The 72,089-nt window shown below is 40.7% G+C and overlaps 6 non-coding genes across 6 annotated transcripts; all 6 read right to left on the bottom strand.

Annotated features, from left to right (window-relative positions):
- Positions 1 to 6,766: 6,766 nt before the first annotated feature.
- TRNAR-UCG (transfer RNA arginine (anticodon UCG)) lies at positions 6,767 to 6,839 on the bottom strand. The gene has a single exon. It is a non-coding gene; the product is annotated as a tRNA-Arg (tRNA).
- Positions 6,840 to 16,189: 9,350 nt separating this feature from the next.
- On the bottom strand, positions 16,190 to 16,262 carry TRNAR-UCG (transfer RNA arginine (anticodon UCG)). Its single transcript has one exon. It is a non-coding gene; the product is annotated as a tRNA-Arg (tRNA).
- Positions 16,263 to 23,487: 7,225 nt separating this feature from the next.
- TRNAQ-UUG (transfer RNA glutamine (anticodon UUG)) lies at positions 23,488 to 23,560 on the bottom strand. The gene has a single exon. It is a non-coding gene; the product is annotated as a tRNA-Gln (tRNA).
- A 5,400-nt stretch (positions 23,561 to 28,960) lies between these two features.
- On the bottom strand, positions 28,961 to 29,033 carry TRNAQ-UUG (transfer RNA glutamine (anticodon UUG)). The gene has a single exon. It is a non-coding gene; the product is annotated as a tRNA-Gln (tRNA).
- Positions 29,034 to 34,396: 5,363 nt separating this feature from the next.
- TRNAQ-UUG (transfer RNA glutamine (anticodon UUG)) lies at positions 34,397 to 34,469 on the bottom strand. The gene has a single exon. It is a non-coding gene; the product is annotated as a tRNA-Gln (tRNA).
- A 7,226-nt stretch (positions 34,470 to 41,695) lies between these two features.
- On the bottom strand, positions 41,696 to 41,768 carry TRNAQ-UUG (transfer RNA glutamine (anticodon UUG)). Its single transcript has one exon. It is a non-coding gene; the product is annotated as a tRNA-Gln (tRNA).
- Between the last annotated feature and the right edge of the window lie 30,321 nt (positions 41,769 to 72,089).

A 72,089-nucleotide genomic window follows, 5' to 3' on the forward strand; every position in this document is an offset into this window, starting at 1 on the left:
AATTTCAATAAAGAAAGCTGTATAAAATGACACGCTGCACATTTGGGTAACCAGCATGACTCTTTTCAGTGAAGAAGTGGAATGGTTCTGTTGCAATATACTATCACCCTGGCAAGCTGCTACGAGGAAGAGTAAACAATATGATTAGGTTTCAGCAAAAATGTATTAGTTCAGGGTGTGCACCTCAGATAGACTTAAACTTACACACCCTGGTCTGTGAGAGTAGTGCCCTATCCATTGCGGCATTGAGGGTAATCTGCAAGACAGAGTTCCAAAATCATCCTTTCATCTCAGTTCATGGCCACATACAGTATTTCTGCAGTCATTCGTTTCACTTTTCTGTCTTTAATTAAACTGACCATTTTAAACCTCCGGCACCCACCACTTCAATCTTACCGTTTTTGTGCTATCATAGGGCCTTGGAACTTTTGGCAAGTGGACAGAAGCAGTCAGAGAACCACATCACAATACATACTCCTTTGCCTGATACCTTTCACAACAAACTGCTCTTGGAAAAAGACGTTAACCGGTCCTTGCTCTCAGACAGACACAGAAAGCCTATCACCACCTCTACGAACATATTTCAATCAAACCAATATAAATCATTCAACAATTATGCCTCTGTATCAATATAACTACAACTCGAGACAGAAAGGAATTTAAAAAACAATCTGCCCATTTGAATAACCAGCATAGTTTTAAGGACGTACAAATTGGAATGTGACAATTTCAGAGTTTCTCATTCATAAGAAGTCTGTGGGATAGTATCTCAGAAAGATCTCAAGTTTATAGCAAAAATGGTTGTAAGGGTGATTTATACCACACAATTGAAACTAGGTGCCTCAATCTGCAAGAGACCAGTCCTTGACAGATTACACAAGTGGGGCAACAGCAAAGGCAGCAATTGTGTCAATCCTTTATGATTCTTCTCCAGTACTATATTTTTTCTGAGGGACAATTTGCATTATTCCTGGAGAAAATCATAGAGTTTCTACGCATGCATAGTTTCTGCTTTCTGCACGCACACACTCCCTGCACTGCATCTACCCACAGTTCTGTTAAGAATGATTGTGCCGTGTCATATTGTTGCATACGTATTGCATATCCGTGGCATTTATGAAGAGGTACTTTGGTATGGCAGAAAGACAGAAAAGTAGCAATGCTGAAGTCATAACGTGACTGATTGTGCAGTTTGTATTGGGCTTTCTTAATGAGTGAGAGTGAAAGGAGTATTGTAAGAGTGTGCCTCCAGTTTGTATGTAAAGATAAGTTGGGTGGTGTGAGAAAAAGACTCAACCACAAAGGGACTCGTACCCTCAATCTTCTGATCCAAAGTCAGACGCCTTATCCATTAGGCCACATGATCACTGTCTGCAATATGTTTTTGTATTTAGGGTTAGGTGTATGATTGAATGTGGAACAAATCAATTACAGGTGCGCAGGACGGGATCCCATACCGTTCTTCATCTTCTTTCCATCAAAGGAGTTTTTTCAAACAATATCTAGATAATTTCCAAAGTTTCATATCTTCTGATTTGCTTTTTTGCCGTTAATCCTCCTTTCTTCTTTTATTGAATACTCTGTTTTATGCTGCAATGGTATTTTTTGATTATTTGAAAAGAGAATGAAACTGCTTTGACAGTAGTTCAGACTTCCCATTTCTTGACTTGCTAATTTGCTCCCTGAATTAGCTTATACCATTGACATGAACAGGGCCTTGACCTAAGCACGTACCTGAAAGCCTGTCACCACGTCTAGAAATAAAATTCACAGCAGCTCAAAACATTCATTTTGAAAGAGAATATTTCAAGTGAGTCCAAGTTTAATTTCAATAAAGAAAGCTGTATAAAATGACACGCTGCACATTTGGGTAACCAGCATGACTCTTTTCAGTGAAGAAGTGGAATGGTTCTGTTGCAGTATACTATCACCCTGGCAAGCTGCTACGAGGAAGAGTAAACAATATGATTAGGTTTCAGCAAAAATGTATTAGTTCAGGGTGTGCACCTCAGATAGACTTAAACTTACACACCCTAGTCTGTGAGAGTAGTGCCCTATCCATTGCGGCATTGAGGGTAATCTGCAAGACAGAGTTCCAAAATCATCCTTTCATCTCAGTTCATGGCCACATACAGTATTTCTGCAGTCATTCGTTTCACTTTTCTGTCTTTAATTAAACTGACCATTTTAAACCTCCGGCACCCACCACTTCAATTTTACCGTTTTTGTGCTATCATAGGGCCTTGGAACTTTTGGCAAGTGGACAGAAGCAGTCAAAGAACCACATCACAATACATACTCCTTTGCCTGATACCTTTCACAACAAACTGCTCTTGGAAAAATACGTTAACCGGTCCTTGCTCTCAGACAGACACAGAACGCCTATCACCACTTCTACGAACATATTTCAATCAAACCAATATATATCATTCAACAATTATGCCTCTGTATCAATATAACTACAACTTGAGACAGAAAGGAATTTAAAAAACAATCTGCCCATTTGAATAACCAGCAGAGTTTTAAGGACGTACACATTGGAATGTGACAATTTCAGAGTTCCTCATTCATAAGAAGTCTGTGAGATAGTATCTCAGAAAGATCTCAAGTTTATAGCAAAAATGGTTGTAAGGGTGATTTTTACCACACAATTGCAAATAGGTGCCTCAATCTGCAAGAGACCAGTCCTTGACAGATTACACAACTGGGGCAACAGCAAAGGCAGCAATTGTGTCAATCCTTTATGATTCTTCTCTAGTACTATACTTTTTCTGAGGGACAATTTGCATTATTCCTGGAGAAAATCATAGAGCTTCTACCCATGCATAGTTTCTACTTTCTGCACGCACACACTCCCTGCACTGAATCTACCCACAGTTCTGTTCGGAATGATTGTGCCATGTCATATTGTTGTATACGTATTGCATATCCGTAGCATTTATGAAGAGGTACTTTGGTATGGCAGAAAGACAGAAAAGTAGCAATGCTGAAGGCATAACGTGACTGATTGTGCAGTTTGCATTGGGCTTTCTTAATGAGTGAGAGTGAAAGGAGTATTGTAAGAGTGTGTTTCCAGTTTGTATGTAAAGATAAGTTGGGTGCTGTGAGAAAAAGACTCAACCATGAAGGGACTCGAACCCTCAATCTTCTGAGTTGAAGTCAGTCGCCTTATCCATTAGGCCACATGGTCACTGACTGCAATATGTTTGGGTGTTTAGGGTTAGGTGGTATGATTGGATGTGGAACATATCAATTACAGGTGCGCAGGACAGGATCCCATACCGTTCTTCATCTTCCTTCCATCAAAGGAGTTTTTTCAAACAATATCTAGATAATTTCCAAAGTTTCATATCTTATGATGTGCTTTTTTGCCGTTAATCCTCCTTTCTTCTTTTATTGAATACTCTGTTTTATGCTGCAATGGTATTTTTGGATTATTTGAAAAGAGAATGAAACTGTTTGACATTAGTTCAGACTTCCCACTTCTTGACTTGCTAATTTGCTCCCTGAATTAGCTTATACAAGTGACATGAACAGTGCCTTGACCTAAGCACGTACCTGAAAGCCTGTCACCACCTTTAGAAATAAAATTCACAGCAGCTCAAAACATTCATTTTGAAAGAGAATATTTCAAATGAGTCCAAGTTTAATTTCAATAAAGAAAGCTGTATAAAATGACACGCTGCACATTTGGGTAACCAGCATGACTCTTTTCAGTGAAGAAGTGGAATTGTTCTGTTGCAATATACTATCACCCTGGCAAGCTGCTACGAGGAAGAGTAAACAATATGATTAGGTTTCAGCAAAAATGTATTAGTTCAGGGTGTGCACCTCAGATAGACTTAAACTTACACACCCTGGTCTGTGAGAGTAGTGCCCTATCCATTGCGGCATTGAGGGTAATCTGCAAGACAGAGTTCCAAAATCATCCTTTCATCTCAGTTCATGGCCACATACCGTATTTCTGCAGTCATTCGTTTCACTTTTCTGTCTTTAATTAAACTGACCATTTTAAACCTCCGGCACCCACCACTTCAATCTTACAGTTTTTGTGCTATCATAGGGCCTTGGAACTTTTGGCAAGTGGACAGAAGCAGTCAGAGAACCACATCACAATACATACTCCTTTGCCTGATACCTTTCACAACAAACTGATCTTGGAAAAAGACGTTAACCGGTCCTTGCTCTCAGACAGACACAGAAAGCCTATCACCACCTCTACGAACATATTTCAATCAAACCAATATAAATCATTCAACACTTATGCCTCTGTATCAATATAACTACAACTCGAGACAGAAAGGAATTTAAAAAACAATCTGCCCATTTGAATAACCAGCAGAGTTTTAAGGACGTACAAATTGGAATGTGACAATTTCAGAGTTTCTCATTCATAAGAAGTCTGTGGGATAGTATCTCAGAAAGATCTCAAGTTTATAGCAAAAATGGTTCTAAGGGTGATTTATACCACACAATTGAAACTAGGTGCCTCAATCTGCAAGAGACCAGTCCTTGACAGATTGCACAAGTGGGGCAACAGCAAAGGCAGCAATTGTGTCAATCCTTTATTATTCTTCTCCAGTACTATATTTTTTCTGAGGGACAATTAGCATTATTCCTGGAGAAAATCATAGAGCTTCTACGCATGCATAGTTTCTGCTTTCTGCACGCACACACTCCCTGCACTGCATCTACCCACAGTTCTGTTAAGAATGATTGTGCGGTGTCATATTGTTGCATACGTATTGCATATCCATGGCATTTATGAAGAGGTACTTTGGTATGGCAGAAAGACAGAAAAGTAGCAATGCTGAAGGCATAACGTGACTGATTGTGCAGTTTGCATTGGGCTTTCTTAATGAGTGAGAGTGAAAGGAGTATTGTAAGAGTGCATTTCCAGTTTGTATGTAAAGATAAGCTGGGTGCTGTGAGAAAAAGACTCAACCATGAAGGGACTCGAACCCTCAATCTTCTGATCCAAAGTCAGACGCCTTATCCATTAGGCCACTTTGTCACTGACTGCAATATGTTTGGGTGTTTAGGGTTAGGTGGTATGAATGGATGTGGAACATATCAATTACAGGTGCGCAGGATAGGATCCCATACCGTTCTTCATCTTCTTTCCATCAAAGGAGTTTTTTCAAACAATATCTAGATAATTTCCAAAGTTTCATATCTTATGATGTGCTTTTTTGCCGTTAATCCTCCTTTCTTCTTTTATTGAATACTCTGTTTTATGCTGCAATGGTATTTTTGGATTATTTGAAAAGAGAATGAAACTGCTTTGACAGTAGTTCAGAATTCCCATTTCTTGACTTGCTAATTTGCTCCCTGAATTAGCTTATACAAGTGACACGAACAGGGCCTTGACCTAAGCACGTACCTGAAAGCCTGTCACCACCTCTAGAAATAAAATTCACAGCAGCTCAAAACATTCATTTTGAAAGAGAATATTTCAAGTGAGTCCAAGTTTAATTTCAATAAAGAAAGCTGTATAAAATGACACGCTGCACATTTGGGTAACCAGCATGACTCCTTTCAGTGAAGAAGTGGAATGGTTCTGTTGCAATATACTATCACCCTGGCAAGCTGCTACGAGGAAGAGTAAACAATATGATTAGGTTTCAGCAAAAATGTATTAGTTCAGGGTGTGCACCTCAGATAGACTTAAACTTACACACCCTGGTCTGTGAGAGTAGTGCCCTATCCATTGCGGCATTGAGGGTAATCTGCAAGACAGAGTTCCAAAATCATCCTTTCATCTCAGTTCATGGCCACATACAGTATTTCTGCAGTCATTCGTTTCACTTTTCTGTCTTTAATTAAACTGACCATTTTAAACCTCCGGCACCCACCACTTCAATCTTACCGTTTTTGTGCTATCATAGGGCCTTGGAACTTTTGGCAAGTGGACAGAAGCAGTCAGAGAACCACATCACAATACATACTCCTTTGCCTGATACCTTTCACAACAAACTGCTCTTGGAAAAAGACGTTAACCGGTCCTTGCTCTCAGACAGACACAGAAAGCCTATCACCACCTCTACGAACATATTTCAATCAAACCAATATATATCATTCAACAATTATGCCTCTGTATCAATATAACTACAACTCGAGACAGAAAGGAATTTAAAAAACAATCTGCCCATTTGAATAACCAGCAGAGTTTTAAGGACGTACAAATTGGAATGTGACAATTTCAGAGTTCCTCATTCATAAGAAGTCAGTGAGATAGTATCTCAGAAAGATCTCAAGTTTATAGCAAAAATGGTTGTAAGGGTGATCTTTACCACACAATTGCAACTAGGTGCCTCAATCTGCAAGAGACCAGTCCTTGACAGATTACACAACTGGGGCAACAGCACAGGCAGCAATTGTGTCAATCCTTTATGATTCTTCTCTAGTACTATACTTTTTCTGAGGGACAATTTGCATTATTCCTGGAGAAAATCATAGAGCTTCTACCCATGCATAGTTTCTGCTTTCTGCACGCACACACGCCCTGCAATGAATCTACCCACAGTTCTGTTCGGAATGATTGTGCCATGTCATATTGTTGTATACGTGTTGCATATCCGTGGCATTTATGAAGAGGTACTTTGGTCTGGCAGAAAGACAGAAAAGTAGCAATGCTGAAGGCATAACGTGACTGATTGTGCAGTTTGCATTGGGCTTTCTTAATGAGTGAGAGTGAAAGCAGTATTTTAAGAGTGTGTTTCCAGTGTGTATGTAAAGATAAGTTGGGTGCTGTGAGAAAAAGACTCAACCATGAAGGGACTCGAAACCTCAATCTTCTGATCCGAAGTCAGACGCCTTATCCATTAGGCCACATGGTCACTGACTGCAACATGTTTGGGTGTTTAGGGTTAGGTGGTATGAATGGATGTGGAACATATCAATTAGAGGTGCGCAGGACAGGATCCCATACCGTTCTTCATCTTTTTTCCATCAAAGGAGTTTTTTCAAACAATATCTAGATAATTTCCAATGTTTCATATCTTATGCTGTGCTTTTTTGCCGTTCATCCTCCTTTCTTCTTTTATTGAATACTCTGTTTTATGCTGCAATGGTATTTTTGGATTATTTGAAAAGAGAATGAAACTGCTTTGACAGTAGTTCAGACTTCCCATTTCTTGACTTGCTAATTTGCTCCCTGAATTAGCTGATACAAGTGACATGAACAGGGCCTTGACCTAAGCACGTACCTGAAAGCCTGTCACCACCTCTAGAAATAAAATTCACAGCACCTCAAAACATTCATTTTGAAAGAGAATATTTCAAGTGAGTCCAAGTTTAATTTCAATAAAGAAAGCTGTATAAAATGACACGCTGCACATTTGGGTAACCAGCATGACTCTTTTCAGTGAAGAAGTGGAATGGTTCTGTTGCAATATACTATCACCCTGGCAAGCTGCTACGAGGAAGAGTAAACAATATGATTAGGTTTCAGCAAAAATGTATTAGTTCAGGGTGTGCACCTCAGATAGACTTAAACTTACACACCCTGGTCTGTGAGAGTAGTGCCCTATCCATTGCGGCATTGAGGGTAATCTGCAAGACAGAGTTCCAAAATCATCCTTTCATCTCAGCTCATGGTCACATACAGTATTTCTGCAGTCATTCGTTTCACTTTTCTGTCTTTAATTAAACTGACCATTTTAAACCTCCGGCACCCACAACTTCAATCTTACCGTTTTTGTGCTATCATAGGGCCTTGGAACTTTTGGCAAGTGGACAGAAGCAGTCAGAGAACCACATCACAATACATACTCCTTTGCCTGATACCTTTCACAACAAACTGCTCTTGGAAAAAGACGTTAACCGGTCCTTGCTCTCAGACAGACACAGAAAGCCTATCACCACCTCTACGAACATATTTCTATCAAACCAATATATATCATTCAACAATTATGCCTCTGTATCAATATAACTACAACTCGAGACAGAAAGGAATTTAAAAAACAATCTGCCCATTTGAATAACCAGCAGAGTTTTAAGGACGTACAAATTGGAATGTGACAATTTCAGAGTTCCTCATTCATAAGAAGTCTGTGAGATAGTATCTCAGAAAGATCTCAAGTTTATAGCAAAAATGGTTGTAAGGGTGATCTTTACCACACAATTGCAACTAGGTGCCTCAATCTGCAAGAGACCAGTCCTTGACAGATTACACAACAAGGGCAACAGCACAGGCAGCAATTGTGTCAATCCTTTATGATTCTTCTCTAGTACTATACTTTTTCTGAGGGACAATTTGCATTATTCCTGGATGTTAGAAATGGGGTCTTTGGTTGACAGTCTGGTTACCCCCTGTTCAAGCAAGGACCCTCACTCTAGTTAGGATAAAAGAGAATCACCCTCAGCTAACCCCTGCTTACCCCCTTGGTAGCTTGGCAGAGCAGTAGGCTTAACCTCAGAGTGCTGGGCGTAAAGTATTTGTACCAACACACACAGTAACTTAATGAAAACACTACAAAATGACACAACACCAGTTTAGAAAAATAGGAAATATTTATCTAGACAAAACAAGACCAAAACGACAAAAATCCAACATACACAAGTCAAGTTATGATTTTTTTAAGGTTTAAAATAAAAAGAGTCTTTAGGTAGTTGTAACACCACACTAGCGCTGCTAGCGTGAAAATGTACCTGGTTTGCGGCAAAAATAACCCCGCACGGGCGGTGTGCGTCGAAAATAACCCGGCACGGGTATATGCGTCGAAAACAGCTCGGCTCGGCGAGGCGCGTCGAAAAAGCCAGCCACGCGACGGTCCGAAGTCCCGCGGCGCTGGTTGCGATCTCTCAGCCTTCGTCAGCGATGCTGCGCGTCGTTTCTCCTGCTCCGGGCGTCGATTCTCCGGTCGCGTCTCCAGCGGCGTCGTTTCTCAGCTGCGGAGCCGGCGTCGCGTCGTTTTCTCAGCCGCGATCGGATTCGCGTCGATCTTTTCTCCGCACGGTGCGCGGTGCGTGTATTTTTGTCCTTAGGCTGCCAGCCTCTCCTTTCAGGGTCCCAGGAACTGGAAGGGCACCACAGAGCAGAGTAGGGGTCTCTCCAGAGACTCCAGGTGCTGGCAGGAAGAAGTCTTTGCTATCCCTGAGACTTCAACAACAGGAGGCAAGCTCTACATCAAGCCCTTGGAGATTTCTTCTTCAAGATGGAAGGCACACAAAGTCCAGTCTTTGCCCTCTTACTCAGGCAGAAGCAGCACTGCAGGAAAGCTCCACAAAGCACAGTCACAGGCAGGGCAGCACTTGTTCCTCAGCGATCAGCTCTTCTCCAGGCAGAGGTTCCCCTTGATTCCAGAAGTGTTTCCAAAGTTTGTAAGTTTGGGTGCCCTTCTTATACCCATTTTAGTCTTTGAAGTCACCTTCCTTCAAAGGGGACTCACACCTTCTTGCGAAATCCTGCCTTGCCCAGGCAAGGCCTCAGACACACACCAGGGGGTTGGAGACGGCATTGTCAGAGGCAGGCACAGTCCTTTCAGATGAGAGTGACCACTCCACCCCTCCCTCCTAGCAGAGATGGCTAATCAGGAATGCAGATCACACCCCAGCTCCCTTTGTGTCACTGTCTGGTGTGAGGTGAAAAACAACCCAACTGTCAACTGACCCAGACAGGGAATCCACAAACAAGGCAGAGTCACAGAATGGTTTAAGCAAGAAAATGCTCACTTTCTAAAAGTGGCATTTCCAAACTCACAATCTCAAAATCAACTTTACTAAAAGATGCATTTTTAAATTGTGAGTTCAGGGATCCCAAACTCCACCTGTCCATCTCTTCTCTAGGGGAATCTACACTTTAATCATATTTAAAGGTAGCCCCCATATTATCCTATGAGAGAGACAGACCTTGCAACAGTGAAAACGAAATTGGCAGTATTTCACTGTCAGGACATATAAACCACATTACTATATGTCCTACCTTATCCATACACTGCACCCTGCCCTTGGGGCTACCTAGGGCATACCTTAGGGGTGCCTTACATGTAAGGAAAGGGAAGGTTTAGGCCTGGCAAGTGGGTACACTTGCCAAGTCGACTTTACAGTGTAAAAATACACACACAGACACTGCAGTGGCAGGTCTGAGACATGATTACAGAGCTACTTATGTGGGTGGCACAACCAGTGCTGCAGGCCCACTAGTAGCATTTGATTTACAGGCCCTGGCACCTCTAGTGCACCTTACTAGGGACTTACTAGTAAATCAAATATGCCAATCATGGATAAACCACTTACATACAATTTAAACAGGAGAGCATATGCACTTTAGCACTGGTTAGCAGTGGTAAAGTGCTCAGAGTTGAAAAGCCAACAGCAACATGTCAGAAAAATATAGGAGGCAGGAGGCAAAAAAGTCTGGGGATGACCCTGCAAAAGCAAAAGTCCAACACTGGAGAAAATCATAGAGCTTCTACGCATGCATAGTTTCTACTTTCTGCACGCACACACTCCCTGCACTGCATCTACCCACAGTTCTGTTAAGAATGATTGTGCGGTGTCATATTGTTGCATACGTATTGCATATCCATGGCATTTATGAAGAGGTACTTTGGTATGGCAGAAAGACAGAAAAGTAGCAATGCTGAAGGCATAACGTGACTGATTGTGCAGTTTGCATTGGGCTTTCTTAATGAGTGAGAGTGAAAAGAGTATTGTAAGAGTGTGTTTCCAGTTTGTATGTAAAGATAAGTTGGGTGCTGTGAGAAAAAGACTCAACCATGAAGGGACTTGAACCCTCAATCTTCTGATCCAAATTCAGACGCCTTATCCATTAGGCCACATGGTCACTGACTGCAATATGTTTGGGTGTTTAGGGTTAGGTGGTATGAATGGATGTGGAACATATCAATTAGAGGTGCGCAGGACAGGATCCCATACCGTTCTTCATCTTCTTTCCATCAAAGGAGTTTTTTCAAACAATATCTAGATAATTTCCAAAGTTTCATATCTTATGATGTGCTTTTTTGCCGTTAATCCTCCTTTCTTCTTTTATTGAATACTCTGTTTTATGCTGCAATGGTATTTTTGGATTATTTGAAAAGAGAATGAAACTGCTTTGACAGTAGTTCAGACTTCCCATTTCTTGACTTCCTAATTTGCTCCCTGAATTAGCTTATACAAGTGACATGAACAGGGCCTTGACCTAAGCACGTACCTGAAAGCCTGTCACCACCTCTAGAAATAAAATTCACAGCAGCTCAAAACATTCATTTTGAAAGAGAATATTTCAAATGAGTCCAAGTTTAATTTCAATAAAGAAAGCTGTATAAAATGACACACTGCACATTTGGGTAACCAGCATGACTCTTTTCAGTGAAGAAGTGGAATGGTTCTTAAGCAAAATACTATCACCCTGGCAAGCTGCTACGAGGAAGAGTAAACAATATGATTAGGTTTCAGCAAAAATGTATTAGTTCAGGGTGTGCACCTCAGATAGACTTAAACTTACACCTCCTGGTCTGTGAGAGTAGCGCCCTATCCATTGCGGCATTGAGGGTAATCTGCAAGACAGAGTTCCAAAATCATCCTTTCATCTCAGTTCATGGCCACATACAGTATTTCTGCAGTCATTCGTTTCACTTTTCTGTCTTTAATTAAACTGACCATTTTAAACCTCCGGCACCCACCACTTCAATCTTACCGTTTTTGTGCTATCATAGGGCCTTGGAACTTTTGGCAAGTGGACAGAAGCAGTCAGAGAACCACATCAAATTACATACTCCTTTGCCTGATACCTTTCACAACAAACTGCTCTTGGAAAAAAGACGTTAACCGGTTCTTGCTCTCAGACAGACACAGAAAGCCTATCACCACCTCTACGAACATATGTCAATCAAACCAATATATATAATTCAACAATTATGCCTCTGTATCAATATAACTACAACTCGAGACAGAAAGGAATTTAAAAAACAATCTGCCCATTTGAATAACCAGCTGAGTTTTAAGGACGTACAAATTGGAATGTGACAATTTCAGAGTTCCTCATTCATAAGAAGTCTGTGAGATAGTATCTCAGAAAGATCTCAAGTTTATAGCAAAAATGGTTGTAAGGGTGATTTATACCACACAATTGCAACTAGGTGCCTCAATCTGCAAGAGACCAGTCCTTGACAGATTACACAATTGGGGCAACAGCAAAGGCAGCAATTGTGTCAATCCTTTATGATTCTTCTCCAGTACTATATTTTTTCTGAGGGACAATTTGCATTATTCCTGGAGAAAATCATAGAGTTTCTACGCATGCATAGTTTCTGCTTTCTGCACGCACACACTCCCTGCACTGCATCTACCCACAGTTCTGTTAAGAATTATTGTGCAGTGTCATATTTTTGCATACGTATTGCATATCCGTGGCATTTATGAAGAGATACTTTGGTATGGCAGAAAGACAGAAAAGTAGCAATGCTGAAGTCATAACGTGACTGATTGTGCAGTTTGTATTGGGCTTTCTTAGTGAGTCAGAGTGAAAGGAGTATTGTAAGAGTGTGCCTCCAGTTGGTATGTAAAGATAAGTTGGGTGCTGTGAGAAAAAGACTCAACCACAAAGGGACTCGTACCCTCAATCTTCTGATCCAAAGTCAGACACCTTATCCATTAGGCCACATGGTCACTGTCTGCAATATGTTTGGGTGTTTAGGGTTAGGTGTATGATTGGATGTGGAACATATCAATTACAGGTGCGCAGGACAGGATCCCATACCGTTCTTCATCTTCTTTCCATCAAAGGAGTTTTTTCAAACAATATCTAGATAATTTCCAAAGTTTCATATCTTATGATGTGCTTTTTTGCCGTTAATCCTCCTTTCTTCTTTTATTGAATACTCTGTTTTATGCTGCAATGGTATTTTTGGATTATTTGAAAAGAGAATGAAACTGCTTTGACAGTAGTTCAGACTTCCCATTTCTTGACTTGCTAATTTGCTCCCTGAATTAGCTTATACAAGTGACATGAACAGGGCCTTGACCTAAGCACGTACCTGAAAGCCTGTCACCACCTCTAGAAATAAAATTCACAGCAGCTCAAAACATTCATTTTGAAAGAGAATATTTCAAGTGAGTCCAAGTTTAATTTCAATAAAGAAAGCTGTATAAAATGACACGCTGCACATTTGGGTAACCAGCATGACTCTTTTCAGTGAAGAAGTGGAATGGTTCTGTTGCAATATACTATCACCCTGGCAAGCTGCTACGAGGAAGAGTAAACAATATGATTAGGTTTCAGCAAAAATGGATTAGTTCAGGGTGTGCACCTCAGATAGACTTAAACTTACACACCCTAGTCTGTGAGAGTAGTGCCCTATCCATTGCGGCATTGAGGGTAATCTGCAAAACAGAGTTCCAAAATCATCCTTTCATCTCAGTTCATGGCCACATACAGTATTTCTGCAGTCATTCGTTTCACTTTTCTGTCTTTAATTAAACTGACCATTTTAAACCTCCGGCACCCACCACTTCAATCTTACCGTTTTTGTGCTATCATAGGGCCTTGGAACTTTTGGCAAGTGGACAGAAGCAGTCAAAGAACCACATCACAATACATACTCCTTTGCCTGATACCTTTCACAACAAACTGCTCTTGGAAAAAGACGTTAACCGGTCCTTGCTCTCAGACAGACACAGAAAGCCTACCACCACCTCTACGAACATATTTCAATCAAACCAATATATATAATTCAACAATTATGCCTCTGTATCAAAATAACTACAACTCGAGACAGAAAGGAATTTAAAAAACAATCTGCCCATTTGAATAACCAGCAGAGTTTTAAGGACGTACAAATTGGAATGTGACAATTTCAGAGTTCCTCATTCATAAGAAGTCTGTGAGATAGTATCTCAGAAAGATCTCAAGTTTATAGCAAAAATGGTTCTAAGGGTGATTTATACCACACAATTGCAACTAGGTGCCTCAATCTGCAAGAGACCAGTCCTTGACAGTTTACACAATTGGGGCAACAGCAAAGGCAGCAATTGTGTCAATCCTTTATGATTCTTCTCCAGTACTATATTTTTTCTGAGGGACAATTTGCATTATTCCTGGAGAAAATCATAGAGTTTCTACGTATGCATAGTTTCTGCTTTCTGCACGCACACACTCCCTGCACTGCATCTACCCACAGTTCTATTAAGAATGATTGTGCTGTGTCATTTTGTTGCATACGTATTGCATATCCGTGGCATTTATGAAGAGGTACTTTGGTATGGCAGAAAGACAGAAAAGTAGCAATGCTGAAGTCATAACGTGACTGATTGTGCAGTTTGTATTGGGCTTTCTTAATGAGTGAGAGTGAAAGGAGTATTGAAAGAGTGTGCCTCCAGTTTGTATGTAAAGATAAGTTGGGTGCTGTGAGAAAAAGACTCAACCACAAAGGGACTCGTACCCTCAATCTTCTGATCCAAAGTCAGACGCCTTATCCATTAGGCCACATGGTTACTGTCTGCAATATGTTTGGGTATTTAGGGTTAGGTGTATGATTGAATGTGGAACAAATCAATTACAGGTGCGCAGGACAGGATCCCATACCGTTCTTCATCTTCTTTCCATCAAAGGAGTTTTTTCAAACAATATCTAGATAATTTCCAAAGTTTCATATCTTATGATGTGATTTTTTCCCGTTAATCCTACTTTCTTCTTTTATTGAATACTCTGTTTTATGCTGCAATGGTATTTTTGGATTATTTGAAAAGAGAATGAAACTGCTTTGACAGTAGTTCAGACTTCCCATTTCTTGACTTGCTAATTTGCTCCCTGAATTAGTTTATACAAGTGACATGAACAGGGCCTTGACCTAAGCACGTACCTGAAAGCCTGTCACCACCTCTAGAAATAAAATTCACAGCAGCTCAAAACATTCATTTTGAAAGAGAATATTTCAAGTGAGTCCAAGTTTAATTTCAATAAAGAAAGCTGTATAAAATGACACGCTGCACATTTGGGTAACCAGCATGACTCTTTTCAGTGAAGAAGTGGAATGGTTCTGTTGCAATATACTATCACCCTGGCAAGCTGCTACGAGGAAGAGTAAACAATATGATTAGGTTTCAGCAAAAATGTATTAGTTCAGGGTGTGCACCTCAGATAGACTTAAACTTACACACCCTGGTCTGTGAGAGTAGTGCCCTATCCATTGCGGCATTGAGGGTAATCTGCTAAACAGAGTTCCAAAATCATCCTTTCATCTCAGTTCATGGCCACATACAGTATTTCTGCAGTCATTCGTTTCACTTTTCTGTCTTTAATTAAACTGACCATTTTAAACCTCCGGCACCCACCACTTCAATCTTACCGTTTTTGTGCTATCATAGGGCCTTGGAACTTTTGGCAAGTGGACAGAAGCAGTCAAAGAACCACATCACAATACATACTCCTTTGCCTGATACCTTTCACAACAAACTGCTCTTGGAAAAAGACGTTAACCGGTCCTTGCTCTCAGACAGACACAGAAAGCCTACCACCACCTCTACGAACATATTTCAATCAAACCAATATATATCATTCAACAATTATGCCTCTGTATCAATATAACTACAACTCGAGACTGAAAGGAATTTAAAAAACAATCTGCCCATTTGAATAACCAGCAGAGTTTTAAGGACGTCCAAATTGGAATGTGACAATTTCAGAGTTCCTCATTCATAAGAAGTCTGTGAGATAGTATCTCAGAAAGATCTCAAGTTTATAGCAAAAATGGTTGTAAGGGTGATCTTTACCACACAATTGCAACTAGGTGCCTCAATCTGCAAGAGACCAGTCCTTGACAGATTACACAACTGGGGCAACAGCACAGGCAGCAATTGTGTCAATCCTTTATGATTCTTCTCTAGTCCTATACTTTTTCTGAGGGACAATTTGCATTATTCCTGGAGAAAATCATAGAGCTTCTACCCATGCATAGTTTCTGCTTTCTGCACGCACATACGCCCTGCACTGAATCTACCCACAGTTCTGTTCAGAATGATTGTGCCATGTCATATTGTTGTATACGTGTTGCATATCCGTGGCATTTATGAAGAGGTACTTTGGTATGGCAGAAAGACAGAAAAGTAGCAATGCTGAAGGCATAACGTGACTGATTGTGCAGTTTGGATTGGGCTTTCTTAATGAGTGAGAGTGAAAGGAGTATTTTAAGAGTGTGTTTCCAGTTTGTATGTAAAGATAACTTGGGTGCTGTGAGAAAAGACTCAACCATGAAGGGACTCGAACCCTCAATCTTCTGATTCGAAGTCAGACGCTTTATCCATTAGGCCACATGGTCACTGACTGCAATATGTTTGGGTGTTTATGGTTAGGTGGTATGACTGGATGTGGAACATATCAATTACAGGTGCGCAGGACAGGATCCCATACCGTTCTTCATCTTCTTTCCATCAAAGGAGTTTTTTCAAACAATATCTAGATAATTTCCAATGTTTCATATCTTATGCTGTGCTTTTTTGCCGTTCATCCTCCTTTCTTCTTTTATTGAATACTCTGTTTTATGCTGCAATGGTATTTTTGGATTATTTGAAAAGAGAATGAAACTGTTTGACATTAGTTCAGACTTCCCACTTCTTGACTTGCTAATTTGCTCCCTGAATTAGCTTATACAAGTGACATGAACAGTGCCTTGACCTAAGCACGTACCTGAAAGCCTGTCACCACCTTTAGAAATAAAATTCACAGCAGCTCAAAACATTCATTTTGAAAGAGAATATTTCAAATGAGTCCAAGTTTAATTTCAATAAAGAAAGCTGTATAAAATGACACGCTGCACATTTGGGTAACCAGCATGACTCTTTTCAGTGAAGAAGTGGAATGGTTCTGTTGCAATATACTATCACCCTGGCAAGCTGCTACGAGGAAGAGTAAACAATATGATTAGGTTTCAGCAAAAATGGATTAGTTCAGGGTGTGCACCTCAGATAGACTTAAACTTACACACCCTGGTCTGCGAGAGTAGTGCCCTATCCATTGCGGCATTGAGGGTAATCTGCAAGACAGAGTTCCAAAATCATCCTTTCATCTCAGTTCATGGCCACATACAGTATTTCTGCAGTCATTCGTTTCACTTTTCTGTCTTTAATTAAACTGACCATTTTAAACCTCCGGCACCCACCACTTCAATCTTACCGTTTTTGTGCTATCATAGGGCCTTGGAACTTTTGGCAAGTGGACAGAAGCAGTCAGAGAACCACATCACAATACATACTCCTTTGCCTGATACCTTTCACAACAAACTGCTCTTGGAAAAATACGTTAACCGGTCCTTGCTCTCAGACAGACACAGAAAGCCTATCACCACCTCTACGAACATATTTCAATCAAACCAATATATATAATTCAACAATTATGCCTCTGTATCAATATAACTACAACTCGAGACAGAAAGGAATTTAAAAAACAATCTGCCCATTTGAATAACCAGCAGAGTTTTAAGGACGTACAAATTGGAATGTGACAATTTCAGAGTTCCTCATTCATAAGAAGTCTGTGAGATAGTATCTCAGAAAGATCTCAAGTTTATAGCAAAAATGGTTCTAAGGGTGATTTATACCACACAATTGCAACTAGGTGCCTCAATCTGCAAGAGACCAGTCCTTGACAGTTTACACAATTGGGGCAACAGCAAAGGCAGCAATTGTGTCAATCCTTTATGATTCTTCTCCAGTACTATATTTTTTCTGAGGGACAATTTGCATTATTCCTGGAGAAAATCATAGAGTTTCTACGTATGCATAGTTTCTGCTTTCTGCACGCACACACTCCCTGCACTGCATCTACCCACAGTTCTATTAAGAATGATTGTGCCGTGTCATATTGTTGCATACGTATTGCATATCCGTGGCATTTATGAAGAGGTACTTTGGTATGGCAGAAAGACAGAAAAGTAGCAATGCTGAAGTCATAACGTGACTGATTGTGCAGTTTGTATTGGGCTTTCTTAATGAGTGAGAGTGAAAGGAGTATTGTAAGAGTGTGCCTCCAGTTTGTATGTAAAGATAGATTGGGTGCTGTGAGAAAAAGACTCAACCACAAAGGGACTCGTACCCTCAATCTTCTGATGCAAAGTCAGACGCCTTATCCATTAGGCCACATAGTTACTGTTTGCAATATGTTTGGGTATTTAGGGTTAGGTGTATGATTGAATGTGGAACAAATCAATTACAGGTGCGCAGGACAGGATCCCATACCGTTCTTCATCTTCTTTCCATCAAAGGAGTTTTTTCAAACAATATCTAGATAATTTCCAAAGTTTCATATCTTATGATGTGATTTTTTCCCGTTAATCCTCCTTTCTTCTTTTATTGAATACTCTGTTTTATGCTGCAATGGTATTTTTGGATTATTTGAAAAGAGAATGAAACTGCTTTGACAGTAGTTCAGACTTCCCATTTCTTGACTTGCTAATTTGCTCCCTGAATTAGCTTATACAAGTGACATGAACAGGGCCTTGACCTAAGCACGTACCTGAAAGCCTGTCACCACCTCTAGAAATAAAATTCACAGCAGCTCAAAACATTCATTTTGAAAGAGAATATTTCAAGTGAGTCCAAGTTTAATTTCAATAAAGAAAGCTGTATAAAATGACACGCTGCACATTTGGGTAACCAGCATGACTCTTTTCAGTGAAGAAGTGGAATGGTTCTGTTGCAATATACTATCACCCTGGCAAGCTGCTACGAGGAAGAGTAAACAATATGATTAGGTTTCAGCAAAAATGTATTAGTTCAGGGTGTGCACCTCAGATAGACTTAAACTTACACACCCTGGTCTGTGAGAGTAGTGCCCTATCCATTGCGGCATTGAGGGTAATCTGCAAGACAGAGTTCCAAAATCATCCTTTCATCTCAGTTCATGGCCACATACAGTATTTCTGCAGTCATTCGTTTCACTTTTCTGTCTTTAATTAAACTGACCATTTTAAACCTCCGGCACCCACCACTTCAATTTTACAGTTTTTGTGCTATCATAGGGCCTTGGAACTTTTGGCAAGTGGACAGAAGCAGTCAAAGAACCACATCACAATACATACTCCTTTGCCTGATACCTTTCACAACAAACTGCTCTTGGAAAAAGACGTTAACCGGTCCTTGCTCTCAGACAGACACAGAAAGCCTATCACCACCTCTACGAACATATTTCAATCAAACCAATATATATCATTCAACAATTATGCCTCTGTATCAATATAACTACAACTCGAGACAGAAAGGAATTTAAAAAACAATCTGCCCATTTGAATAACCAGCAGAGTTTTAAGGACGTACAGATTGGAATGTGACAATTTCAGAGTTCCTCATTCATAAGAAGTCTGTGAGATAGTATCTCAGAAAGATCTCAAGTTTATAGCAAAAATGGTTGTAAGGGTGATCTTTACCACACAATTGCAACTAGGTGCCTCAATCTGCAAGAGACCAGTCCTTGACAGATTACACAACTGGGGCAACAGCAAAGGCAGCAATTGTGTCAATCCTTTATGATTCTTTTCTAGTACTATACTTTTTCTGAGGGACAATTTGCATTATTCCTGGAGAAAATCATAGAGCTTCTACCCATGCATAGTTTCTGCTTTCTGCACGCACACACTCCCTGCACTGAATCTACCAACAGTTCTGTTCTCAATGATTGTGCCATGTCATATTGTTGTGTACGTATTGCATATCCGTGGCATTTATGAAGAGGTACTTTGGTATGGCAGAAAGACAGAAAAGTAGCAATGCTGAAGGCATAACGTGACTGATTGTGCAGTTTGCATTGGGCTTTCTTAATGAGTGAGAGTGAAAGGAGTATTGTAAGAGTGTGTTTCCAGTTTGTATGTAAAGATAAGTTGGGTGCTGTGAGAAAAAGACTCAAACATGAAGGGACTTGAACCCTCAATCTTCTGATCCAAAGTCAGACGCCTTATCCATTAGGCCACATGGTCACTGACTGCAATATGTTTGGGTGTTTAGGGTTAGGTGGTATGAATGGATGTGGAACATATCAATTACAGGTGCGCAGGACAGGATCCCATACCGTTCTTAATCTTCTTTCCATCAAAGGAGTTTTTTCAAACAATATCTAGATAATTTCCAAAGTTTCATATCTTATGATGTGCTTTTTTGCCGTTAATCCTCCTTTCTTCTTTTATTGAATACTCTGTTTTATGCTGCAATGGTATTTTTGGATTATTTGAAAAGAGAATGAAACTGCTTTGACAGTAGTTCAGACTTCCCATTTCTTGACTTGCTAATTTGCTCCCTGAATTAGCTTATACAAGTGACATGAACAGGGCCTTGACCTAAGCACGTACCTGAAAGCCTGTCACCACCTCTAGAAATAAAATTCACAGCAGCTCAAAACATTCATTTTGAAAGAGAATATTTCAAGTGAGTCCAAGTTTAATTTCAATAAAGAAAGCTGTATAAAATGACACGCTGCACATTTGGGTAACCAGCATGACTCTTTTCAGTGAAGAAGTGGAATGGTTCTGTTGCAATATACTATCACCCTGGCAAGCTGCTACGAGGAAGAGTAAACAATATGATTAGGTTTCAGCAAAAATGTATTAGTTCAGGGTGTGCACCTCAGATAGACTTAAACTTACACACCCTGGTCTGTGAGAGTAGTGCCCTATCCATTGCGGCATTGAGGGTAATCTGCAAGACAGAGTTCCAAAATCATCCTTTCATCTCAGTTCATGGCCACATACAGTATTTCTGCAGTCATTCGTTTCACTTTTCTGTCTTTAATTAAACTGACCATTTTAAACCTCCGGCACCCACCACTTCAATTTTACAGTTTTTGTGCTATCATAGGGCCTTGGAACTTTTGGCAAGTGGACAGAAGCAGTCAAAGAACCACATCACAATACATACTCCTTTGCCTGATACCTTTCACAACAAACTGCTCTTGGAAAAAGACGTTAACCGGTCCTTGCTCTCAGACAGACACAGAAAGCCTATCACCACCTCTACGAACATATTTCAATCAAACCAATATATATCATTCAACAATTATGCCTCTGTATCAATATAACTACAACTCGAGACAGAAAGGAATTTAAAAAACAATCTGCCCATTTGAATAACCAGCAGAGTTTTAAGGACGTACAGATTGGAATGTGACAATTTCAGAGTTCCTCATTCATAAGAAGTCTGTGAGATAGTATCTCAGAAAGATCTCAAGTTTATAGCAAAAATGGTTGTAAGGGTGATCTTTACCACACAATTGCAACTAGGTGCCTCAATCTGCAAGAGACCAGTCCTTGACAGATTACACAACTGGGGCAAAAGCAAAGGCAGCAATTGTGTCAATCCTTTATGATTCTTTTCTAGTACTATACTTTTTCTGAGGGACAATTTGCATTATTCCTGGAGAAAATCATAGAGCTTCTACCCATGCATAGTTTCTGCTTTCTGCACGCACACACTCCCTGCACTGAATCTACCAACAGTTCTGTTCTCAATGATTGTGCCATGTCATATTGTTGTGTACGTATTGCATATCCGTGGCATTTATGAAGAGGTACTTTGGTATGGCAGAAAGACAGAAAAGTAGCAATGCTGAAGGCATAACGTGACTGATTGTGCAGTTTGCATTGGGCTTTCTTAATGAGTGAGAGGTAAAGGAGTATTGTAAGAGTGTGTTTCCAGTTTGTATGTAAAGATAAGTTGGGTGCTGTGAGAAAAAGACTCAAACATGAAGGGACTTGAACCCTCAATCTTCTGATCCAAAGTCAGACGCCTTATCCATTAGGCCACATGGTCACTGACTGCAATATGTTTGGGTGTTTAGGGTTAGGTGGTATGAATGGATGTGGAACATATCAATTACAGGTGCGCAGGACAGGATCCCATACCGTTCTTAATCTTCTTTCCATCAAAGGAGTTTTTTCAAACAATATCTAGATAATTTCCAAAGTTTCATATCTTATGATGTGCTTTTTTGCCGTTAATCCTCCTTTCTTCTTTTATTGAATACTCTGTTTTATGCTGCAATGGTATTTTTGGATTATTTGAAAAGAGAATGAAACTGCTTTGACAGTAGTTCAGACTTCCCATTTCTTGACTTGCTAATTTGCTCGCTGAATTAGCTTATACAAGTGACATGAACAGGGCCTTGACCTAAGCACGTACCTGAAAGCCTGTCACCACCTCTAGAAATAAAATTCACAGCAGCTCAAAACATTCATTTTGAAAGAGAATATTTCAAGTGAGTCCAAGTTTAATTTATATAAAGAAAGCTGTATAAAATGACACGCTGCACATTTGCGTAACCAGCATGACTCTTTTCAGTGAAGAAGTAGAATGGTTCTGTTGCAATATACTATCACCCTGGCAAGCTGCTACGAGGAAGAGTAAACAATATGATTAGGTTTCAGCAAAAATGTATTAGTTCAGGGTGTGCACCTCAGATAGACTTAAACTTACACACCCTGGTCTGTGAGAGTAGTGCCCTATCCATTGCGGCATTGAGGGTAATCTGCAAGACAGAGTTCCAAAATCATCCTTTCATCTCAGTTCATGGCCACATACAGTATTTCTGCAGTCATTCGTTTCACTTTTCTGTCTTTAATTAAACTGACCATTTTAAACCTCCGGCACCCACCACTTCAATCTCACCGTTTTTGTGCTATCATAGGGCATTGGAACTTTTGGCAAGTGGACAGAAGCAGTCAGAGAACCACATCACAATACATACTCCTTTGCCTGATACCTTTCACAACAAACTGCTCTTGGAAAAAGACGTTAACCGGTCCTTGCTCTCAGACAGACACAGAAAGCCTATCACCACCTCTACGAACATATTTCAATCAAACCAATATATATCATTCAACAATTATGCCTCTGTATCAATATAACTACAACTCGAGACAGAAAGGAATTTAAAAAACAATCTGCCCATTTGAATAACCAGTATAGTTTTAAGGACGTACAAATTGGAATGTGACAATTTCAGAGTTCCTCATTCATAAGAAGTCTGTGAGATAGTATCTCAGAAAGATCTCAAGTTTATAGCAAAAATGGTTGTAAGGGTGATCTTTACCACACAATTGCAACTAGGTGCCTCAATCTGCAAGAGACCAGTCCTTGACAGATTACACAACTAGGGCAACAGCACAGGCAGCAATTGTGTCAATCCTTTATGATTCTTCTCTAGTACTATACTTTTTCTGAGGGACAATTTGCATTATTCCTGGAGAAAATCATAGAGCTTCTACCCATGCATAGTTTCTGCTTTCTGCACGCACACACTCCCTGCACTGAATCTACCCAGAGTTCTGTTCAGAATGATTGTCCCATGTCATATTGTTGTATACATGTTGCATATCCGTGGCATTTATGAAGAGGTACTTTGGTATGGCAGAAAGACAGAAAAGTAGCAATGCTGAAGGCATAACGTGACTGATTGTGCAGTTTGTATTGGGCTTTCTTAATGAGTGAGAGTTAAAGGAGTATTTTAAGAGTGTGTTTCCAGTTTGTATGTAAAGATAAGTTGGGTGCTGTGAGAAAAAGACTCAACCATGAAGGGACTCGAACCCTCAATCTTCTGATCCAAAGTCAGAAGCCTTATCCATTAGGCCACATGGTCACTGACTGCAATATGTTTGGGTGTTTAGGGTTAGGTGGTATGATTGGATGTGGAACATATCAATTACAGGTGCGCAGGACAGGATCCCATACCGTTCTTCATCTTCCTTCCATCAAAGGAGTTTTTTCAAACAATATCTAGATAATTTCCAAAGTTTCATATCTTATGATGTGCTTTTTTGCCGTTAATCCTCCTTTCTTCTTTTATTGAATACTCTGTTTTATGCTGCAATGGTATTTTTGGATTATTTGAAAAGAGAATGAAACTGTTTGACATTAGTTCAGACTTCCCACTTCTTGACTTGCTAATTTGCTCCCTGAATTAGCTTATACAAGTGACATGAACAGTGCCTTGACCTAAACACGTACCTGAAAGCCTGTCACCACCTTTAGAAATAAAATTCACAGCAGCTCAAAACATTCATTTTGAAAGAGAATATTTCAAATGAGTCCAAGTTTAATTTCAATAAAGAAAGCTGTATAAAATGACACGCTGCACATTTGGGTAACCAGCATGACTCTTTTCAGTGAAGAAGTGGAATGGTTCTGTTGCAATATACTATCACCCTGGCAAGCTGCTACGAGGAAGAGTAAACAATATGATTAGGTTTCAGCAAAAATGTATTAGTTCAGGGTGTGCACCTCAGATAGACTTAAACTTACACACTCTGGTCTGTGAGAGTAGTGCCCTATCCATTGCGGCATTGAGGGTAATCTGCAAGACAGAGTTCCAAAATCATCCTTTCATCTCAGTTCATGGCCACATACAGTATTTCTGCAGTCATTCGTTTCACTTTTCTGTCTTTAATTAAACTGACAATTTTAAACCTCCGGCACCCACCACTTCAATCTTACCGTTTTTGTGCTATCATAGGGCCTTGGAACTTTTGGCAAGTGGACAGAAGCAGTCAGAGAACCACATCACAATACATACTCCTTTGCCTGATACCTTTCACAACAAACTGCTCTTGGAAAAAGACGTTAACCGGTCCTTGCTCTCAGACAGACACAGAAAACCTATCACCACCTCTACGAACATATTTCAATCAAATCAATATAAATCATTCAACAATTATGCCTCTGTATCAATATAACTACAACTCGAGACAGAAAGGAATTTAAAAAACAATCTGCCCATTTGAATAACCAGCAGAGTTTTAAGGACGTACAAATTGGAATGTGACAATTTCAGAGTTCCTCATTCATAAGAAGTCTGTGAGATAGTATCTCAGAAAGATCTCAAGTTTATAGCAAAAATGGTTCTAAGGGTGATTTATACCACACAATTGCAACTAGGTGCCTCAATCTGCAAGAGACCAGTCCTTGACAGTTTACACAATTGGGGCAACAGCAAAGGCAGCAATTGTGTCAATCCTTTATGATTCTTCTCCAGTACTATATTTTTTCTGAGGGACAATTTGCATTATTCCTGGAGAAAATCATAGAGTTTCTACGTATGCATAGTTTCTGCTTTCTGCACGCACACACTCCCTGCACTGCATCTACCCACAGTTCTATTAAGAATGATTGTGCTGTGTCATATTGTTGCATACGTATTGCATATCCGTGGCATTTATGAAGAGGTACTTTGGTATGGCAGAAAGACAGAAAAGTAGCAATGCTGAAGTCATTACGTGACTGATTGTGCAGTTTGTATTGGGCTTTCTTAATGAGTGAGAGTGAAAGGAGTATTGTAAGAGTGTGCCTCCAGTTTGTATGTAAAGATAAGTTGGGTGCTGTGAGAAAAAGACTCAACCACAAAGGGACTCGTACCCTCAATCTTCTGATCCAAAGTCAGACGCCTTATCCATTAGGCCACATGGTTACTGTCTGCAATATGTTTGGGTATTTAGGGTTAGGTGTATGATTGAATGTGGAACAAATCAATTACAGGTGCGCAGGACAGGATCCCATACCGTTCTTCATCTTCTTTCCATCAAAGGAGTTTTTTCAAACAATATCTAGATAATTTCCAAAGTTTCACATCTTATGATGTGATTTTTTCCCGTTAATCCTACTTTCTTCTTTTATTGAATACTCTGTTTTATGCTGCAATGGTATTTTTGGATTATTTGAAAAGAGAATGAAACTGCTTTGACAGTAGTTCAGACTTCCCATTTCTTGACTTGCTAATTTGCTCCATGAATTAGCTTATACAAGTGACATGAACAGGGCCTTGACCTAAGCACGTACCTGAAAGCCTGTAACCACCTCTAGAAATAAAATTTACAGCAGCTCAAAACAATCATTTTGGAAGAGAATATTTCAAGTGAGTCCAAGTTTAATTTCAATAAAGAAAGCTGTTTAAAATGACACACTGCACATTTGGGTAACCAGCATGACTCTTTTCAGTGAAGAAGTGGAATGGTTCTGTTGCAATATATTATCACCCTGGCAAGCTGCTACGAGGAAGAGTAAACAATATGATTAGGTTTCAGCAAAGATGTATTAGTTCAGGGTGTGCACCTCAGATAGACTTAAACTTACACACCCTGGTCTGTGAGAGTAGTGCCCTATCCATTGCGGCATTGAAGGTAATCTGCAATACAGAGTTCAAAAATCACCCTTTCATCTCAGTTCATGGCCACATACAGTATTTCTGCAGTCATCCATTTCACTTTTCTGTCTTTAACTAAACTGACCATTTTAAACCTCCACCACCCACCACTTCAATGTTACTGTTTTTATGTTATAATAGGGCCTTGGAACTTTTGGCAAGTGGACAGAAGCAATCAGAGAACCACATGACAATACATACTCCTTTGCCTGATACCTTTCACAACAAACTGCTCTTGGAAAAAGACATTAACCGGTCCTTGCTCTCAGACAGACACAGAAAGCCTATCACCACCTCTACGAACCTATTTCAATCAAACCAATATATATCATTCAACTATTATGCCTCTGTATCAATATAACTACAACTCGAGACAGAAAGTAATTAAAAAAACAATCTGCCCATTTGAATAACCAGCAGAGTTTTAAGGACGTACAATTTGGAATGGGACAATTTCAGAGTTCCTCATTCATAAGAAGTCTGTGAGATAGTATCTCAGAAAGATCTCAAGTTTATAGCAAAAATGGTTGTAAGGGTGATTTATACCACACAATTGCAACTAGGTGCCTCAATCTGCAAGAGACCAGTCCTTGACAGTTTACACAATTGGGGCAACAGCAAAGGCAGCAATTGTGTCAATCCTTTATGATTCTTCTCCAGTACTATATTTTTTCTGAGGGACAATTTGCATTATACCTGGAGAAAATCATAGAGTTTCTACGCATGCATAGTTTCTGCTTTCTGCACGCACACACTCCCTGCACTGCATCTACCCACAGTTCTGTTAAGAATGATTGTGCCGTGTCATATTGTTGCATACGTATTGCATATCCGTGGCATTTATGAAGAGGTACTTTGGTATGGCAGAAATATAGAAAAGTAGCAATGCTGAAGTCATAACGTGACTGATTGTGCAGTTTGCATTGGGCTTTCTTAATGAGTGAGAGTGAAAGGAGTATTGTAAGAGTGTGCCTCCAGTTTGTATGTAAAGATAAGTTGGGTGCTGTGAGAAAAAGACTCAACCACGAAGGGACTCGTACTCTCAATCTTCTGATCCAAAGTCAGACGCCTTATCCATTAGGCCACATGGTCACTGTCTGCAATATGTTTGGGTATTTAGGGTTAGGTGTATGATTGAATGTGGAACAAATCAATTACAGGTGCGCAGGACAGGATCCCATACCGTTCTTCATCTTCTTTCCATCAAAGGAGTTTTTTCAAACAATATCTTGATAATTTCCAAAGTTTCATATCTTATGATGTGCCTTTTTGCCGTTAATCCTCCTTTCTTCTTTTATTGAATACTCTGTTTTATGCTGCAATGGTATTTTTGGATTATTTGAAAAGAGAATGACTGCTTTGACAGTAGTTCAGACTTCCCATTTCTTGACTTGCTAATTTGCTCCCTGAATTAGGTTATACAAGTGACATGAACAGGGCCTTGATCTAAGCACGTACCTGAAAGCCTGTCACCACCTCAAGAAATAAAATTCACAGCAGCTCAAAACAATCATTTTGAAAGAGAATATTTCAAGTGAGTCCAAGTTTAATTTCAATAAAGAAAGCTGTATAAAATGACACGCTGCACATTTGGGTAACCAGCATGACTCTTTTCAGTGAAGAAGCGGAATGGTTCTGTTGCAATACACTATCACCCTGGCAAGCTGCTACGAGGAAGAGTAAACAATATGATTAGGTTTCAGCAAAAATGTATTAGTTCAGGGTGTGCACCTCAGATAGACTTCAACTTACACACCCTGGTCTGAGAGAGTAGTGCCCTATCCATTGCGGCATTGAGGGTAATCTGCAAGACAGAGTTCCAAAATCATCCTTTCATCTCAGTTCATGGCCACATATAGTATTTCTGCAGTCATTCGTTTCACTTTTCTGTCTTTAATTAAACTGACCATTTTAAACCTCCACCACCCACCACTTCAATGTTACCGTTTTTATGTTATAATAGGGCCTTGGAACTTTTGGCAAGTGGACAGAAGCAATCAGAGAACCACATGACAATACATACTCCTTTGCCTGATACCTTTCACAACAAACTGCTCTTGGAAAAAGACGTTAACCGGTCCTTGCTCTCAGACAGACACAGAAAGCCTATCACCACCTCTATGAACATATTTCAATCAAACCAATATATATCATTCAATAATTATGCCTCTGTATCAATATAACCACAACTCGAGACAGAAAGGAATTTAAAAAACAATCTGCCCATTTGAATAACCAGCAGAGTGTTTAAGGACGTACAAATTGGAATGTGACAATTTCAGAGTTCCTCATTCATAAGAAGTCTGTGAGATAGTATCTCAGAAAGATCTCAAGTTTATAGCAAAAATGGTTGTAAGGGTGATTTTTACCACACAATTGCAACTAGGTGGCTCAATCTGCAAGAGACCAGGCCTTGACAGATTACACAATTGGGGCAACAGCAAAGGCAGCAATTGTGTCAATCCTTTATGATTCTTCTCCAGTACAATACTTTTTCTGAGGGACAATTTGCATTATTCCTGGAGAAAATCATAGAGCTTCTACGCATGCATAGTTTCTGCTTTCTGCACGCACACACACTCCCTGCACTGCATCTACCCACAGTTCTGTTAAAAATGATTGTGCCGTGTCATATTGTTGCATACGTATTACATATCCGTGGCATTTATGAAGAGGTACTTTGGTATGGCAGAAAGACAGAAAAGTAGCAATGCTGAAGGCATAACGTGACTGATTGTGCAGTTTGCATTGGGCTTTCTTAATGAGTGAGAGTGAAAGGAGTATTGTAAGAGTGTGTTTCCAGTTTGAATGTAAAGATAAGTTGGGTGCTGTGAGAAAAAGACTCAACCATGAAGGGACTCGAACCCTCAATCTTCTGATCCAAAGTCAGAAGCCTTATCCATTAGGCCACATGGTCACTGACTGCAATATGTTTGGGTGTTTAGGGTTAGGTGGTATGAATGGATGTGGAACATATCAATTACAGGTGCGCAGGATAGGATCCCATACCGTTCTTCATCTTCTTTCCATCAAAGGAGTTTTTTCAAACAATATCTAGATAATTTCCAAAGTTTCATATCTTATGATGTGCTTTTTTGCCGTTAATCCTCCTTTCTTCTTTTATTGAATACTCTGTTTTATGCTGCAATGGTATTTTTGGATTATTTGAAAAGAGAATGAAACTGCTTTGACAGTAGTTCAGACTTCCCATTTCTTGACTTGCTAATTTGCTCCCTGAAGTAGCTTATACAAGTGACACGAACAGGGCCTTGACCTAAGCACGTACCTGAAAGCCTGTCACCACCTCTAGAAATAAAATTCACAGCAGCTCAAAACATTCATTTTGAAAGAGAATATTTCAAGTGAGTCCAAGTTTAATTTCAATAAAGAAAGCTGTATAAAATGACACGCTGCACATTTGGGTAACCAGCATGACTCTTTTCAGTGAAGAAGTGGAATGGTTCTGTTGCAATATACTATCACCCTGGCAAGCTGCTACGAGGAAGAGTAAACAATATGATTAGGTTTCAGCAAAAATGTATTAATTCAGGGTGTGCACCTCAGATAGACTTAAACTTACACACCCTGGTCTGTGAGAGTAGTGCCCTATCCATTGCGGCATTGAGGGTAATCTGCAAGACAGAGTTCTCAATCATCCTTTCATCTCAGTTCATGGCCACATACAGTATTTCTGCAGTCATTCGTTTCACTTTTCTGTCTTTAATTAAACTGACCATTTTAAACCTCCGGCACCCACCACTTCAATCTTACCGTTTTTGTGCTATCATAGGGCCTTGGAACTTTTGGCAAGTGGACAGAAGCAGTCAGAGAACCACATCACAATACATACTCCTTTGCCTGATACCTTTCACAACAAACTGCTCTTGGAAAAAGACGTTAACCGGTCCTTGCTCTCACACAGACACAGAAAGCCTATCACCACCTCTACGAACATATTTCAATCAAACCAATATATATCATTCAACAATTATGCCTCTGTATCAATATAACTACAACTCGAGACAGAAAGGAATTTAAAAAACAATCTGCCCATTTGAATAACCAGCAGAGTTTTAAGGACGTACAAATTGGAATGTGACAATTTCAGAGTTCCTCATTCATAAGAAGTCTGTGAGATAGTATCTCAGAAAGATCTCAAGTTTATAGCAAAAATGGTTGTAAGGGTGATCTTTACCACACAATTGCAACTAGGTGCCTCAATCTGCAAGAGACCAGTCCTTGACAGATTACACAACTGGGGCAACAGCACAGGCAGCAATTGTGTCAATCCTTTATGATTCTTCTCTAGTACTATACTTTTTCTGAGGGACAATTTGCATTATTCCTGGAGAAAATCATAGAGCTTCTACGCATGCATAGTTTCTGCTTTCTGCACGCACACACGCCCTGCAATGAATCTACCCACAGTTCTGTTCGTAATGATTGTGCCATGTCATATTGTTGTATACGTGTTGCATATCCGTGGCATTTATGAAGAGGTACTTTGGTATGGCAGAAAGACAGAAAAGTAGCAATGCTGAAGGCATAACGTGACTGATTGTGCAGTTTGCATTGGGCTTTCTTAATGAGTGAGAGTGAAAGCAGTATTTTAAGAGTGTGTTTCCAGTGTGTATGTAAAGATAAGTTGGGTGCTGTGAGAAAAAGACTCTACCATGAAGGGACTCAAACCCTCAATCTTCTGATCCGAAGTCAGACGCCTTATCCATTAGGCCACATGGTCACTGACTGCAATATGTTTGGGTGTTTAGGATTAGGTGGTATGAATGGATGTAGAACATATCAATTAGAGGTGCGCATGACAGGATCCCATACCGTTCTTCATCTTCTTTCCATCAAAGGAGTTTTTTCAAACAATATCTAGATAATTTCCAATGTTTCATATCTTATGCTGTGCTTTTTTGCCGTTCATCCTCCTTTCTTCTTTTATTGAATACTCTGTTTTATGCTGCAATGGTATTTTTGGATTATTTGAAAAGAGAATGAAACTGCTTTGACAGTAGTTCAGACTTCCCATTTCTTGACTTGCTAATTTGCTCCCTGAATTAGCTGATACAAGTGACATGAACAGGGCCTTGACCTAAGCACCTACCTGAAAGCCTGTCACCACCTCTAGAAATAAAATTCACAGCAACTCAAAACATTCATTTTGAAAGAGAATATTTCAAGTGAGTCCAAGTTTAATTTCAATAAAGAAAGCTGTATAAATTTCAGTGAAGAAGTGGAATGGTTCTGTTGCAATATACTATCACCCTGGCAAGCTGCTACGAGGAAGAGTAAACAATATGATTAGGTTTCAGCAAAAATGTATTAGTTCAGGGTGTGCACCTCAGATAGACTTAAACTTACACACCCTGGTCTGTGAGAGTAGTGCCCTATCCATTGCGGCATTGAGGGTAATCTGCAAGACAGAGTTCCAAAATCATCAATTCATCTCAGTTCATGGTCACATACAGTATTTCTGCAGTCATTCGTTTCACTTTTCTGTCTTTAATGAAACTGACCATTTTAAACCTCCGGCACCCACCACTTCTATCTTACCGTTTTTGTGCTATCATAGGGCCTTGGAACTTTAGGCAAGTGGACAGAAGCAGTCAGAGAACCACATCACAATACATACTCCTTTGCCTGATACCTTTCACAACAAACTGCTCTTGGAAAAATACGTTAACCGGTCCTTGCTCTCAGACAGACACAGAAAGCCTATCACCACCTCTACGAACATATTTCAATCAAACCAATATATATAATTCAACAATTATGCCTCTGTATCAATATAACTACAACTCGAGACAGAAAGGAATTTAAAAAACAATCTGCCCATTTGAATAACCAGCAGAGTTTTAAGGACGTACAAATTGGAATGTGACAATTTCAGAGTTCCTCATTCATAAGAAGTCTGTGAGATAGTATCTCAGAAAGATCTCAAGTTTATAGCAAAAATGGTTGTAAGTGTGATTTATACCACACAATTGCAACTAGGTGCCTCAATCTGCAAGAGACCAGTCCTTGACAGTTTACACAATTGGGGCAACAGCAAAGGCAGCAATTGTGTCAATCCTTTATGATTCTTGTCCAGTACTATATTTTTTCTGAGGGACAATTTGCATTATACCTGGAGAAAATCATAGAGTTTCTATGCATGCATAGTTTCTGCTTTCTGCACGCACACACTCCCTGCACTGCATCTACCCACAGTTCTGTTAAGAATGATTGTGCCGTGTCATATTGTTGCATACGTATTGCATATCCGTGGCATTTATGAAGAGGTACTTTGGTATGGCAGAAAGGCAGAAAAGTAGCAATGCTGAAGTCATAACGTGACTGATTGTGCAGTTTGTATTGGGCTTTCTTAATGAGTGAGAGTGAAAGGAGTATTGTAAGAGTGTGCCTCCAGTTTGTATGTAAAGATAAGTTGGGTGCTCTGAGAAAAAGACTCAACCACGAAGTGACTCGTACCCTCAATCTTCAGATCCAAAGTCAGACGCCTTATCCATTAGGCCACATGGTCACTGTCTGCAATATGTTTGGGTATTTAGGGTTAGGTGTATGATTGAATGTGGAACAAATCAATTACAGGTGCGCAGGACAGGATCCCATACCGTTCTTCATCTTCTTTCCATCAAAGGAGTTTTTTCAAACAATATCTAGATAATTTCCAAAGTTTCATATCTTATGATTTGCTTTTTTGCCGTTAATCCTCCTTTCTTCTTTTATTGAATACTCTGTTTTATGCTGCAATGGTATTTTTGGATTATTTGAAAAGAGAATGAAACTGCTTTGACAGTAGTTCAGACTTCCCATTTCTTGACTTGCTAATTTGCTCCCTGAATTAGCTTATACAAGTGACATGAACAGGGCCTTGACCTAAGCACGTACCTGAAAGCCTGTCACCACCTCTAGAAATAAAATTCACAGCAGCTCAAAACATTCATTTTGAAAGAGAATATTTCAAGTGAGTCCAAGTTTAATTTCAATAAAGAAAGCTGTATAAAATGACACGCTGCACATTTGGGTAACCAGCATGACTCTTTTCAGTGAAGAAGTGGAATGGTTCTCTTGCAATATACTATCACCCTGGCAAGCTGCTACGAGGAAGAGTAAACAATATGATTAGGTTTCAGCAAAAATGTATTAGTTCAGGGTGTGCACCTCAGATAGACTTAAACTTACACACCCTGGTCTGTGAGAGTAGTGCCCTATCCATTGCGGCATTGAGGGTAATCTGCAAAACAGAGTTCCAAAATCATCCTTTCATCTCAGTTCATGGCCACATACAGTATTTCTGCAGTCATTCGTTTCACTTTTCTATCTTTAATTAAACTGACCATTTTAAACCTCCGGCACCCACCACTTCAATCTTACCGTTTTTGTGCTATCATAGGGCCTTGGAACTTTTGGCAAGTGGACAGAAGCAGTCAAAGAACCACATCACAATACATACTCCTTTGCCTGATACCTTTCACAAATAACTGCTCTTGGAAAAAGACGTTAACCGGTCCTTGCTCTCAGACAGACACAGAAAGCCTATCACCACCTCTACGAACATATTTCAATCAAACCAATATATATCATTCAACAATTATGCCTCTGTATCAATATAACTACAACATGAGACAGAAAGGAATTTAAAAAACAATCTGCCCATTTGAATAACCAGCAGAGTTTTAAGGACGTACAAATTGGAATGTGACAATTTCAGAGTTCCTCATTCATAAGAAGTCTGTGAGATAGTATCTCAGAAAGATCTCAAGTTTATAGCAAAAATGGTTGTAAGGGTGATTTTTACCACACAATTAAAAATAGGTGCCTCAATCTGCAAGAGACCAGTCCTTGACAGATTACACAACTGGGGCAACAGCAAAGGCAGCAATTGTGTCAATCCTTTATGATTCTTCTCTAGTACTATACTTTTTCTGAGGGACAATTTGCATTATTCCTGGAGAAAATCATAGAGCTTCTACCCATGCATAGTTTCTACTTTCTGCACGCACACACTCCCTGCACTGAATCTACCCACAGTTCTGTTCGGAATGATTGTGCCGTGTCATATTGTTGTATACGTATTGCATATCCGTGGCATTTATGAAGAGGTACTTTGGTATGGCAGAAAGACAGAAAAGTAGCAATGCTGAAGGCATAACGTGACTGATTGTGCAGTTTGCATTGGGCTTTCTTAATGAGTGAGAGTGAAAGGAGTATTGTAAGAGTGTGTTTCCAGTTTGTATGTAAAGATAAGTTGGGTGCTGTGAGAAAAAGACTCAACCATGAAGGGACTCGAACCCTCAATCTTCTGATCCAAAGTCAGACGCCTTATCCATTGGGCCACATGGTCACTGACTTCAATATGTTTGGCTGTTTAGGGTTAGGTGGTATGAATGGATGTGGAACATATCAATTACAGGTGCGCAGGACAGGATGCCATACCGTTCTTCATCTTCTTTCCATCAAAGGAGTTTTTTCAAACAATATCTAGATAATTTCCAAAGTTTCATATCTTATGATGTGCTTTTTTGCCGTTAATCCTCCTTTCTTCTTTTATTGAATACTCTGTTTTATGCTGCAATGGTATTTTTGGATTATTTGAAAAGAGAATGAAACTGCTTTGACAGTAGTACAGACTTCCCATTTCTTGACTTGCTAATTTGCTCCCTGAATTAGCTTATACAAGTGACATGAACAGGGCCTTGACCTAAGCACGTACTTGAAAGCCTGTCACCACCTCTAGAAATAAAATTCACAGCAGCTCAAAACATTCATTTTGAAAGAGAATATTTCAAGTGAGTCCAAGTTTAATTTCAATAAAGAAAGCTGTATACAATGACACGCTGCACATTTGGGTAACCAGCATGACTCTTTTCAGTGAAGAAGTGGAATGGTTCTGTTGCAATATACTATCACCCTGGCAAGCTGCTACGAGGAAGAGTAAACAATATGATTAGGATTCAGCAAAAATGTATTAGTTCAGGGTGTGCACCTAAGATAGACTTAAACTTACACACCCTGGTCTGTGAGAGTAGTGCCCTATCCATTGCGGCATTGAGGGTAATCTGCCAGACAGAGTTCCAAAATCATCCTTTCATCTCAGTTCATGGCCACATACAGTATTTCTGCAGTCATTCGTTTCACTTTTCTGTCTTTAATTAAACTGACCATTTTAAACCTCCGGCACCCACCACTTCAATTTTACCGTTTTTGTGCTATCATAGGGCCTTGGAACTTTTGGCAAGTGGACAGAAGCAGTCAAAGAACCACATCACAATACATACTCCTTTGCCTGATACCTTTCACAACAAACTGCTCTTGGAAAAAGACGTTAACCGGTCCTTGCTCTCAGACAGACACAGAAAGCCTATCACCACCTCTACGAACATATTTCAATCAAACCAATATATATCATTCAACAATTATGCCTCTGTATCAATATAACTACAACTTGAGACAGAAAGGAATTTAAAAAACAATCTGCCCATTTGAATAACCAGCAGAGTTTTAAGGACGTACAAATTGGAATGTGACAATTTCAGAGTTCCTCATTCATAAGAAGTCTGTGAGATAGTATCTCAGAAAGATCTCAAGTTTATAGCAAAAATGGTTGTAAGGGTGATTTTTACCACACAATTGCAAATAGGTGCCTCAATCTGCAAGAGACCAGTCCTTAACAGATTACACAACTGGGGCAACAGCAAAGGCAGCAATTGTGTCAATCCTTTATGATTCTTCTGTAGTACTATAATTTTTCTGAGGGACAATTTGCATTATTCCTGGAGAAAATCATAGAGCTTCTACCCATGCATAGTTTCGGCTTTCTGCACGCACACACTCCCTGCACTGAATCTACCCACAGTTCTGTTCAGAATGATTGTGCCATGTCATATTGTTGTATACGTATTGTATATCCGTGGCATTTATGAAGAGGTACTTTGGTATGGCAGAAAGACAGAAAAGTAGCAATGCTGAAGGCATAATGTGACTGATTGTGCAGTTTGTATTGGGCTTTCTTAATGAGTGAGAGTGAAAGGAGTATTGTAAGAGTGTGCCTCCAGTTTGTATGTAAAGATAAGTTGGGTGCTGTGAGAAAAAGACTCATCCACGAAGGGACTTGAACCCTCAATTTTCTGATTCGAAGTCAGACGCCTTATCCATTAGGCCACATGGTCACTGACTGCAATATGTTTGGGTGTTTAGGGTTAGGTGGTATGATTGGATGTGTAACATATCAATTACAGGTGCGCAGGACAGGATCCCATACCGTTCTTCATCTTCCTTCCATCAAAGGAGTTTTTTCAAACAATATCTAGATAATTTCCAAAGTTTCATATCTTATGATGTGCTTTTTTGCCGTTAATCCTTCTTTCTTCTTTTATTGAATACTCTGTTTTATGCTGCAATGGTATTTTTGGATTATTTGAAAAGAGAATGAAACTGTTTGACATTAGTTCAGACTTTCCACTTCTTGACTTGCTAATTTGCTCCCTGAATTAGCTTATACAAGTGACATGAACAGTGCCTTGACCTAAGCACGTACCTGAAAGCCTCTCACCACCTTTAGAAATAAAATTCACAGCAGCTCAAAACATTAATTTTGAAAGAGAATATTTCAAATGAGTCCAAGTTTAATTTCAATAAAGAAAGCTGTATAAAATGACACGCTGCACATTTGGGTAACCAGCATGACTCTTTTCAGTGAAGAAGTGGAATGGTTCTGTTGCAATATACTATCACCCTGGCAAGCTGCTACGAGGAAGAGTAAACAATATGATTAGGTTTCAGCAAAAATGTATTAGTTCAGGGTGTGCACCTCAGATAGACTTAAACTTACACACCCTGGTCTGTGAGAGTAGTGCCCTATCCATTGCGGCATTGAGGGTAATCTGCAAGACAGAGTTCCAAAATCATCCTTTCATCTCAGTTCATGGCCACATACAGTATTTCTGCAGTCATTCGTTTCACTTTTCTGTCTTTAATTAAACTGACCATTTTAAACCTCCGGCACCCACCACTTCAATCTTACAGTTTTTGTGCTATCATAGGGCCTTGGAACTTTTGGCAAGTGGACAGAAGCAGTCAGAGAACCACATCACAATACATACTCCTTTGCCTGATACCTTTCACAACAAACTGATCTTGGAAAAAGACGTTAACCGGTCCTTGCTCTCAGACAGACACAGAAAGCCTATCACCACCTCTACGAACATATTTCAATCAAACCAATATAAATCATTCAACAATTATGCCTCTGTATCAAGATAACTACAACTCGAGACAGAAAGGAATTTAAAAAACAATCTGCCCATTTGAATAACCAGCATAGTTTTAAGGACGTACAAATTGGAATGTGACAATTTCAGAGTTTCTCATTCATAAGAAGTCTGTGGGATAGTATCTCAGAAAGATCTCAAGTTTATAGCAAAAATGGTTGTAAGGGTGATTTATACCACACAATTGAAACTAGGTGCCTCAATCTGCAAGAGACCAGTCCTTGACAGATTACACAAGTGGGGCAACAGCAAAGGCAGCAATTGTGTCAATCCTTTATTATTCTTCTCCAGTACTATATTTTTTCTGGGGGACAATTAGCATTATTCCTGGAGAAAATCATAGAGCTTCTACGCATGCATAGTTTCTGCTTTCTGCACGCACACACTCCCTGCACTGCATCTACCCACAGTTCTGTTAAGAATGATTGTGCGGTGTCATATTGTTGCATACGTATTGCATATCCATGGCATTTATGAAGAGGTACTTTGGTATGGCAGAAAGACAGAAAAGTAGCAGTGCTGAAGGCATAACGTGACTGATTGTGCAGTTTGCATTGGGCTTTCTTAATGAGTGAGAGTGAAAGGAGTATTGTAAGAGTGTGTTTCCAGTTTGTATGTAAAGATAAGTTGGGTGCTGTGAGCAAAAGACTCAACCATGAAAGGACTCGAACCCTCAATTTTTTGATCCAAAGTCAGACGCCTTATCCATAAGGCCACATGGTCACTGACTGCCGTATGTTTGGGGGTTGAGGGTTAGGTGGTATGATTAGATGTGGAACATATCAATTACAGTTGCGCAGGACAGGATCCCATACCGTTCTTCATCTGCTTTCCATCAAAGGAGTTTTTTCAAACAATATCTTGATAATTTCCAAAGTTTCATATCCAATGATGTGCTTTTTTGCCGTTAATCCTCCTTTCTTCTTTTATTGAATACTCTGTTTTATGCTGCAATGGTATTTTTGGATTATTTGAAAAGAGAATGAAACTGCTTTGACAGTAGTTCAGACTTCCCATTTCTTGACTTGCAAATTTGCTCCATGAATTAGCTTAGACAAGTGACATGAACAGGGCCTTGACCTAAGCACGTACCTGAAAGCCTGTCACCACCTCTAGAAATAAAATTTACAGCAGCTCAAAACAATCATTTTGGAAGAGAATATTTCAAGTGAGTCCAAGTTTAACTTCAATAAAGAAAGCTGTTTAAAATGACACACTGCACATTTGGGTAACCAGCATGACTCTTTTCAGTGAAGAAGTGGAATGGTTCTGTTGCAATATATTATCACCCAGGCAAGCTGCTACGAGGAAGAGTAAACAATATGATTAGGTTTCAGCAAAAATGTATTAGTTCAGGGTGTGCACCTCAGATAGACTTAAACTTACACACCCTGGTCTGTGAGAGTAGTGCCCTATCCATTGCGGCATTGAAGGTAATCTGCAATACAGAGTTCAAAAATCACCCTTTCATCTCAGTTCATGGCCACATACAGTATTTCTGCAGTCATCCATTTCACTTTTCTGTCTTTAACTAAACTGACCATTTTAAACCTCCACCACCCACCACTTCAATGTTACTGTTTTTATGTTATAATAGGGCCTTGGAACTTTTGGCAAGTGGACAGAAGCAATCAGAGAACCACATGACAATACATACTCCTTTGCCTGATACCTTTCACAACAAACTGCTCTTGGAAAAAGACGTTAACCGGTCCTTGCTCTCAGACAGACACAGAAAGCCTATCACCACCTCTACGAACCTATTTCAATCAAACCAATATATATCATTCAACTATTATGCCTCTGTATCAATATAACTACAACTCGAGACAGAAAGTAATTAAAAAAACAATCTGCCCATTTGAATAACCAGCAGAGTTTTAAGGACGTACAAATTGGAATGTGACAATTTCAGAGTTCCTCATTCATAAGAAGTCTGTGAGATAGTATCTCAGAAAGATCTCAAGTTTATAGCAAAAATGGTTGTAAGGGTGATTTATACCACACAACTGCAACTAGGTGCCTCAATCTGCAAGAGACCAGTCCTTGACAGTTTACACAATTGGGGCAACAGCAAAGGCAGCAATTGTGTCAATCCTTTATGATTCTTCTCCAGTACTATATTTTTTCTGAGGGACAATTTGCATTATACCTGGAGAAAATCATAGAGTTTCTACGCATGCATAGTTTCTGCTTTCTGCACGCACACACTCCCTGCACTGCATCTACCCACAGTTCTGTTAAGAATGATTGTGCCGTGTCATATTGTTGCATACGTATTGCATATCCGTGGCATTTATGAAGAGGTACTTTGGTATGGCAGAAATACAGAAAAGTAGCAATGCTGAAGTCATAACGTGACTGATTGTGCAGTTTGTATCGGGCTTTCTTAATGAGTGAGAGTGAAAGGAGTATTGTAAGAGTGTGCCTCCAGTTTGTATGTAAAGATAAGTTGGGTGCTGTGAGAAAAAGACTCAACCACGAAGGAACTCGTACTCTCAATCTTCTGATCCAAAGTCAGACGCCTTATCCATTAGGCCACATGGTCACTGTCTGCAATATGTTTGGGTATTTAGGGTTAGGTGTATGATTGAATGTGGAACAAATCAATTACAGGTGCGCAGGACAGGATCCCATACCGTTCTTCATCTTCTTTCCATCAAAGGAGTTTTTTCAAACAATATCTTGATAATTTCCAAAGTTTCATATCTTATGATGTGCCTTTTTGCCGTTAATCCTCCTTTCTTCTTTTATTGAATACTCTGTTTTATGCTGCAATGGTATTTTTGGATTATTTGAAAAGAGAATGACTGCTTTGACAGTAGTTCAGACTTCCCATTTCTTGACTTGCTAATTTGCTCCCTGAATTAGGTTATACAAGTGACATGAACAGGGCCTTGACCTAAGCACGTACCTGAAAGCCTGTCACCACCTCAAGAAATAAAATTCACAGCAGCTCAAAACAATCATTTTGAAAGAGAATATTTCAAGTGAGTCCAAGTTTAATTTCAATAAAGAAAGCTGTATAAAATGACACGCTGCACATTTGGGTAACCAGCATGACTCTTTTCAGTGAAGAAGCGGAATGGTTCTGTTGCAATACACTATCACCCTGGCAAGCTGCTACGAGGAAGAGTAAACAATATGATTAGGTTTCAGCAAAAATGTATTAGTTCAGGGTGTGCACCTCAGATAGACTTCAACTTACACACCCTGGTCTGTGAGAGTAGTGCCCTATCCATTGCGGCATTGAGGGTAATCTGCAAGACAGAGTTCCAAAATCATCCTTTCATCCCAGTTCATGGCCACATATAGTATTTCTGCTGTCATTCGTTTCACTTTTCTGTCTTTAATTAAACTGACCATTTTAAACCTCCACCACCCACCACTTCAATGTTACCGTTTTTATGTTATAATAGGGCCTTGGAACTTTTGGCAAGTGGACAGAAGCAATCAGAGAACCACATGACAATACATACTCCTTTGCCTGATACCTTTCACAACAAACTGCTCTTGGAAAAAGACGTTAACCGGTCCTTGCTCTCAGACAGACACAGAAAGCCTATCACCACCTCTATGAACATATTTAAATCAAACCAATATATATCATTCAACAATTATGCCTCTGTATCAATATAACCACAACTCGAGACAGAAAGGAATTTAAAAAACAATCTGCCCATTTGAATAACCAGCAAAGTGTTTAAGGACGTACAAATTGGAATGTGACAATTTCAGAGTTCCTCATTCATAAGAAGTCTGTGAGATAGTATCTCAGAAAGATCTCAAGTTTATAGCAAAAATGGTTGTAAGGGTGATTTTTACCACACAATTGCAACTAGGTGCCTCAATCTGCAAGAGACCAGGCCTTGACAGATTACACAATTGGGGCAACAGCAAAGGCAGCAATTGTGTCAATCCTTTATGATTCTTCTCCAGTACAATACTTTTTCTGAGGGACAATTTGCATTATTCCTGGAGAAAATCATAGAGCTTCTACGCATGCATAGTTTCTGCTTTCTGCACGCACACACACTCCCTGCACTGCATCTACCCACAGTTCTGTTAAAAATGATTGTGCCGTGTCATATTGTTGCATACGTATTACATATCCGTGGCATTTATGAAGAGGTACTTTGGTATGGCAGAAAGACAGAAAAGTAGCAATGCTGAAGGCATAACGTGACTGATTGTGCAGTTTGCATTGGGCTTTCTTAATGAGTGAGAGTGAAAGGAGTATTGTAAGAGTGTGTTTCCAGTTTGTATGTAAAGATAAGTTGGGTGCTGTGAGAAAAAGACTCAACCATGAAGGGACTCGAACCCTCAATCTTCTGATCCAAAGTCAGACGCCTTATCCATTAGGCCACATGGTCACTGACTGCAATATGTTTGGGTGTTTAGGGTTAGGTGGTATGAATGGATGTGGAACATATCAATTACAGGTGCGCAGGATAGGATCCCATACCGTTCTTCATCTTCTTTCCATCAAAGGAGTTTTTTCAAACAATATCTAGATAATTTCCAAAGTTTCATATCTTATGATGTGCTTTTTTGCCGTTAATCCTCCTTTCTTCTTTTATTGAATACTCTGTTTTATGCTGCAATGGTATTTTTGGATTATTTGAAAAGAGAATGAAACTGCTTTGACAGTAGTTCAGACTTCCCATTTCTTGACTTGCTAATTTGCTCCCTGAATTAGCTTATACAAGTGACACGAACAGGGACTTGACCTAAGCACGTACCTGAAAGCCTGTCACCACCTCTAGAAATAAAATTCACAGCAGCTCAAAACATTCATTTTGAAAGAGAATATTTCAAGTGAGTCCAAGTTTAATTTCAATAAAGAAAGCTGTATAAAATGACACGCTGCACATTTGGGTAACCAGCATGACTCTTTTCAGTGAAGAAGTGGAATGGTTCTGTTGCAATATACTATCACCCTGGCAAGCTGCTACGAGGAAGAGTAAACAATATGATTAGGTTTCAGCAAAAATGTATTAGTTCAGGGTGTGCACCTCAGATAGACTTAAACTTACACACCCTGGTCTGTGAGAGTAGTGCCCTATCCATTGCGGCATTGAGGGTAATCTGCAAGACAGAGTTCTCAATCATCCTTTCATCTCAGTTCATGGCCACATACAGTATTTCTGCAGTCATTCGTTTCACTTTTCTGTCTTTAATTAAACTGACCATTTTAAACCTCCGGCACCCACCACTTCAATCTTACCGTTTTTGTGCTATCATAGGGCCTTGGAACTTTTGGCAAGTGGACAGAAGCAATCAGAGAACCACATGACAATACATACTCCTTTGCCTGATACCTTTCACAACAAACTGCTCTTGGAAAAAGACGTTAACCGGTCCTTGCTCTCAGACAGACACAGAAAGCCTATCACCACCTCTACGAACATATTTCAATCAAACCAATATATATAATTCAACAATTATGCCTCTGTATCAATATAACCACAACTCGAGATAGAAAGGAATTTAAAAAACAATCTGCCGATTTGAATAAGCAGCAGAGTTTTAAGGACGTACAAATTGGAATGTGACAATTTCAGAGTTCCTCATTCATAAGAAGTCTGTGAGATAGTATCTCAGAAAGATCTCAAGTTTATAGCAAAAATGGTTGTAAGGGTGATTTATACCACACAATTGCAACTAGGTGCCTCAATCTGCAAGAGACCAGTCCTTGACAGATTACACAATTGGGGCAACAGCAAAGGCAGCAATTGTGTCAATCCTTTATGATTCTTCTCCAGTACAATACTTTTTCTGAGGGACAATTTGCATTATTCCTGGAGAAAATCATAGAGCTTCTACGCATGGATAGTTTCTGCTTTCTGCACGCACACACACTCCCTGCACTGCATCTACCCACAGTTCTGTTAAGAATGATTGTGCTGTGTCATATTGTTGCATACGTATTGTATATCCGTGGCATTTATGAAGAGGTACTTTGGTATGGCAGAAAGACAGAAAAGTATCAATGCTGAAGACATAACGTGACTGATTGTGCAGTTTGTATTGGGCTTTCTTAATGAGTGAGAGTGAAAGGAGTATTGTAAGAGTGTGCCTCCAGTTTGTATGTAAAGATAAGTTGGGTGCTGTGAGCAAAAGACTAAACCATGAAGGGACTCGAACCCTCAATTTTCTGATCGGAAGTCAGACGTCTTATCCATTAGGCCACATGGTCACTGACTGCAGTATGTTTGGGTGTTGAGGGTTAGGTGGTATGATTGGCTGTGGAACATATCAATTACAGTTGCGCAGGACAGGATCCCATACCGTTCTTCATCTTCTTTCCATCAAAGGAGTTTTTTCAAACAATATCTTGATAATTTCCAAAGTTTCATATCTAATGATGTGCTTTTTTGCCGTTAATCCTCCTTTCTTCTTTTATTGAATACTCTGTTTTATGCTGCAATGGTATTTTGGGATTATTTGAAAAGAGAATGAAACTGCTTTGACAGTAGTTCAGACTTCCCATTTCTTGACTTGCAAATTTGCTCCCTGAATTAGCTTATACAAGTGACATGAACAGGGCCTTGACCTAAGCAAAGTACCTGAAAGCCTGTCACCACCTCTAGAAATAAAATTCACAGCAGCTCAAAACAATCATTTTGAAAGAGAATATTTCAAGTGAGTCCAAGTTTAATTTCAATAAAGAAAGCTGTATAAAATGACACGCTGCACATTTGGGTATCTAGCATGACTCTTTTCAGTGAAGAAGTGAAATGGTTCTGTTGCAATATACTATCACCCTGGCAAGCTGCTACGAGGAAGACTAAACAATATGATTAGGTTTCAGCAAAAATGTATTACTTCAGGGTGTGCACCTCAGATAGACTTAAACTTACACACCCTGGTCTGTGAGAGTAGTGCCCTATCCATTGCGGCATTGGGGGTAATCTGCAAGACAGAGTTCCAAAATCATCCTTTCATCTCAGTTCATGGCCACATACAGTATTTCTGCAGTCATTCGTTTCACTTTTCTGTCTTTAATTAAACTGACCATTTTAAACCTCCACACCCACCACTTCAATGTTACCGTTTATATATTATAGGGCCTTGGAACTTTTGGCAAGTGGACAGAACCAATCAGAGAACCACATGACAATACATACTCCTTTGCCTGATACCTTTCACAACAAACTGCTCTTGGAAAAAGAAGTTAACCGGTCCTTGCTCTCAGACAGACACAGAAAGCCTATCACCACCTCTACGAACATATTTCAATCAAACCAATATATATCATTCAACAGTTATGCCTCTGTATCAATATAACTACAACTCGAGACAGAAAGGAATTTAAAAAACAATCTGCCCATTTGACTAACCAGCAGAGTTTTAAGGATGTACAAATTGGAATGTGACAATTTCAGAGTTCCTCATTCATAAGAAGTCTGTGAGATAGTATCTCAGAAAGATCTCAAGTTTATAGCAAAAATGGTTGTAAGGGTGCTTTTTACCACACAATTGCAACTAGGTGCCTTAATCTGCAAGAGACCAGACCTTGACAGATTACACAATTGGGGCAACAGCAAAGGCAGCAATTGTGTCAATCCTTTATGATTCTTCTCCAGTACTATACTTTTTCTGAGGGACAATTTGCATTATTCCTGGAGAAAATCATAGAGCTTCTACACATGCATAGTTTCTGCTTTCTGCACGCACACACACTCCCTGCACTGCATCTACCCACAGTTCTGTTAAGAATGATTGTGCCGTGTCATATTGTTGCATACGTATTGCATATCCGTGGCATTTATGAAGAGGTACTTTGGTATGGCAGAAAGGCAGAAAAGTATCAATGCTGAAGGCATAACGTGACTGATTGTGCAGTTTGTATTGGGCTTTCTTAATGAGTGAGATTGAAAGGAGAACTGTAAGAGTGTGCCTCCAGTTTGAATGTAAAGATAAATTGGGTGCTGTGAGAAAAAGACTCAACCATGAAGGGACTCGAACCCTCAAACTTCTTATCCGAGGTCAGACGCCTTATCCCTTAGGCCACATTGTCACTGACTGCAATATGTTTGGGTGTTTAGATTTAGGTGGTATGAATGGATGTGGAACATATCAATTACAGTTGCGCAGGACAGGATCCCATACCGTTCTTCATCTTCTTTCCATCAAATGAGTTTTTTCAAACAATATCTTGATAATTTCCAAAGTTTCATATCTTATGATGTGCCTTTTTGCCGTTAATCCTCCTTTCTTCTTTTATTGAATACTCTGTTTTATGCTGCAATGGTATTTTTGGATTATTTGAAAAGAGAATGAAACTGCTTTGACAGTAGTTCAGACTTCCCATTTCTTGACTTGCTAATTTGCTCCCTGAATTAGCTTATACAAGTGACATTAACAGGGCCTTGACCTAAGCACGTACCTGAAAGCCTGTCACCATCTCTAGAAATAAAATTCACAGCAGCTCAAAACAATCATTTTGAAAGAGAATATTTCAAGTGAGTCCAAGTTTAATTTCAATAAAGAAAGCTGTATAAAATGACACGCTGCACATTTGGGTAACCAGCATGACTCTTTTCAGTGAAGAAGTGGAATGGTTCTGTTGCAATATACTATCACCCTGGCAAGCTGCTACGAGGAAGAGTAAACAATATGATTAGGTTTCAGCAAAAATGTATTAGTTCAGGGTGTGCACCTCAGATAGAGTTAAACTTACACACCCTGGTCTGTGAGAGTAGTGCCCTATCCATTGCGGCATTGAGGGTAATCTGCAAGACAGAGTTCCAAAATCATCCTTTCATCTCAGTTCATGGCCACATAGAGTATTTCTGCAGTCATTCGTTTCACTTTTCTGTCTTTAATTAAACTGACCATTTTAAACCTCCGGCACCCACCACTTCAATCTTACCGTTTTTGTGCTATCATAGGGCCTTGGAACTTTTGGCAAGTGGACAGAAGCAATCAGAGAACCACATGACAATACATACTCCTTTGCCTGATACCTTTCACAACAAACTGCTCTTGGAAAAAGACGTTAACCGGTCCTTGCTCTCAGACAGACACAGAAAGCCTATCACCACCTCTACGAACATATTTCAATCAAACCAATATATATAATTCAACAATTATGCCTCTGTATCAATATAACTACAACTCGAGACAGAAAGGAATTTAAAAAACAATCTGCCCATTTGAATAACCAGCAGAGTTTTGAGGAAGTACAAATTGGAATGTGACAATTTCAAAGTTCCTCATTCATAAGAAGTCTGTGAGATAGTATCTCAGAAAGATCTCAAGTTTATAGCAAAAATGGTTGTAAGGGTGATTTATACCACACAATTGCAACTAGGTGCCTCAATCTGCAAGAGACCAGTCCTTGACAGATTACACAATTGGGGCAACAGCAAAGGCAGCAATTGTGTCAATCCTTTATGATTCTTCTCTAGTACTATACTTTTTCTGAGGGACAATTTGCATTATTCCTGGAGAAAATCATAGAGCTTCTACGCATGCATAGTTTCTGCTTTCTGCACGCACACACACTCCCTGCACTGCATCTACCCACAGTTCTGTTCAGAATGATTGTGCCGTGTCATATTGTTGCATACGTATTGCATATCCGTGGCATTTATGAAGAGGTACTTTGGTATGGCAGAAAGACAGAAAAGTAGCAATGCTGAAGGCATAACGTGACTGATTGTGCAGTTTGCATTGGGCTTTCTTAATGAGTGAGAGTGAAAGGAGTATTGTAAGAGTGTGCCTCCAGTTTGTATGTAAAGATAAGTTGGGTGCTGTGAGAAAAAGACTCAACGATGAAGGGACTCAAACCCTCAATCTTCTGATCCAAAGTCGGACGCATTATCCATTAGGCCACATGGTCACTGACTGCAATTTGTCTGGGTGTTTAGGGTTAGGTGGTATGAATGGATGTGGCACATATCAATTACAGTTGCGCAGGACAGGATCCCATACCGTTCTTCATCTTCTTTCCATCAAAGGAGTTTTTTCAAACAATATCTTGATAATTTCCAAAGTTTCATATCTTATGATGTGCCTTTTTGCCGTTAATCCTCCTTTCTTCTTTTATTGAATACTCTGTTTTATGCTGCAATGGTATTTTTGGATTATTTGAAAAGAGAATGAAACTGCTTTGACAGTAGTTCAGACTTCCCATTTCTTGACTTGCTAATTTGCTCCCTGAATTAGCTTATACAAGTGACATTAACAGGGCCTTGACCTAAGCACGTACCTGAAAGCCTGTCACCACCTCTAGAAATAAAATTCACAGCAGCTCAAAACAATCATTTTGAAAGAGAATATTTCAAGTGAGTCCAAGTTTAATTTCAATAAAGAAAGCTGTATAAAATGACACTCTGCACATTTGGGTAACCAGCATGACTCTTTTCAGTGAAGAAGTGGAATGGTTCTGTTGTAATATACTATCACCCTGGCAAGCTGCTACGAGAAAGAGTAAACAATATGATTAGGTTTCAGCAAAAATGTATTAATTCAGGGTGTGCACCTCAGATAGACTTACATTTACACACCCTGGTCTGTGAGAGTAGTGCCCTATCCATTGCGGCATTGAGGGTAATCTGCAAGACAGAGTTCCAAAATCATCCTTTCATCTCAGTTCATGGCCACATAGAGTATTTCTGCAGTCATTCGTTTCACTTTTCTGTCTTTAATTAAACTGACCATTTTAAACCTCCGGCACCCACCACTTCAATCTTACCGTTTTTGTGCTATCATAGGGCCTTGGAACTTTTGGCAAGTGGACAGAAGCAGTCAGAGAACCACATGACAATACATACTCCTTTGCCTGATACCTTTCACAACAAACTGCTCTTGGAAAAATACATTAACCGATCCTTGCTCTCAGACAGAATCAGAAAGCCTATCACCACCTCTACGAACATATTTCAATCAAACCAATATATATCATTCAACAATTATGCCTCTGTATCAATATAACTACAACTCGAGACAGAAAGGAATTTAAAAAACAATCTGCCCATTTGAATAACCAGCAGAGTTTTAAGGACGTACAAAGTGGAATGTGACAATTTCAGAGTTCCTCATTCATAAGAAGTCTGTGAGATAATATCTCAGAAAGATCTCAAGTTTATAGCGAAAATGGTTGTAAGGGTGATTTATACCACACAATTGCAACTAGGTGCCTCAATCTGCAAGAGACCAGTCCTTGACAGATTACACAATTGGGGCAACAGCAAAGGCAGCAATTGTGTCAATCCTTTATGATTCTTCTCCAGTACTATACTTTTTCTGAGGGACAATTTGCATTATTCCTGGAGAAAATCATAGAGCTTCTACGCATGCATAGTTTCTGCTTTCTGCACGCACACACACTCCCTGCACTGCATCTACCCACAGTTCTGTTCAGAATGATTGTGCCGTGTCATATTGTTGCATACGTATTGCATATCCGTGGCATTTATGAAGAGGTACTTTGGTATGGCAGAAAGACAGAAAAGTAGCAATACTGAAGGCATAACGTGACTGATTGTGCAGTTTGCATTGGGCTTTCTTAATGAGTGAGAGTGAAAGGAGTATTGTAAGAGTGTGCCTCCAGTTTGTATGTAAAGATAAGTTGGGTGCTGTGAGAAAAAGGCTCACCCATTAAGGGACTCGAACCCTCAATTTTCTGATCCAAAGTCAGACACCTTAACCATTAGGCCACATGGTCAGTGACTGCAACTTGTCTGGGTGTTTAGGGTTAGGTGGTATGAATGGATGTGGCACATATCAATTACAGTTGCGCAGGACAGGATCCCATACCGTTCTTCATCTTCTTTCCATCAAAGGAGTTTTTTCAAACAATATCTTGATAATTTCCAAAGTTTCATATCTTATGATGTGCCTTTTTGCCGTTAATCCTCCTTTCTTCTTTTATTGAATACTCTGTTTTATGCTGCAATGGTATTTTTGGATTATTTGAAAAGAGAATGAAACTGCTTTGACAGTAGTTCAGACTTCCCATTTCTTGACTTGCTAATTTGCTCCCTGAATTAGCTTATACAAGTGACATTAACAGGGCCTTGACCTAAGCACGTACCTGAAAGCCTGTCACCACCTCTAGAAATAAAATTCACAGCAGCTCAAAACAATCATTTTGAAAGAGAATATTTCAAGTGAGTCCAAGTTTAATTTCAATAAAGAAAGCTGTATAAAATGACACTCTGCACATTTGGGTAACCAGCATGACTCTTTTCAGTGAAGAAGTGGAATGGTTCTGTTGTAATATACTATCACCCTGGCAAGCTGCCACGAGAAAGAGTAAACAATATGATTAGGTTTCAGCAAAAATGTATTACTTCAGGGTGTGCACCTCAGATAGACTTAAACTTACACACCCTGGTCTGTGAGAGTAGTGCCCTATCCATTGCGGCATTGAGGGTAATCTGCAAGACAGAGTTCCAAAATCATCCTTTCATCTCAGTTCATGGCCACATACAGTATTTCTGCAGTCATTCGTTTCACTTTTCTGTCTTTAATTAAACTGACCATTTTAAACCTCCACCACCCACCACTTCAATGTTACCGTTTATATGCTATAGGGCCTTGGAACTTTTGGCAAGTGGACAGAACCAATCAGAGAACCACATGACAATACATACTCCTTTCCCTGATACCTTTCACAACAAACTGCTCTTGGAAAAAGAAGTTAACCGGTCCTTGCTCTCAGACAGACACAGAAAGCCTATCACAACCTCTACGAACATATTTCAATCAAACCAATATATATCATTCAACAGTTATGCCTCTGTATCAATATAACTACAACTCGAGACAGAAAGGAATTTAAAAAACAATCTGCCCATTTGACTAACCAGCAGAGTTTTAAGGATGTACAAATTGGAATGTGACAATTTCAGAGTTCCTCATTCATAAGAAGTCTGTGAGATAGTATCTCAGAAAGATCTCAAGTTTATAGCAAAAATGGTTGTAAGGGTGCTTTTTACCACACAATTGCAACTAGGTGCCTTAATCTGCAAGAGACCAGACCTTGACAGATTACACAATTGGGGCAACAGCAAAGGCAGCAATTGTGTCAATCCTTTATGATTCTTCTCCAGTACTATACTTTTTCTGAGGGACAATTTGCATTATTCCTGGAGAAAATCATAGAGCTTCTACACATGCATAGTTTCTGCTTTCTGCACGCACACACACTCCCTGCACTGCATCTACCCACAGTTCTGTTAAGAATGATTGTGCTGTGTCATATTGTTGCATACGTATTGCATATCCGTGGCATTTATGAAGAGGTACTTTGGTATGGCAGAAAGACAGAAAAGTATCAATGCTGAAGGCATAACGTGACTGATTGTGCAGTTTGTATTGGGCTTTCTTAATGAGTGAGATTGAAAGGAGTATTGTAAGAGTGTGCCTCCAGTTTGAATGTAAAGATAAATTGGGTGCTGTGAGAAAAAGACTCAACCATGAAGGGACTCGAACCCTCAAACTTCTGATCCGAGGTCAGACGCCTTATCCCTTAGGCCACATAGTCACTGACTGCAATATGTTTGGGTGTTTAGGGTTAGGTGGTATGAATGGATGTGGAACATATCAATTACAGTTGCGCAGGACAGGATCCCATACCGTTCTTCATCTTCTTTCCATCAAATGAGTTTTTTCAAACAATATCTTGATAATTTCCAAAGTTTCATATCTTATGATGTGCTTTTTTGCAGTTAATCCTCCTTTCTTCTTTTATTGAATACTCTGTTTTATGCTGCAATGGTATTTTTGGATTATTTGAAAAGCGAATGAAACTGCTTTGACAGTAGTTCAGACTTCCCATTTCTTGACTTGCAAATTTGCTCCCTGAATTAGCTTATACAAGTGACATGAACAGGGCCTTGACCTAAGCACGTACCTGAAAGCCTGTCACCACCTCTAGAAATAAAATTCACAGCAGCTCAAAACAATCATTTTGGAAGAGAATATTTCAAGTGAGTCCAAGTTTAATTTCAATAAAGAAAGCTGTTTAAAATGACACGCTGCACATTTGGGTAACCAGCTTGACTCTTTTCAGTGAAGAAGTGGAATGGTTCTGTTGCAATATACTATCACCCTGGCAAGCTGCTACGAGGAAGAGTAAACAATATGATTAGGTTTCAGCAAAAATGTATTAGTTCAGGGTGTGCACCTCAGATAGACTTAAACTTACACACCCTGGTCTGTGAGAGTCATGCCCTATCCATTGCGGCATTGAGGGTAATCTGCAAGACAGAGTTCCAAAATCACCCTTTCATCTCAGTTCATGGCCACATACAGTATTTCTGCAGTCATCCATTTCACTTTTCTGTCTTTAACTAAACTGACCATTTTAAACCTCTGCCACCCACCACTTCAATCTTACCGTTTTTGTGCTATCATAGGGCCTTGGAACTTTTGGCAGGTGGACAGAAGCAGTCAGAGAACCACATCACAATACATACTCCTTTGCCTGATACTTTTCACAACAAACTGCTCTTGGAAAAAGACGTTAACCGGTCCTTGCTCTCAGACAGACACAGAAAGCCTATCACCACCTCTACGAACATATTTCAATCAAACCAATATATATCATTCAACAATTATGCCTCTGTATCAATATAACTACAACTCGAGACAGAAAGGAATTTAAAAAACAATCTGCCCATTTGAATAACCAGCAGAGTTTTATGGACGTACAAATTGGAATGTGACAATTTCAGAGTTCCTCATTCATAAGAAGTCTGTGAGATAGTATCTCAGAAAGATCTCAAGTTTACAGCAAAAATGGTTGTAAGGGTGATTTATACAACACAATTGCAACTAGGTGCCTCAATCTGCAAGAGACCAGTCCTTGACAGATTACACAATTGGGGCAACAGCAAAGGCAGCAATTGTGTCAATCCTTTATGATTCTTCTCCAGTACTATACTTTTTCTGAGGGACAATTTGCATTATTCCTGGAGAAAATCATAGAGCTTCTACGCATGCATAGTTTCTGCTTTCTGCACGCACACACACTCCCTGCACTGCATCTACCCACAGTTCTGTTCAGAATGATTGTGCCGTGTCATATTGTTGCATACGTATTGCATATCCGTGGCATTTATGAAGAGGTACTTTGGTATGGCAGAAAGACAGAAAAGTAGCAATGCTGAAGGCATAACGTGACTGATTGTGCAGTTTGCATTGGGCTTTCTTAATGAGTGAGAGTGAAAGGAGTATTGTAAGAGTGTGCCTCCAGTTTGTATGTAAAGATAAGTTGGGTGCTGTGAGAAAAAGGCTCACCCATTAAGGGACTCGAACCCTCAATTTTCTGATCCAAAGTCAGACACCTTAACCATTAGGCCACATGGTCAGTGACTGCAATTTGTCTGGGTGTTTAGGGTTAGGTGGTATGAATGGATGTGGCACATATCAATTACAGTTGCGCAGGACAGGATCCCATACCGTTCTTCATCTTCTTTCCATCAAATGAGTTTTTTCAAACAATATCTTGATAATTTCCAAAGTTTCATATCTTATGATGTGCTTTTTTGCAGTTAATCCTCCTTTCTTCTTTTATTGAATACTCTGTTTTATGCTGCAATGGTATTTTTGGATTATTTGAAAAGAGAATGAAACTGCTTTGACAGTAGTTCAGACTTCCCATTTCTTGACTTGCAAATTTGCTCCCTGAATTAGCTTATACAAGTGACATGAACAGGGCCTTGACCTAAGCACGTACCTGAAAGCCTGTCACCACCTCTAGAAATAAAATTCACAGCAGCTCAAAACAATCATTTTGGAAGAGAATATTTCAAGTGAGTCCAAGTTTAATTTCAATAAAGAAAGCTGTTTAAAATGACACGCTGCACATTTGGGTAACCAGCTTGACTCTTTTCAGTGAAGAAGTGGAATGGTTCTGTTGCAATATACTATCACCCTGGCAAGCTGCTACGAGGAAGAGTAAACAATATGATTAGGTTTCAGCAAAAATGTATTAGTTCAGGGTGTGCACCTCAGATAGACTTAAACTTACACACCCTGGTCTGTGAGAGTCATGCCCTATCCATTGCGGCATTGAGGGTAATCTGCAAGACAGAGTTCCAAAATCACCCTTTCATCTCAGTTCATGGCCACATACAGTATTTCTGCAGTCATCCATTTCACTTTTCTGTCTTTAACTAAACTGACCATTTTAAACCTCTGCCACCCACCACTTCAATCTTACCGTTTTTGTGCTATCATAGGGCCTTGGAACTTTTGGCAAGTGGACAGAAGCAGTCAGAGAACCACATCACAATACATACTCCTTTGCCTGATACTTTTCACAACAAACTGCTCTTGGAAAAAGACGTTAACCGGTCCTTGCTCTCAGACAGACACAGAAAGCCTATCACCACCTCTACGAACATATTTCAATCAAACCAATATATATCATTCAACAATTATGCCTCTGTATCAATATAACTACAACTCGAGACAGAAAGGAATTTAAAAAACAATCTGCCCATTTGAATAACCAGCAGAGTTTTATGGACGTACAAATTGGAATGTGACAATTTCAGAGTTCCTCATTCATAAGAAGTCTGTGAGATAGTATCTCAGAAAGATCTCAAGTTTACAGCAAAAATGGTTGTAAGGGTGATTTATACCACACAATTGCAACTAGGTGCCTCAATCTGCAAGAGACCAGTCCTTGACAGATTACACAATTGGGGCAACAGCAAAGGCAGCAATTGTGTCAATCCTTTATGATTCTTCTCCAGTACTATACTTTTTCTGAGGGACAATTTGCATTATTCCTGGAGAAAATCATAGAGCTTCTACGCATGCATAGTTTCTGCTTTCTGCACGCACACACACTCCCTGCACTGCATCTACCCACAGTTCTGTTCAGAATGATTGTGCCGTGTCATATTGTTGCATACGTATTGCATATCCGTGGCATTTATGAAGAGGTACTTTGGTATGGCAGAAAGACAGAAAAGTAGCAATGCTGAAGGCATAACGTGACTGATTGTGCAGTTTGCATTGGGCTTTCTTAATGAGTGAGAGTGAAAGGAGTATTGTAAGAGTGTGCCTCCAGTTTGTATGTAAAGATAAGTTGGGTGCTGTGAGAAAAAGGCTCACCCATTAAGGGACTCGAACCCTCAATTTTCTGATCCAAAGTCAGACACCTTAACCATTAGGCCACATGGTCAGTGACTGCAACTTGTCTGGGTGTTTAGGGTTAGGTGGTATGAATGGATGTGGCACATATCAATTACAGTTGCGCAGGACAGGATCCCATACCGTTCTTCATCTTCTTTCCATCAAAGGAGTTTTTTCAAACAATATCTTGATAATTTCCAAAGTTTCATATCTTATGATGTGCCTTTTTGCCGTTAATCCTCCTTTCTTCTTTTATTGAATACTCTGTTTTATGCTGCAATGGTATTTTTGGATTATTTGAAAAGAGAATGAAACTGCTTTGACAGTAGTTCAGACTTCCCATTTCTTGACTTGCTAATTTGCTCCCTGAATTAGCTTATACAAGTGACATTAACAGGGCCTTGACCTAAGCACGTACCTGAAAGCCTGTCACCACCTCTAGAAATAAAATTCACAGCAGCTCAAAACAATCATTTTGAAAGAGAATATTTCAAGTGAGTCCAAGTTTAATTTCAATAAAGAAAGCTGTATAAAATGACACTCTGCACATTTGGGTAACCAGCATGACTCTTTTCAGTGAAGAAGTGGAATGGTTCTGTTGTAATATACTATCACCCTGGCAAGCTGCCACGAGAAAGAGTAAACAATATGATTAGGTTTCAGCAAAAATGTATTACTTCAGGGTGTGCACCTCAGATAGACTTAAACTTACACACCCTGGTCTGTGAGAGTAGTGCCCTATCCATTGCGGCATTGAGGGTAATCTGCAAGACAGAGTTCCAAAATCATCCTTTCATCTCAGTTCATGGCCACATACAGTATTTCTGCAGTCATTCGTTTCACTTTTCTGTCTTTAATTAAACTGACCATTTTAAACCTCCACCACCCACCACTTCAATGTTACCGTTTATATGCTATAGGGCCTTGGAACTTTTGGCAAGTGGACAGAACCAATCAGAGAACCACATGACAATACATACTCCTTTCCCTGATACCTTTCACAACAAACTGCTCTTGGAAAAAGAAGTTAACCGGTCCTTGCTCTCAGACAGACACAGAAAGCCTATCACAACCTCTACGAACATATTTCAATCAAACCAATATATATCATTCAACAGTTATGCCTCTGTATCAATATAACTACAACTCGAGACAGAAAGGAATTTAAAAAACAATCTGCCCATTTGACTAACCAGCAGAGTTTTAAGGATGTACAAATTGGAATGTGACAATTTCAGAGTTCCTCATTCATAAGAAGTCTGTGAGATAGTATCTCAGAAAGATCTCAAGTTTATAGCAAAAATGGTTGTAAGGGTGCTTTTTACCACACAATTGCAACTAGGTGCCTTAATCTGCAAGAGACCAGACCTTGACAGATTACACAATTGGGGCAACAGCAAAGGCAGCAATTGTGTCAATCCTTTATGATTCTTCTCCAGTACTATACTTTTTCTGAGGGACAATTTGCATTATTCCTGGAGAAAATCATAGAGCTTCTACACATGCATAGTTTCTGCTTTCTGCACGCACACACACTCCCTGCACTGCATCTACCCACAGTTCTGTTAAAAATGATTGTGCCGTGTCATATTGTTGCATACGTATTGCATATCCGTGGCATTTATGAAGAGGTACTTTGGTATGGCAGAAAGACAGAAAAGTATCAATGCTGAAGGCATAACGTGACTGATTGTGCAGTTTGTATTGGGCTTTCTTAATGAGTGAGATTGAAAGGAGTATTGTAAGAGTGTGCCTCCAGTTTGAATGTAAAGATAAATTGGGTGCTGTGAGAAAAAGACTCAACCAAGAAGGGACTCGAACCCTCAAACTTCTGATCCGAGGTCAGACGCCTTATCCCTTAGGCCACATAGTCACTGACTGCAATATGTTTGGGTGTTTAGGGTTAGGTGGTATGAATGGATGTGGAACATATCAATTACAGTTGCGCAGGACAGGATCCCATACCGTTCTTCATCTTCTTTCCATCAAATGAGTTTTTTCAAACAATATCTTGATAATTTCCAAAGTTTCATATCTTATGATGTGCTTTTTTGCAGTTAATCCTCCTTTCTTCTTTTATTGAATACTCTGTTTTATGCTGCAATGGTATTTTTGGATTATTTGAAAAGAGAATGAAACTGCTTTGACAGTAGTTCAGACTTCCCATTTCTTGACTTGCAAATTTGCTCCCTGAATTAGCTTATACAAGTGACATGAACAGGGCCTTGACCTAAGCACGTACCTGAAAGCCTGTCACCACCTCTAGAAATAAAATTCACAGCAGCTCAAAACAATCATTTTGGAAGAGAATATTTCAAGTGAGTCCAAGTTTAATTTCAATAAAGAAAGCTGTTTAAAATGACACGCTGCACATTTGGGTAACCAGCTTGACTCTTTTCAGTGAAGAAGTGGAATGGTTCTGTTGCAATATACTATCACCCTGGCAAGCTGCTACGAGGAAGAGTAAACAATATGATTAGGTTTCAGCAAAAATGTATTAGTTCAGGGTGTGCACCTCAGATAGACTTAAACTTACACACCCTGGTCTGTGAGAGTCATGCCCTATCCATTGCGGCATTGAGGGTAATCTGCAAGACAGAGTTCCAAAATCACCCTTTCATCTCAGTTCATGGCCACATACAGTATTTCTGCAGTCATCCATTTCACTTTTCTGTCTTTAACTAAACTGACCATTTTAAACCTCTGCCACCCACCACTTCAATCTTACCGTTTTTGTGCTATCATAGGGCCTTGGAACTTTTGGCAAGTGGACAGAAGCAGTCAGAGAACCACATCACAATACATACTCCTTTGCCTGATACTTTTCACAACAAACTGCTCTTGGAAAAAGACGTTAACCGGTCCTTGCTCTCAGACAGACACAGAAAGCCTATCACCACCTCTACGAACATATTTCAATCAAACCAATATATATCATTCAACAATTATGCCTCTGTATCAATATAACTACAACTCGAGACAGAAAGGAATTTAAAAAACAATCTGCCCATTTGAATAACCAGCAGAGTTTTATGGACGTACAAATTGGAATGTGACAATTTCAGAGTTCCTCATTCATAAGAAGTCTGTGAGATAGTATCTCAGAAAGATCTCAAGTTTACAGCAAAAATGGTTGTAAGGGTGATTTATACCACACAATTGCAACTAGGTGCCTCAATCTGCAAGAGACCAGTCCTTGACAGATTACACAATTGGGGCAACAGCAAAGGCAGCAATTGTGTCAATCCTTTATGATTCTTCTCCAGTACTATACTTTTTCTGAGGGACAATTTGCATTATTCCTGGAGAAAATCATAGAGCTTCTACGCATGCATAGTTTCTGCTTTCTGCACGCACACACGCTCCCTGCACTGCATCTACCCACAGTTCTGTTCAGAATGATTGTGCCGTGTCATATTGTTGCATACGTATTGCATATCCGTGGCATTTATGAAGAGGTACTTTGGTATGGCAGAAAGACAGAAATGTAGCAATGCTGAAGGCATAACATGACTAATTCTGCAGTTTGTATTGGGCTTTCTTAATGAGTGAGAGTGAAAGGAGTATTGTAAGAGTGTGCCTCCAGTTTGTATGTAAAGATAAGTTGGGTGCTGTGAGAAAAAGACTCAACCATGAAGGGACTCAAACCCTCAATCTTCTGATCTGAAGTCAGACGCCTTATCCATTAGGCCACATGGTCACTGACTGCAATATGTCTGGGTGTTTAGGGTTAGGTGGTATGAATGGATGTGGAACATATCAATTACAGTTGCGCAGGACATGATCCCATACCGTTCTTCATCTTCTTTTAATCAAAGGAGTTTTTTCAAACAATATCTTGATAATTTCCAAAGTTTCATATCTTATGATGTGCTTTTTTGCTGTTAATCCTCCTTTCTTCTTTTATTGAATACTCTGTTTTATGCTGCAATGGTATTTTTGGATTATTTGAAAAGAGAATGAAACTGCTTTGACAGTAGTTCAGACTTCCCATTTCTTGACTTGCTAATTTGCTCCCTGAATTAGCTTATACAAGTGACATGAACAGGGCCTTGACCTAAGCAAAGTACCTAAAAGCCTGTCACCATCTCTAGAAATAAAATTAACTGCAGCTCAAAACAATCATTTTGAAAGAGAATATTTCAAGTGAGTCCAAGTTTAATTTCAATAAAGAAAGCTGTATAAAATGACACGCTGCACATTTGGGTAACCAGCATGACTCTTTTCAGTGAAGAAGTGGAATGGTTCTGTTGCAATATACTATCACCCTGGCAAGCTGCTACGAGGAAGAGTAAAAAATATGATTAGGTTTCAGCAAAAATGTATTAGTTCAGGGTGTGCACCTCAGATAGACTTAAACTTACACACCCTGGTCTGTGAGAGTAGTGCCCTATCCATTGCGGCATTGAGGGTAATCTGCAAGACAGAGTTCCAAAATCATCCTTTCATCTCAGTTCATGGCCACATACAGTATTTCTGCAGTCATTCGTTTCACTTTTCTGTCTTTAATTAAACTGACCATTTTAAACCTCCGGCACCCACCACTTCAATCTTACAGTTTTTATGTTATAATAGGGCCTTGGAACTTTTGGCAAGTGGACAGAACCAATCAGAGAACCACATGCCAATACATACTCCTTTGCCTGATACCTTTCACAACAAACTGCTCTTTGAAATAGACGTTAACCGGTCCTTGCTCTCAGACAGACACAGAAAGCCTATCACCACCTCTACGAACCTATTTCAATCAAACCAATATATATAATTCAACAATTATGCCTCTGTATCAATATAACTACAACTCGAGACAGAAAGGAATTTAAAAAACAATCTGCCCATTTGAATAACCAGCAGAGTTTTAAGGACGTACAAATTGGAATCTGACTATTTCAGAGTTCCTCATTCATAAGAAGTCTGTGAGATAGTATCTCAGAAAAATCTCAAGTTTATAGCAAAAATGGTTGTAAGGGTGATTTATACCACACAATTGCAACTAGGTGCCTCAATCTGCAAGAGACCAGTCCTTGACAGATTACACAATTGGGGCAACAGCAAAGGCAGCAATTGTGTCAATCCTTTATGATTCTTCTCCAGTACTATACTTTTTCTGAGGGATAATTTGCATTATTCCTGGAGAAAATCATAGAGCTTCTACACATGCATAGTTTCTGCTTTCTGCACGCACACACACTCCCTGCACTGCATCTACCCACAGTTCTGTTAAGAATGATTGTGCTGTGTCATATTGTTGCATACGTATTGCATATCCGTGGCATTTATGAAGAGGTACTTTGGTATGGCAGAAAGACAGAAAAGTATCAATGCTGAAGGCATAACGTGACTGATTGTTCAGTTTGTAGTGGGCTTTCTTAATGAGTGAGAGTGAAAGGAGTATTGTAAGAGTGTGCCTCCAGTTTGTATGTAAAGATAAGTTGGGTGCTGTGAGAAAAAGTCTCAACCATGAAGGGACTCAAACCTTCAATCTTCTGATTCGAAGCCTTATCCATTAGGCCACATTGTCACTGACGGCAATATGTTTGGGTGTTTAGGGTTAGGTGGTATGAATGGATGTGGAACATATCAATTACAGTTGCGCAGGTCAGGATCCCACACCGTTCTTCATCTTCTTTCCATCAAAGGAGTTTTTTCAAACAATATCTTGATAATTTCCAAAGTTTCATATTTTATAACGTGCTTTTTTGCCGTTAATCCTCCTTTCTTCTTTTATTGAATACTCTGTTTTATGCTGCAATGGTATTTTTAGATTATTTGAAAAGAGAATGAAACTGCTTTGACAGTACTTCAGACTTCCCATTTCTTGACTTGCTGATTTGCTCCCTGAATTAGCTTATACAAGTGACATGAACAGGGCCTTGACCTAAGCACGTACCTGAAAGCCTGTCACCGCCTCTAGTAATAAAATTCACAGCAGCTAAAAACAATCATTTTGAAAGAGAATATTTCAAATGAGTCCAAGTTTAATTTCAATAAAGAAAGCTGTATAAAATGACACGCTGCACATTTGGGTAACCAGCATGACTCTTTTCAGTGAAGAAATGGAATGGTTCTTTTGCAATATACTATCACCCTGGCAAGCTGCTACGAGGAAGAGTAAACAATATGATTAGGTTTCATCAAAAATTTACCAGTTCAGGGTGTGCACCTCAGATAGAGTTAAACTTACACACCCTGGTCTGTGAGAGTAGTGCCCTATCCGTTGCGGCATTGAGGGTAATCTGCAAGACAGAGTTCCAAAATTATCCTTTCATCTCAGTTCATGGCCACATAGAGTATTTCTGCAGTCATTCGTTTCACTTTTCTGTCTTTAATTAAACTGACCATTTTAAACCTCCTCCACCCACCACTTCAATGTTACAGTTTTTATGTTATAATAGGGCCTTGGAACTTTTGGCAAGTGGACAGAAGTAGTCAGAGAACCACATGACAATACATACTCCTTTGCCTGATACCTTTCAGAACAAACTGCTCTTGGAAAAAGACGTTAACCGGTCCTTGCTCTCAGACAGACACAGAAAGCCTATCACCACCTCTACTAACATACTTCAACCAAACCAATATATATCATTCAAACAATTATGCCTCTGTATCAATATAGCTACAACTCGAGACAGAAAGGAATTTACAAAACAATCTGCCCATTTGAATAACCAGCATGGTTTTAATGACGTACAAATTGGAATGTGACAATTTCAGAGTTCCTCCTTCATAAGAAGTCTGTGAGATAGTATCTCAGAAAGATCTCAAGTTTATAGCAAAAATGGTTGTAAGGGTAATTTTTACCACACAATTGCAACTAGGTGCCTCAATCTGCAAGAGACCAGTCCTTGACAGATCACACAATTGGGGCAAGAGCAAAGGCAGCAATTGTGTCAATCCTTTATGATTCTTCTCTAGTACTTTACTTTTTCTGAGGGACAATTTGCATTATTCCTGGAGAAAATCATAGAGCTTCTACGCATGCATAGTTTCTGCTTTCTGCACGCACACACACTCCCTGCACTGCATCTACCCACAGTTCTGTTCAGAATGATTGTGCCGTGTCATATTGTTGCATACATATTGCATATCCGTGGCATTTATGAAGAGGTACTTTGGTATGGCAGAAAGACAGAAAAGTAGCAATGCTGAAGGCATAATGTGACTGATTGTGCAGTTTGCATTGGCCTTTATTAATGAGTGAGAGTGAAAGGAGTATTGTAAGACTGTGCCTCCAGTTTGTTTGTAAAGATAAGTTGGGTGCTGTGAGAAAAAGACTCAACCATGAAGGGACGCAAACCCTCAATCTTCTGATCCGAAGTCAGACGCCTTACCAATTAGGCCACATAGTCATTGACAGAACTAAGTTTGGGTGTTTGGGGTTAGGTGGTATGATTGGATGTGGAACATATAAATTACAGTTGCGCAGGACAGGATCCCATACCGTTCTTCATCTTCTTTCCATCAAAGGAGTTTCAAACAATATCTTGATAATTTCCAAAGTTTCATATTTTATGATGTGCTTTTTTGCCGTTAATCCTCCTTTTTTCTTTTATTGAATACTCTCTTTTATGCTGCAATGGTATTTTTGGATTATTTGAAAAGAGAATGAAACTGCTTTGACAGTAGTTCAGACTTCCCATTTCTTGACTTGCTAATTTGCTCCCTGAATTAGCTTATACAAGTGACATGAACAGGGCCTTGACCTAAGCAAAGTACCTGAAAGCCTGTCACCACCTCTAGAAATAAAATTCACAGCAGCTCAAAACAATCATTTTGAAAGAGAATATTTCAAGTGAGTCCAAGTTTAATTTCAATAAAGAAAGCTGTTTAAAATGACACGCTGCACATTTGGGTATCCAGCATGACTCTTTTCAGTGAAGAAGTGGAATGGTTCTGTTGCAATATACTATCACCCTGGCAAGCTGCTACGAGGAAGAGTAAACAATATGATTAGGTTTCAGCAAAAATGTATTAGTTCAGGTTGTGCACCTCAGATAGACTTAAACTTACACACCCTGGTCTGTGAGAGAAGTGCCCTATCTATTGCGGCATTGAGGGTAATCTGCAAGACAGAGTTCCAAAATCATCCTTTCATCTCAGTTCATGGCCACATACAGTATTTCTGCAGTCATTCGTTTCACTTTTCTGTCTTTAACTAAACTGACCATTTTAAACCTCCACCACTTCAATGTTACCGTTTTTATGTTATCATAGGGCCTTGGAACTTTTGGCAAGTGGACAGAAGCAGTCAAAGAACCACATGACAATACATACTCCTTTGCCTGATACCTTTCACAACAAACTGCTCTTGGAAAAAGACGTTAACCGGTCCTTGCTCTCAGACAGACACAGAAAGCCTATCACCACCTCTACGAACATATTTCAACCAAACCAATATATAATATTCAAACAATTATGCATCTGTATCAATATAACTACAACTCGAGACAGAAAGGAATTTACAAAACAATCTGCCCATTTGAATAACCAGCAGGGTTTTAAGGAATTGGAATGTGGCAATTTCAGAGTTCCTCATTCAGAAGAAGTCTGTGAGATAGTATCTCAGAAAGATCTCAAGTTTATAGCAAAAATGGTTGTAAGGGTGATTTTTACCACACAATTGCAACTAGGTGCCTCAATCTGCAAGAGACCAGTCCTTGACAGATTACACAACTGGGGCAACAGCAAAGGCAGCAATTGTGTCAATCCTTTATGATTCTTCTCTAGTACTATACTTTTTCTGAGGGACAATTTGCATTATTCCTGGAGAAAATCATAGAGCTTCTACGCATGCATAGTTTCTGCTTTCTGCACACACACACTCCCTGCACTGCATCTACCCACAGTTCTGTTCAGAATGATTGTGCCGTGTCATATTGTTGCATACTGTTGGACTTTTGCTTATGCAGGGTCATCCCCAGTATTTGTTGCCTCCTACCTCCTATTTTTTTCTGACATGTTGCTGTTGGCTTTTCAACTCTGAGCACTTTACCACTGCTAACCAGTGCTAAAGTGCATATGCTCTCCTGTTTAAATTGTATGTAAGTGGTTTATCCATGATTGGCATATTTGATTTACTAGTAAGTCCCTAGTAAGGTGCACTAGAGGTGCCAGGGCCTGTAAATCAAATGCTACTAGTGGGCCTGCAGCACTGGTTGTGCCACCCACATAAGTAGCTCTGTAGTCATGTCTCAGACCTGCCACTGCAGTGTCTGTATGTGTATTTTTACACTGTAAATTCGACTTGGCAAGTGTACCCACTTGCCAGGCCTAAACCTTCCCTTTTCTTACATGTAAGGCACCCCTAAGGTAGGCCCTAGGTAGCCCCAAGGGCAGGGTGCAGTGTATGGATAAGGTAGGACATATAGTAATGTGGTTTATATGTCCTAACAGTGAAATACTGCCAATTTCGTTTTCACTGTTGCAAGGTCTGTCTCTCTCATAGGATAATATGGGGGCTACCTTTAAATATGATTAAAGTGTAGATTCCCCTAGAGAGTAGATGGACATGTGGAGTTTGGGATCCCTGAACTCACAATTTAAAAATACATCTTTTAGTAAAGTTGATTTTAAGATTGTGAGTTTGGAAATGCCACTTTTAGAAAGTGAGCATTTTCTTGCTTAAACCATTCTGTGACTCTGCCTTGTTTGTGGATTCCCTGTCTGGGTCAGTTGACAGTTGGGTTGTTTTTCACCTCACACCAGACAGTGACACAAAGGGAGCTGGGGTGTGATCTGCATTCCTGATTAGCCATCTCTGCTAGGAGGGAGGGGTGGAGTGGTCACTCTCATCTGAAAGGACTGTGCCTGCCTCTGACAATGCTGTCTCCAGCCCCCTGGTGTGTGTCTGAGGCCTTGCCTGGGCAAGGCAGGATTTCACAAGAAGGTGTGAGTCCCCTTTGAAGGAAGGTGACTTCAAAGACTAAAATGGGTATAAGAAGGGCACCCAAACTTACAAACTTTAGAAACACTTCTGGAATCAAGGGGAACCTCTGCCTGGAGAAGAGCTGATCGCTGAGGAACAAGTGCTGCCCTGCCTGTGACTGTGCTTTGTGGAGCTTTCCTGCAGTGCTGCTTCTGCCAGAGTAAGAGGGCAAAGACTGGACTTTGTGTGCCTTCCATCTTGAAGAAGAAATCTCCAAGGGCTTGATGTAGAGCTTGCCTCCTGTTGTTGAAGTCTCAGGGATAGCAAAGACTTCTTCCTGCCAGCACCTGGAGTCTCTGGAGAGACCCCTACTCTGCTCTGTGGTGCCCTTCCAGTTCCTGGGACCCTGAAAGGAGAGGCTGGCAGCCCAAGGACAAAAATACACGCACCGAGCGCCGTGCGGAGAAAAGATCGACGCGAATCCGATCGCGGCTGAGAAAACGACGCGACGCCGGCTCCGCAGCTGAGAAACGACGCCGCTGGAAACGCGACCGGAGAATCGACGCCCGGAGCAGGAGAAACGACGCGCAGCATCGCTGACGAAGGCTGAGAGATCGCAACCAGCGCCGCAGAACTTCGGACCGTCGCGTGGCTGGCTTTTTCGACGCGCCTCGCCGAGCCGAGCTGTTTTCGACGCATATACCCGTGCCGGGTTATTTTCGACGCACACCGCCCGTGCGGGGTTATTTTTGCCGCAAACCAGGTACATTTTCACGCTAGCAGCGCTAGTGTGGTGTTACAACTACCTAAAGACTCTTTTTATTTTAAACCTTTAAGAAATCATAACTTGACTTGTGTATGTTGGATTTTTGTCGTTTTGGTCTTGTTTTGTCTAGATAAATATTTCCTATTTTTCTAAACTGGTGTTGTGTCATTTTGTAGTGTTTTCATTAAGTTACTGTGTGTGTTGGTACAAATACTTTACGCCCAGCACTCTGAGGTTAAGCCTACTGCTCTGCCAAGCTACCAAGGGGGTAAGCAGGGGTTAGCTGAGGGTGATTCTCTTTTATCCTAACTAGAGTGAGGGTCCTTGCTTGAACAGGGGGTAACCTGACTGTCAACCAAAGACCCCATTTCTAACATTGGTGACCAGCGGTCGGGATTTGGACTTGTATTTGTACTTGACATACAGTAATTAAGTGTACACTACTGTTTTGATCTCAGACCACTACGTGACCACATACTACTTGTCTTGTGATTCTGCTTTTTGTTCTCTGATGTCCTCCTGGAAGTATTGATAATATTTTTGGACTTTGGTTTTTGGTTGTGAAGCCTTTGCAGAATGGAAGTCAATTTCTGGCACCTATTTATGTATAAAAAGTGGCAGCTTAAAGCATTTTGCATGGAAAGGGGACTGGCTGTGAACAGGAAATCCAGAAGGGAGGATCTTGAGTCAGCCCTGTTTCAGTATGAATTGAAACGTTGTCAGGCAACACCACCAAATGAGTCTGAGGAGGATGACTACTCCGAAGAGGAGGAAACAGAAAGAGATGAGTGGCTCCTAGCTCGAATCCGGAGTCTGGAAGAGCTAGATGCAGAGCTTGAGAGGGCTGAGGAGGAGAGAGCCTTAGTCCTGGAAAAAGAAAGGATTGCAGCTCAAGAGCTGAGCTGTGAAGAGCTGAAGCTGGAGGCCATGAGGGCTGAGTCCAGTTCAGATGGTGGCAGCAAAAATCTTGTATCCAGTACTGCTGAAGAAGTGCACATGCCCAGAGATGTGGTGCCCTACTTGAAGGAGGGAGTTAACACACGCCAGGAGGTTCAGGGGTATGAGGTAGCTCCAGTGATGCACAGGGTCCCTGAGGTGGATTGGGGAACTGGCATGGGGAGTCATATTCCTACTGGTGGGAGGGACACTCTACTGACTCTAGGTGAGAGTGACAGGGAGAGGGGTTCCCCCCAAGTAGAAGTCCTGGTTATGGAGTGTGAAAACATCCCAGAAGAGTGTGGGTTGAGTATCAGGGACAGTCAGGTACTGTCTCACCAGTCTCAGGAGGGTGATGTGGGGTGCTTTGTCAAAGCAGAGTCACTGGATGGTTGGGTGAAGGGTACTTTGGTTAATTCATGTGAGGGGCTGAGTGATGTAATTGCTGGAGAGCATATGTCTAGTCCTTATTTTCCAGAGCTATGCCAACACCAGGTGGAGTGTGAGTTCTCTGACCCCAGGGAGCTTACAATGGAGGCAGACTTCTGGGTGAGTACCAGAGAGTCTGAAGAGGCATTTGGGGGTGCTCCTGAGAGGAGTGGTCTAGGTAGTTCCCAACCAGGTGAGGTAGGGAAGGATTGTAGTGTCCCAGGTAGGTCCCAGTGTAGTGGGATGGGTGAGGGACCCCATGTCCAGTCTCAGAGGAGAGGGAAGGGGGATGGGTTGAGGCCCTAGGTGCCCGAGATCCGGTCCCAGGTCCTGGAGGGTTCCCTGCGGGAACACCAGGAGGGGAGCCTAGCCTGTACCATAGGGCCATCTGTTGAGGGAGACCCCACAGTGTCAGGAGAACTTGGGGGGGCAGCTGTAGCCAGCGTCCCACCAGTTCTGGTGTCTGGCAGTACCACTCCTAGTGAGGGGGTGCAGAAGTCCAGACAGAGGGTTGAGAGGGGGTTGCGGACCCCAGTGGAGAACCTGGAGGGTCAGGGGTCAGCTCTGAGAGCAGAGCCCCCCATGAATGACCTTGGTGAGACCATTTCTGGGTTGGGGGGAATCCAGACTCTGTCAGATGGGCAGAGGTCAGGAGACCTGCGCCAGCCAGACTCTTGTGTGGCCCTTCGGGACAGTGTGTCCCTTGAGGGGGGTAAGTGTGCCCCCCTGGAAGTCCTGGTGTGCCAGGCAATGGTTCAACCGCAGGGTGGTGACTCTGGGTTGAATGATCAGGTTCAGGGGGTAAACTCTGACCTGATGGGGGGTAAGTGTGCTCCCAAGGAAGTCCTGGTGTGCCAGGCAGTGGTTCAACCGCAGGGTGGTGACCCTGGGTTGGATGACCAGGTTCAGAGGGTAAACTCTGACCTGGTAGGGGGTAGGTATGCCCCCCAGGAAGTCCTGGTTTGCCAGGCAGTGATCCAGTCTGTGGGTACAGACCCTGGATTGGGAGGCCAGGTTAAGGGTGTCCCCCCTGACCTGGAGGAAGGGGCTACTGCTAACAGTGCCCCTACCATGTTGTCTTCTGGGGGGGCCGCTCCTAGTTGGGTGGTTCAGGACCCCAGAAGGGAGGGCAGGGGGAGGGAAGCCTCACCCCTGGCCCTGGTCCAACCTGAAGGTACAGACCCCAGGTTGGAGGATCAGTTGCAGGTTAACATCCCTGCACTGATGGAAGAATTGTGCAGGACTGCTTCTACAAGCACCCTGACAGTTTTTGACTCTGGGGGTGCCGCTTCTGCAGGGAGGGTACAGAGCCCCAGAGGGGAGGACCAGGGTCAGGTTGTCATCCCTGACCTGGTGGAAGAGAGAGTGGTCAAAGGGTGCCAGGCACCTGGGGCTACCACCCCCCACTCTCCACAGTCACAGTGGTTAGAGAGGCCTGAGGTCGGGCTCTCATCCCTGACAGTTGTCTGGGGCCACTGTGGCTTGCTGTCCTGGTGGACAGAGTTGCCCCTGGGGGGGGAAGGACGAGAGTCACACCCCAGGGGTGGAGTGGGCAACACCATTGTGTTGGCCCTGGTGGTACTATCTGCCCATTGCAATACATCTGTGAGCAAAGTAAAGTTAGGTGTTGCACAGATGGTGTCTGTAGATGTGGAGAAGGGTTCCCCATGGGTTAGCTTAGTGGGCCCTGAGAGTATGGACAGAGGGATCCAACTGGAGTCAGGAAGGCGTAGAACTGGAGCATGCCCCTGCTGTTGTGGGCCTGGGTCCCTGTTCTATCGCCCCAATCAGGGAAGTACATCAAGGTATTGATTGTTCTCCCCTGGCTTTAGGCTGGTAGGGGGTCGTGTTGGACTTTTGCTTATGCAGGGTCATCCCCAGTATTTTTTGCCTCCTACCTCCTATTTTTTTCTGACATGTTGCTGTTGGCTTTTCAACTCTGAGCACTTTACCACTGCTAACCAGTGCTAAAGTGCATATGCTCTCCTGTTTAAATTGTATGTAAGTGGTTTATCCATGATTGGCATATTTGATTTACTAGTAAGTCCCTAGTAAGGTGCACTAGAGGTGCCAGGGCCTGTAAATCAAATGCTACTAGTGGGCCTGCAGCACTGGTTGTGCCACCCACATAAGTAGCTCTGTAGTCATGTCTCAGACCTGCCACTGCAGTGTCTGTATGTGTATTTTTACACTGTAAATTCGACTTGGCAAGTGTACCCACTTGCCAGGCCTAAACCTTCCCTTTTCTTACATGTAAGGCACCCCTAAGGTAGGCCCTAGGTAGCCCCAAGGGCAGGGTGCAGTGTATGGATAAGGTAGGACATATAGTAATGTGGTTTATATGTCCTAACAGTGAAATACTGCCAATTTCGTTTTCACTGTTGCAAGGTCTGTCTCTCTCATAGGATAATATGGGGGCTACCTTTAAATATGATTAAAGTGTAGATTCCCCTAGAGAGTAGATGGACATGTGGAGTTTGGGATCCCTGAACTCACAATTTAAAAATACATCTTTTAGTAAAGTTGATTTTAAGATTGTGAGTTTGGAAATGCCACTTTTAGAAAGTGAGCATTTTCTTGCTTAAACCATTCTGTGACTCTGCCTTGTTTGTGGATTCCCTGTCTGGGTCAGTTGACAGTTGGGTTGTTTTTCACCTCACACCAGACAGTGACACAAAGGGAGCTGGGGTGTGATCTGCATTCCTGATTAGCCATCTCTGCTAGGAGGGAGGGGTGGAGTGGTCACTCTCATCTGAAAGGACTGTGCCTGCCTCTGACAATGCTGTCTCCAGCCCCCTGGTGTGTGTCTGAGGCCTTGCCTGGGCAAGGCAGGATTTCACAAGAAGGTGTGAGTCCCCTTTGAAGGAAGGTGACTTCAAAGACTAAAATGGGTATAAGAAGGGCACCCAAACTTACAAACTTTAGAAACACTTCTGGAATCAAGGGGAACCTCTGCCTGGAGAAGAGCTGATCGCTGAGGAACAAGTGCTGCCCTGCCTGTGACTGTGCTTTGTGGAGCTTTCCTGCAGTGCTGCTTCTGCCAGAGTAAGAGGGCAAAGACTGGACTTTGTGTGCCTTCCATCTTGAAGAAGAAATCTCCAAGGGCTTGATGTAGAGCTTGCCTCCTGTTGTTGAAGTCTCAGGGATAGCAAAGACTTCTTCCTGCCAGCACCTGGAGTCTCTGGAGAGACCCCTACTCTGCTCTGTGGTGCCCTTCCAGTTCCTGGGACCCTGAAAGGAGAGGCTGGCAGCCCAAGGACAAAAATACACGCACCGAGCGCCGTGCGGAGAAAAGATCGACGCGAATCCGATCGCGGCTGAGAAAACGACGCGACGCCGGCTCCGCAGCTGAGAAACGACGCCGCTGGAAACGCGACCGGAGAATCGACGCCCGGAGCAGGAGAAACGACGCGCAGCATCGCTGACGAAGGCTGAGAGATCGCAACCAGCGCCGCGGGACTTCGGACCGTCGCGTGGCTGGCTTTTTCGACGCGCCTCGCCGAGCCGAGCTGTTTTCGACGCATATACCCGTGCCGGGTTATTTTCGACGCACACCGCCCGTGCGGGGTTATTTTTGCCGCAAACCAGGTACATTTTCACGCTAGCAGCGCTAGTGTGGTGTTACAACTACCTAAAGACTCTTTTTATTTTAAACCTTTAAGAAATCATAACTTGACTTGTGTAGGTTGGATTTTTGTCGTTTTGGTCTTGTTTTGTCTAGATAAATATTTCCTATTTTTCTAAACTGGTGTTGTGTCATTTTGTAGTGTTTTCATTAAGTTACTGTGTGTGTTGGTACAAATACTTTACGCCCAGCACTCTGAGGTTAAGCCTACTGCTCTGCCAAGCTACCAAGGGGGTAAGCAGGGGTTAGCTGAGGGTGATTCTCTTTTATCCTAACTAGAGTGAGGGTCCTTGCTTGAACAGGGGGTAACCTGACTGTCAACCAAAGACCCCATTTCTAACACATACGTATTGCATATCCGTGGCATTTATGAAGAGGTACTTTGGGATGGCAGAAAGACAGAAAAGTAGCATTGCTGAAGGCATAATGTGACTGATTTTGTAGTTTGTATTGGGCTTTATTAATGAGTGAGAGTGAAAGGAGTATTGTAAGAGTGTGCTTCCAGGTTGTATGTAAAGATAAGTTGGGTGCTCTGAGAAAAAGATCCAACCACAAAGGAACTTGAACCCTCAAACTTCTGATCTAAAGTCAGACACCTTACCCACTAGGCCACATGGTCATTGACAGAAGTAAGTTTGGGTGTTTAGGGTTAGGTGGTATGAATGGATGTGGACCATATCAATTACAGTTGCGCAGGTCAGGATCCCATACCGTTCTTCATCTTCTTTCCATCAAAGGAGTTTTTTCAAACAATATCTTGATAATTTCCAAAGTTTCATATGTTATAACGTGCTTTTTTGCCTTTAATCCTCCTTTCTTCTTTTATTTACTACTCTGTTTTATGCTGCTGCAATGGTATTTTTGGATTATTTGGAAAGAGAATGAAACTGCTTTGACAGTAGTTCTGACTTCCCATTTCTTGACTTGCTAATTTGCTCCCTGAATTAGCTTATACAATTGACGTGAACAGGGCATGCACACACCAGAGCATTCAAGTTGCTCTCATCACGAGTGACACTCACACATTTAGAGGCCGTGCTGAAGTCTCACTGTAACCTAGCTGAATCTTATAACTGGGAGACGGGGGAAAGGGGTAGAACTAGAATGCCATATGAGACTTTGCTCATACTTCTACTGTGTGAGGAGTAGCTGCTTACAGCTAAAGAGGGAGACAATATTTATACATTTTGATAGTACAACCTTTTCAATATTTCATCTTGACGGCTGCACATATTATCCATTCAGTGTGATATTAATTTAGATGTCTTTAGTAGAGATTTGGATGTTGTTAAAGGTACAGAGTAGCTCCAAATTCTGTCCAATTTCACCAGTGCTGCACATCTACAAACAGCAGGCTATGGAGGCTGCTCTCTACGGGGTGGAACTTTTGGATCATAAGAACGCAGTGGTGCTTGCTCTAGTGGAAAACCAAATTTTGCGTCAGCTGACAGGTCCCTCTGTTAGCACCCCATTGCTCCTACTCAGGCTGAACAGTGGACCCAAAAGGACATCTTGGTGTTCAATTTAATTAGTTTCCTCGTCCGAGCCGACTGGGTGGTGGTAGAGACATTGAAAGGCTGGGCAATGGGTCTGCAAAATCCAGGTGTTGTGTGGACCCCATTGGTGGTGTTAACAGAGCTGGCCCACTTGGGGCCTGACTTAGAGTTGGTGAAGGTGGCTACTCCTTCACAAACATAACAGACATCCCATCCACTGTATTATGAACCCATTATATCCTATGGGAATCGTAATACGGCAGACATTTGTGACGTAGTAACCCGTCTGCCAAACTCTAAATCAGGCTCTTGGTGATTGAAGATGGGGTCCAGAGGCCATTGGCCGGCATCACTAGGCAGGGTAGGTGAGTCACTGCCCTGTTCATCGTTGGCTGCTGAGTGACTTGTAACCAATATTTGCACTTGGAGGACAGGTGGCTGCTTTTACTGCCCAGACTAATGAGGCTGCTG

Source organism: Pleurodeles waltl, chromosome 4_1, assembly GCF_031143425.1.
Source record: "Pleurodeles waltl isolate 20211129_DDA chromosome 4_1, aPleWal1.hap1.20221129, whole genome shotgun sequence".
Classification (NCBI taxonomy): Eukaryota; Metazoa; Chordata; class Amphibia; order Caudata; family Salamandridae; genus Pleurodeles; species Pleurodeles waltl.